Source organism: Heterodontus francisci, chromosome 47, assembly GCF_036365525.1.
Source record: "Heterodontus francisci isolate sHetFra1 chromosome 47, sHetFra1.hap1, whole genome shotgun sequence".
In the NCBI taxonomy this organism is placed as follows: domain Eukaryota; kingdom Metazoa; phylum Chordata; class Chondrichthyes; order Heterodontiformes; family Heterodontidae; genus Heterodontus; species Heterodontus francisci.
Genome location: NC_090417.1, coordinates 163,491 through 234,816, shown reverse-complemented (window position 1 = coordinate 234,816; position 71,326 = coordinate 163,491). Strand labels below are relative to the sequence as shown.

The following is a 71,326-nucleotide window of genomic DNA, read 5'->3' as shown; positions in this document are numbered from 1 at the left end:
CAACACCTGGACATGCTCCTCTTGCCCACAGAGGACGGGTCCCTGCATATGAATATATGTAGCTTTTCACGATGCGGTCTATAGAAAAATGAGATAATGAACAGAAAAGGTGAGATAGAGATCATAAATGCAAGTTTCAAGCTTTCACTACAGCGGGCTATTCTTATGTGTACACACATCCTGTGTGTAATCTAATTGTGTGACTGGGCATAAGTGGAATGTGGAAATCGCTGATGTCATGTGGAATGCTATCTGTCCCTTCTTGACAGCTACGTCTCATATCCTGTCACTCTCTCAACTGTAAAAACACAAGGACTGAGAGATTGCTTTGGATCAAAAATAACTGCATGAGTCAGGCAAGGGAAATTTAGAAGTCCCTGGCACTGATTGCGAGGCGAGTCCCAGATATTGAAATACAGTTAATTCCTCTCTGAGTTTTGGATTTTCAGGGATGAAAAATGAATTTATTAATAAGCATGCTGGAACTTTTTGGAATATTTGGGGGTTTATGACCTGAGTTCACATACTTGGTATTCATCTTGAAATGTTTAGCCTTCCAGTTTTGTTTGATGGCTGTGATGCTGTGCATTATTTGATTGAGAATCCTAAATGCACAGTTGATAAAATAATTCAGCTTGATCTCATTTCAAATTTAGTTTAACAGAGGTAACCTCAGCTCAGTGTTTCCTCTGAAGTCTAAGCCTAATGTGAATTTCTTGCTTAAAGTTTTAATTTGATGAAGAGGATTAGCATGCTTCTGTTACCTGTGAGATGCAGGTTTCGATGCAGCCCGGACTGGGATGAAGTGCGATGGGATGAAAGTTGTTATTATCTGTTGGTTGTTAGGGTTCTGCTTTATACAGAGGTGCAGGGTACATGTCTTTCAACTCCGAGAGCTGTTAGCAATGGCACTTGTCCAACGTAATCTAGTCGGGACAACCTAAAAGAGGTCTGTAAAATTATGAAATGATTTAATAAGACGTAGATGTAGAGAAGACATTACCAGTTCTGGAATGAAGGGCCGTAAATATAAGATAGTGTTACGACCGAGGTGGGAGGAGTGCACTGTCAATTCAGTCCCGCTTCTCCACAGGTCACGGCATATCAATACATTCTCCCCTTACCAAAACAGCCAATTTGTCCCCAGAATAAAGCACACCACCCTCTTTAATCAACAACAAAATTAGCCATTTATTATAAAACCAAGTCTGAACCGAGAGTGACATAAATCTATATACGAATTGAGATATCAAAGCTCTTTATTTTTCCTAACCCTCATGCACACGCACATGCATCCAAAAAATGGTTAACCGGGGTGTGGGGATGGGGGGTGGGGGTGGGGGGGGGAAGGGATTTTGGTTTACAACTGTTTCAAAAGGAATGAAATGAAGGGTAAACTTTGACTGTCATGATCTGGAAGGAAGCTCTTTGGTTTGGTAAGATGTCCCAGAGTCGAATAGTTGGATGCCACTCGAGGTCTTTCCAGGTGAGGTTGATGGACAGTCTGTGATTTGTAGGTGCTCAAGGAAATTCAACTGCAGCAGGCATCACATAGGCCTTCCATCAGGGGCGTAACAACACGTGTCAGTTCTTACATTGGATGCAAAAGTCCTTTTTTAAAGGATGAAAGATTTTCTGCAAATTGAGGGTTTCTTCAAAAATGCAGGAAGCAACGGAACCACTTCATACAAGCTTTGGCTTCTCCACAACGAGGATTCTTTCCATAGAGGGGATACTTTTTCTTGTTCTTCCTTCGGATCTCCAGGCAGGTCAAAATCAAATGCCAAAATGCCTGCTTTTGTCCAAAGCCACCGGCTTTTAAAGTTCATTAAGTTCATAGACAAGTCACATGCCCATAAATTCTCTCTTGTCACATCAAAGGGTAGCTCGGAGGTCAACCCCCTTGCTGGTTTCCATGCAATTACCTGCGTTCCAGTCCTTGTTTACCAGTTCAGCTTTTGTTGAACTTCATCCAGGAAGTGCAGCTATTTCCAGACGTCTGCTGAAAGGATGCTTGCAAGCGTTACACGAAGGCCCCAAACGCCAACTAACACAGTCGGGTGCCACCATCTGGTGAAAGAGGGAAATGGCGCCACATCCAGCGGAGCGGTGTGCACAGCTTGGCAACTGGCGGCAACGTCAAAAGCAACAGCGCTTGGCATCACTTGGCAGCTTCACTTGTGGTCGAACCTGCCTCTCAAGGATTGACCTTCACAGCCATCGGCAAAGGTGCACCAAGAGAAGGCCCCCCAGCGAAATGGATTGTTTGCTATGTGCCCATCGTCTTTTGTAGTTGGAAAGATGCCAACCCAATCCAATCGCGAATTTCGGGGAAACGTCTTTATCTAAAGGGTGGTCAGAATGTGAAACGCACGGATGGCATTTTTTTGAGGGCAAGCTCGGGCAAGCAACACGAGGGAGAAAGTGGAAAATTCAGCGGTTGAAAGAGTCCCTCGATTTGGTGAGGTTCTTGATTGAGTTTTTCCACACAGCACTCAATTCAGACTGCAGGAAGTGGCAGAATGGAGCAGATTGAGCACCTAAACTTCACACGTTCATTTAGTGGTTTTCCGTAGACTGAATGATGCAGAAGTACAGCCAAATTAGAAAGCAGTGTAAGCTTTTCTTTGTTTCCTTACCCAGGTAATATGCAAGGCTCATTAACCGGATGTCTTGGAGGCTGCATTTACTCCACATGCTATTTTTAGTGTGGTCGTGTGTTAAACATTTCTCTACCTTAAAGTCGTTCAAATTACAAAGCAAATGGTTTCCTAATTTCAGATTGGTTCCTTAATTTGGATTGATTAAAGTCTCCCCTGTAACATAGGACTGAGAATAACTCCGAGACATGTTGGGGGAGGATTGGGGGGGGGGGGGGGTGTGGGTGGTGCAGGGAAGCCAGGAGAGGTCCGATATCGCACGGGGAAACTGGAATTAAGCCAGCATGTCTGTCCGTGGCATTTTAACGCAGGCATCATATTTAAATTTTTCTTATCGTCGAGTATCGCTGAAAATAGAGACATTTTGTCGAAGCTTTTCATCTTGTCCTCATCAGGACAATCCGCAAGAATACCAGTGTAAGGGAAAGCAACAAATTTATACTGCATGAGAAGAGAGTGCTGATTGGCTGGCAAGTGGACTCTGATTGGTAGAGATGTTGTCATGGAGAATGCACCAGTTTATGGTGACTGACAGTTAACTGCCAAGCATTGTTTGAAATTTTAAACCAGGCCACTTGACTCAGAATGGTCAAGGCATTGCCCTGAGGAATGAACCAGTGAATGGCTGTCACTTATTTTGTTTAGCTGTAACAGGCGCAATGTGTGTACATGTTCTTTCTGTCTGCAAAGAACAAGGCCCTGTGTATTAATATTTGCAGCTTCCAGTAAGTGCAAACACGCCACACTGTGAGCCTGACTGACAATCTTAAATTGGTTGACGGCAAAGCATTTGAGGGCAGTCGTCACTTTGACGGCCACGGGTAACGCATGGCCGCCACATCCAGCAGCAGTAGTTGTAGGAGGTTGCCGATTTTCCCCACCACCTGAGTCACTGCTACTCCGAGATTCGCTAGTTAAATTCTCCTCTGCAACACTTCCCAAAGCGCTATGTAGCGAAGGAAGCACTTTGGAAGTGGAGTCATTCGCAGGGCAACTCAGAAATCAATTTTGCACAGCAAGCTCCCACAAACACCAATGAGATAATGGCTGGGTCGCCTATTTTAGTGATATTGATTGAGGGACAAATGTTGGCCAGGACATGAGAGCGGAATGCCCCTGCTCTACTTTGAAACAGTGCTGTTAAGAGCAAGAGGACAGGTGAGGCCTCGGTTTCACATTTGCCTGAGACAGCGCACCTCCGACAATGCGTCACTCCCTCATGCGGCACTGAAGTGTCAGCCTAGATTATTGCAGAACCGTACAAGCACAGAAAGAGACCAGAAGACCCATCGTGCCGGTGCTGAGGTCTCTGGAGTCAGGCTCGAACCACTGACCTTCTGACTCACGAAGCAAGAGCCGCTGAACTACATGCTGCTATTCCTGCCGTACATTCCCATAAGTGCGTTAAAAGAGTTGCTCATCCCATATCAAATCAGGACAGAAATACTCTACCTTTCCGTTTCTACCAAAGTGGATCACTTCACACTTATTCACATTATATTCCATCTGCCATGTTCTTGTGCATTCACTTAGCCTGTCTAAATCCCCTTGAAGCCTCCTTGAACCCTCCTCACAACTTACATTCCCTCTTAGTTTTGTGCCATCCGCAAATTTGGAAATATAATTGGTCCCCAGTATGCTGTAATGCGGTGTTTGTGTTCTGCATTCTGTGTTTTATTATGACCTCAACTTTAAAACACGAGATATGAACTCCCCAGACCTATTGAAGAATTACACGACAAGTTTTTACATTGTAAGACTTTCATTATAACATCTAAACTGAAATTCAACATTAACTAGACTATATTTAGTAGCTAGCTGATACACTAAATTACAAAATCTTCCGGTTTCTTTGTCTCTTCCTTTCTGCCTCCTCCCTGCAGGCATGGAAAAGGCTGTCAAATTCATCCAGAACCAAAAGTCAATCGTCGTTTGCCTTTTTTACAATGCTCAGAGCCCATAAGTCTGGCCGTAGAAAAACCACCTGGGTCTTCCTTTGTTTTCCAGTGTGAAAAATTTCAACTCAAATTTGCACTTTGAGAATCCCTGGCTCCCTGCTTACAGTCCGAGATGGCAGCTTTCCGCGCCCTGTTCTAGGCTTTTCCGTTTGGCTTGCTGTTTACATTCTGCGTTTGAGGTCTGCGTTTACGCGTTCTGCGTTTCTGTTTCTGCTGCCCCGTAACTTGAGCCAAGTCGCTTCGTCTGACAGTTCAGTTTCGCAGAAACCATGCAGGGGCGTTTTCTTTCAAGTTATGAAATTCCCTGACTTGTTTAGACAGAGATTCAGTTGACAATGCCACAGGCCATGCATTGCCTCATATATATTACAGGTTGCCTTCACAGACATGGCTGTAATAGAAATATGGGTTATGAGAGAGCTAAGTGTGAATGCCATTCCAAGCCCAATTGGAGGTTTATGCTAGAGATCGTGTTCTCTATTGGTCCATTAAGATGAAATGTTGGCAGGCTGCAGCTGATGACATGTAGAAAGGGTTTATAATTATGATAAAGATGTTTATTATTGTGACATAAGAATTTACGTACTGGGAGTAACACCCTAAGGCCAATACAGTTCCAAGTCAGGATGGTGTGTGACTTGGAGGGGAACCTGCAGGTGGTGGTGTTCCCATGCGTCTGCTCCTTACCTTAAATCTATGCCCCCTGATTATTGATCCCTCCGCTAAGGGAAAAAAGTTTCTTCCTATCTATCCTATCATTGCCCCTTTTGTATACCTCAATCAGGTCCCCCCTCAGCCTTCTCTACTCTAAGGAAAACAACCCTAGCCTATCCAGTCTCTCTTCATAGCTGAAATGCTCCAGCCCAGTGTTGCACTTACTCTTCAAGAATCCACAGAAGCTGATTGGTGAAAGGTAGAACAATATTTTATTCACACACTAAATCTTCAAAGTACAATCCTGTCCCTCAGAATTTTCTCCAATAGTTTCCCGACCACTGATGTTAGACTCACCGGCCTGTAATTACCTGGTTTATCCCTGCTACCCTTCTTGAATAATGGTACCACATTCGCTGTCCTCCAGTCCTCTGGTACCTCTCCTGTGGCCAGAGAAGATTTGAAAATTTGTGTCAGAGCCCCTGCTATCTCCTCCCTTGCCTCACATAACAGCCTGGGATACATCTCATCTGGGCCTGGGGATTTATCCACTTTTAAGCCCGCTTAAACCACGAATACCTCCTCCCTTTCAATGCTAATTTGTTCAAGTATATCACAATCCCCCTCCCTGATCTCTACACCTACATCGTCCTTCTCAATAGTGAACACAGATGAAAAATAACCTCCGCCCTCCGGCTCCACACACCAATTGCCACTTTGGTCCCTAATGGGCCCTACTCTTTCCCTGGTTATCCTCTTGCCCTTAATATACTTATAAAATGCCTTGCGATTTTCCTTTATCTTGCCCGCCAGTGTTTTTTCATGCCCCCTCTTCACTCTCCTAATTACTTTTTTAAGTCCTCCCTTACATTTTCTATACTCCTCTAGTGCCTCCACTGTTTTCAGCCCTCTGAATCTGCCATAAGCCTCCTTTTTTCTCCTGATGCAATCCTCTATATCCCTTGACATCCAGGGTTCCCTGGACTTATCGGCTCTACCCTTCACCTTTACGGGAACATGTTGGCTCTGAACTCTCACTATTTCCTCTTTGAATGACTCCCACTGGTCTGATGTAGACTTTCCTACAAGTAGCTGCTCCCAGTCCACTTTGGCCAGATGCTGTTTTATCATATTGAAATCAGCCTTCCCCCAATTCAGTCCCTTTATTTCTAGTCCATCTTTGTCCTTTTCCATAACTACCTTAAATCTTACAGAGTTATGGTCACTATTTCCGAAAAGCTCCCCCACTGACACTTCTACCACTTGTCCAACTTCATTCCCTAGGATTAGGTCCAGTACCGCCCCTTCGCTTGAGGACTTTCTACGTACTGGCTCAAAAAGCTCTCCTGTATGCATTTTAAGAATTCCGCCCCCTTTAAGTCTTTTTCACTAAGACTATCCCAGTTAATATTGGGGAAGTTGAAATCCCCTACTATTATTACCCTATTATTTTTACACCTCTCTGAGATTTGCCTACATATCTGCTCCTCTATCTCTCCCTGACTGTTTGAAGGCCTGTGGTACACTCCCAGCCAAGTGATTGCCCCCTTTTTGTTTTTAAGTTCTACCCATATGGCCTCATTTGAGGAACCTTCTAAGATATCGTCCCTCCTTACTGCAGTAATTGACTCCTTGATCACCTCCTCTTTTACACCCTCCCCTGTCACACCTGAAGATTCTTTATCCTGGAATATTGAGTTGCCAGTCCTGCCCTTCCCTCAACCATGTCTCTGTGATAGCAATAATACCATATTCCCATGTGTTAATCAACGCCCTCAATTCATCTGCCTTACTTGTAAGACTCTTGTGTTCAAATAGATGGAATCCAGCTTTGCATTATTCACTTGCACCTTAACAGGTCCATATTTTCTCTGCTTTCCAGACTGACTCCGTTTCTCTTCTATATTTGACTGTGCGTCACCCCCTACTGTACCTCCACTCTGTATCCCATCCTCCTGCCAAATTAGTTTAAACCCCCCGCACCCCCCAACAGCACTAGCAAATCTCCCAGCCAGGATGTTTGTCCCATTCCGGTTCAGATGCAACCCGTCCAACTTGAACAGGTCCCACCTTCGCCAGAAACAGACCCAGTGATCCAGGAAACTAAAGCCCTCCTGCACCATGTCTTCAGCCACTCATTCATCTGCTCTATACTCCTATTCCTATACTCACTAGCAAGTGGCACCAGAAGTAATCCAGATATTACAACTTTTGAGGTCCTGCTTTTTAATCTGCGACCTAGCTCTAGCTCCCTAAATTCTTGTTGCAGGACCTCATCGTTCTTTCTACCTATGTCGTTGGTACCAATGTGTACCATGACCTCTGACTGTTCACCCTCCACCTTCAGAATGTCCCGTAGCCGCTCCGTGACATCCTTGACCCTAACACCAGGGAGGCAACATACCATCCTCAAGTCATGTTTGCAGCTGCAGAAACGCCTGTCTGTTCCATTTACAATTGAATCCCCTCTCACTATAGCCCTGCCACTCTTCTTCATCCCCTCCTGTGCAGCAGAGCCACCCACGGTGCCATGAACTTGGCTCTCGCTGCTTTCCCCTGAGCCATCTGCCCCAACAATATCCAAAGAGGTATATCAGTCGGAGAGGGTGATGGCCACAGGGGACTCCTGCAGTACCTGCCTTCCTCTACTCTGCTGGGTCATCCATTCCCTTCCTGTCTTTGCAGTATTTGTCTGCAGTGTGACCACCTCGCTGAACGTGCTATCCACGACAATCTCAGCATCGCGGATGCTCCACAGTGAATCCACCCACATGTCCAGCTCTGTAATGCCGGGTAGCCAGTAGCTGCAGATGGGTACACTTCCTGCACACATGGTCGTCAGGGACACCGGAAGCATCCCTGATTTCCCACGTAGCGCAGGAGGAGCATATCGCGGGTGCGGGCTCTCCTGCCATGAGCTGCACTCATCCAGACAAGTGGAGAGTATTCCATCACACTCCTGACTTGTGCCTTGTTGATGATAGGCAGGCTTTGGGGAGACAGGAGGTGAGTTACTCACTGCAGGATTCCCAGCCTCTGACCTGCTCTTGTAGCCACAGTATTTATATGGCTGCTCCAGTTCAGTTTCTGGCCAATGGTAACCCCTGGGATGTTGATAGTGGGGGATTCAGCGATGGTAATGCCGTTGAACGTCAAGAGGAGATGGTTAGATTTTCTCTTGTTGGAGATGGTCATTGCCTGGTGCGAATGTTACTGGCCACGTATCAGCCCAAGCCTGGATATTGTCCAGGTCTTGCTGCATTTCTACACGGACTGCTTCAGTATCTGAGGAGTCGCGAACGGTGCTGAACATTGTGCAATCATCAGCGAACATCCCCACTTCTGACCTTCTGGCTGAAGGAAGGTCATCGGTGAAGCAACTGAAGGTGGTTGGGCCTAGGACACTACCCCGATTTTTTTCAATCAGGTCCGTTCGAGCATTATGGCCAAAGCCACTGGCGTGTGCCGGGCAGCTCTGAAGGGAAACCAGCCTGTTTGTTCTAATCTCTCCCGAGCACACCAGAACAGGAATCAAAGAAGCCACGAAAGAGAGATTGTTTTTTTCCCCTCCCTTTTGGGCAGGCTGCCAGAGGCAGCTGGGTGGATGACACGAGCTCGACAGTGACGCGATTTCGAGCGGATGTGGACAAGTCAGGATACTGAAGAAGCCAGTGCATAAATGAGCCAGGGGGAAAACCCTCTGATTGTGCAAGCTTGTTGCTGCTCTTGTACTCAGAGTACGGGCAATTCAAAATAGCTCAAATTCAGTCAGAAAACAGTTACCACTTGCCAGTTTTCTCGTCTTCTGAAGGTGTTAAAAACTGCTCAATAGGTGCCAGATCCCCCTTCCAATAATAACCACTCTCTGGGTGAAGAAATTTCTCCTCATCTCAGTCCTGAAGGGTTTACCCCGTATCCTTAGACTATGACCCCCTGGTTCTGGACTCCCCCACCGTCAGGGAACATCCTTCCTGCATCTACCCTGTCAAGTCCTGTTAGAATTTTATCGGTTTCTATGAGACCGCACCCCTCCTTCACTCTTCTGAACTCCAGCGAATATAATCCTAATCGACTCAATCTCTCCTCATACGTCAGTCCCGCCATCCCAGGAATCAGTCTGGTAAACCTTCGCTGCACTCCCTCTATAGCAAGAACATCCTTCCTCAGATAAGGAGACCAAAACTGCACACAATATTCCAGGTGTGGCCTCACCAAGGCCCTGTATAATTGCAGTAAGACGTCCCTGAATCCTCTCGCTCGGTCCCCCCGCTCTTGCACCCCCTCTAGCTGCCCAAGCAGTCCGACAGGTCACCAGGCCTGCTGGCACTTGCCCTCGGGGTTCGGCAGCGTCTCCTGTGGAGCATAAACCTGAATGCCCTCCCAACCGCCCGTGCCCTTGCCCTTGCTCTTGCCCTTGAGCCCAGGCTGATGATTGAACTTTTTCATTTGTTGAATCGAAGCCAGGGTGGGATTGATAAGGCACTGCAATCCAATCGTGGGAAGCCGTGCGGGAGATGTTGTTCAGCGGACCCGGGAATGAGCTCCTCTACGGGGGTCTACTAAGCGGCTGGCATTGTAATTATATACTATTGCTTGGTGAGTTCATAAAGGTGCAGCGCGTAAAGTGGAAATTCCATCCAAAGTCTGTTTCGTGCATTTTATAGTCAGTGCAGGGGACAAGACCTTAGAGGGAAGTGAGACCCCCCCCAGTTTAAGAGTCGTGCCGGGAGAATTAGCCCATTGCAGAACAGCAACGGAGAACAGGGATGGGGGAACCGAGTGCACGAAAGGGAACAGGAAAAAAAACAGGAAGGGAGGAATGAGCACCTTGCGATGAATGCGGAACCAGAATCAGGGGAACTGGCCCACCGCAGAGACAGGGAAGTATTACATTACAGCACAATCATCATCGAATCACAGGTAGATCTCTGTAACCGTGGTCAGCTCACTAACCTCCTGTCAATGAGTTCCTGGAATTGAAACTTAAAATTAGCTTCCTTTGAATAATTTACTTGAAACCCAAGTGGCTTGAAGTCGGGCTGAGGTGTGTTGCCAGGCTGCTTTTGAGAATGGTTAGAATCGGTGTCCGGCTTTGGCGTGTGCTGTTGGGTTCTCGAACAAGGGAATATGCTCGATGGGCCTAAGGGCCTGTTTCTGTACTGCATGACTCGATGACTGCAGTAATGTGACTTCCTTCCCCTAGAATCCCTTAGAATTCACATAGAATGATACCTGGACTCCCGAGGGTGCAAAGACTACAAAGAGACCTTGCACAAAAGCCAGTAAGGGATGATTTGGCTGAAGCTTTCAAGTTATTAAGGGGAATAGATAGGATCAATTGAAAGACTATTTCAGCTGCTTCACGTGTCATTGAGTCATTGAGTCGTACAGCATAGAAACAGGCCCTTCGGCCCATCGCGTCCATGCTGACCATAATGTCTATCTATACTAATCCCACCTGCCTGTATTAATTCCATATCCCTCTATGCCTTGCTCATTCAAGTACCTGTCCAGATGCCTCTTAAATGTCGCTACTGTTCCTGCCTCCACCACCTCCTCAGGCAGCTCATTCCAGATACCCACTATTCTTTGTGTGAAACATGTACCCCTTTGATCCCCTTTAAACCTCCTCCCTCTCACCTTAAATCTATGCCCTCTAGTTTTAGTCACCCCTACCATGGGGAAACAGACTCTGGCTATCTACCCTATCTATGCCTTTCATAATTTTATAGACCTCTATCATGTCCCCTCTCAGCCTCCTTCGCTCCAGGGAAAACAGACCCAGCCTATCCAATCTCTCTTTATAACTCAAGCCCCCCAAACCAGGCAACATCCTTGTGAATCTTTTCTGCACCCTCTCTAGCTGAATCACATCTTTCCTGTAGCGCGGTGACCAGAACTGCACACAGTACTCCAAGTGCGGCCTAACCAACGTTATGTACGACTGTGACATGACGTCCCATCTCTTGTACTCAATGCCTCGGCCGATGAAGGCAAGCATGCCATATGCCTTCTTCACCACCCTGTCTACCTGTGTTGCCACTTTTGAGGGAACTATGTACATGCACCCCAACGTCTCTCTGCTCAACAGTACTCCCCAGGGCCCTGCCATTCACTGTATATGTCCTGCCCTGGTTTAACTTCCCAGAATGCATCACTTCGCACTTGTCTGCGTTAACTTCCATTTGCCAATCCCTTGCCCACTTTCCCAGTTGATCTATACCCTGTTGTAACCTTAGACAACCTTCTCCACTGTCCACTATACCACCAATTTTGTCACATTTGTGACAGTTTGCTGGGTGCAAAGTGGATTCCATGTTTTTCCTACATGATCGTTTTAAGACTATCGTTTTAATGTGATTTGGGACTGAGGTTGCAAAGAGTGCGACATAAATTATGAGGGGTCCGGACAGAATAGACGGAGAGTAACTGTCCCCGCTCGTGAAAGGATCATGAGTAATAAGGAACATGAATCAAGCCTTTCCTTTCCAACCGCACCTGGAAATCAGACGGGATTGCCTCTGCGATGGGCCCCGTCCTCACCCTGCCGAAACCACACTCGTCTTGGAAAGCACGATCTAGTACGATGACGGAACATGCTCGATGGGCCGAAGGGCCTGCTTCTGTGCTGTATATGCTCGAGGAGCTGAATGACCTATTCCCGCTCCTACGTTTCCTTCGGGTGTCAGAGGGCAGTTAAGAGTCAACCACATCGCTGTGGGGTCTGGCGTCCCCTGTAGGCCAGACCGGGTAAGGATGGCAGATTTCCGTCCATTGACTGAGACGAGCTTTTGACTCCAGGCTTTTTACGAATTAATTGAATTCAAATTCCGCCAGCTGCCGTGGTGGGATCCAAACCCGGGGTTCCCCGGGGCATTAGCCTGGGCCTCCGGAGCACTAGTGCAGTGACACCACCACAATGCCCCCATCTGTCTGAAAGTGGGGCCCTGCAGTGTGCAAAGTGCCGCGTTCCCTATTAATTTTGATCAACCGTTGGCATTTCCTTCCATAATTTTATCAGACGTTTTGAACAGAAAGCAAACAGAACGTCGGAAATAAGAGCAGGAGTAGGCCACTCGAACCCTCGGACCCGCCCCTCCCTTCGTATCCAAACATCTATCGATTCCCAGCCTTAAATGTATTCAATGGTGGAGCATCCACAACTCTCTGGGGTGGAGAACTTCAGAGATGCACAACGCTCAGTGAGGAAAATCCGCACCCCCCCCACCCCCCCTCTCAGTCTGTGATGGCCAGATTGTGACCCACCACCTCCCCTTCCCCCCTGCCCCTCGTTCCAGACTCTGCAGTGAGGGGTAACAGCCGCCCAAGTGAAAGGTTGCGAAAATCAGTCGTATGGTAGCGCCAAGGAGGCTTCTTGCGCCACCTGCTGCTTCCTGTGTGGCTGTGCAGCGTTCGGTGAATGGTACATATGGGGCGTCCCCTCTCTGCACCAGAAGGCTTGGAGTAGACGCTAATCCAGGCAGGTGCAGGCAGCATCTTTGTACGCCACTCTGCACACAGCATCATTTAATGGATCAGTCGCCGCTAAGGTAATTTTGAAGGTCTTGGCCGAGCGCAGAATGTCTGGAAGTACTCTGGAGCACTTGCTGGAGGCCTCGTGATGGTTGGATTTGCCAGCGAGCCTTGCCGCATCTCTCCAGGGAGGGCTGACATGCCCTCACCGAGGTTGGGGTTGGTGGGTAGCAGTGGCAGTGCCTCTGGTTCTGACCGGGAGCAGAGGCTGCGGAGAGGACACGATCTGCGCCGTGCCCTCTGTCAGTTAGGAGCCGGACTCCTCCCTGCTCCGTGGCTTGCGCTGCACCCGGGTGCTGTGCCTGGCACGGCAGGACAGCTCAGCGAGAGCCTGGCAGCGTTTGGTAGGCGTGTGAGGCATGGGGTGGAGTATCTGGATGTTTGGCCCCATGCCCGAGTGCCAGGGAGCTGGGTGACTGTCGGGGAGATGGTGCATTGAGCCGCGCGAGAGGTTGCTGGCGAGATAGCTCGCAAATGCCAGGCAAAAATGCATTCGCTGTCCTTGAGCATCAGGTCATTTGACGTCTTGTGGCATGGTTGCAGTGCAGACTCCGTGAGTTGGCCTCCCTGGCCACTTGCTCCCACTCCTTTCTGACAGCCAGTCCGCCTGCATCCCCAAAGTGCCACCTCCACCGTTAAGGCCTCCAGCAATGCGTCCGTCACCCTGGAACCCTCTCTCTGCCCTGCTGTTCACTGTGCCACCATTTACATTGAAGCAACATTCTGCAGTGTAGCGTCCCCCGAAGGGGGGACAGACCGCCTTTAAGAGGAGCCGGTTGGCTGCACAGTGTGACTTCGGAGCAACACGCCGGCAGCGCAGAGAAGACAGAAGCACGGGGCCCGGCATTCAATCGTGAGGGCAAGGTGGGTGCGGCATATTTGCGCGCTGCCCACCTCGATCCGCAAATCGAGACGCACCTGCCCAAAAGTTTGGGCACGTGAATTTCCAATGTAGATCCCATTAATCTTTCAAAAAGTAAAACCGGTTTCAGAATTAACAGGAAGTGGATAATTATTGCCCACTGAAAGAAGTGTTTACAATGGGAAATTAACATTACTAGGCATTACCTAACACCATGACGATTGATTACTGAGCCAATGAGTTACATAACACTGTGACTTCAATGGTAGCTTATTCACATCTGTATTGCATACACAAGATTTACAGTCAGGTTGCGACAGTTGCTCTGCCGTTACAGCGAAACACAGAAACCGAATGATCACCCGAAATGATTTCAGAGACATTATCCACAATTTCACGTCGGAAAACAGAGTGTCAGAAATTCAGCTGCGCAGCGTCCGGTTTGCAAACCCTAAACAGTCTCCCAAGTGTGATTATTTGCTGAGCCTGGTAGAGGTTGACAAACCCAGCAAGGGAAAAGGGTCAGTGTTTAAGTGTAACTCAGACAAAAAGTGCTGGAAATACTCAGCAGGTCTGGCAGTAACTGTGGAGAGAGAAGCAGAGTTAACGTTTCAGGTCAGTGACCCTTTCATCAGAACTGTATAGCTCCTCAAGTCACATCACGCTTTAAGTCAGAACATTGCAGGTTGGTGATCCTTAGCTCCCAACTGTGCTTTTATCGGGGAACAAAATACACTTTGCAACTGTGTTGGGAAAACCCCGGGTTGTTCACCAGAATTCATCTGGTGGGAAATCTGAACTTAGACCCGAAGAAGTTTCTATTTACAGTCTCCATTTTTTTTCAAAAAACTTTCAAGTGGTTTGAGAAAATTTTCCCAACTTGAAAGTTAGCTCGGGGTAGAGGTATTGAAGATATGTGAAGCAAACTTCATTTCCTGTCGGAGCTTTGCAATGGCAGGTCACTTCCTTCTGAACACTTTTCCAACTTGTTTTTTTGTTGACGAGTGTTAACTTCTTAACACCCGCAATCAAAAACAAATGCTTCCTCCTTTAACCCTCTCCTTTGAGTTTTGGAACAAAATGTGTTTGAAACTCCTACCTCCGGGACCCTTTCGGATCTCAGCCCTTGGACTTGACCTCCTCAGTACAGTTCTCACTGGCATTAGTGATATCTGTGGCACCTCTCTAAAACCATCATGAAAAACACTGAGTAACAGCTGGGGATTATAGAGTCAGATGCGGCACAGAAGGAGGCGAGTCGGCCCGTCGATCCTGTGCTCGCTCTCCACGGAGCTGTGCAACTGGTCCCACGACCGGGCTCGATCTCCGTCGCCCTGCGAGTCAATTTCGCTCGGGTGGCCGTCCGATCTCTTCTTGACGTCATCGATCGTCTCCGCTTCCACCACCCTCGTGGGCAGCGAGTTTCAGGTCATCACCACCCGCTGTGTAAAAAAAAAGCGCATCTTCATATCACCTCCACCCTCCCGCATCTCTTGCCCGAAGCTTTCAATCTGTGTGCTCTAAGTCCTTGTACCATTAACACAATGGCAATGTGCCATTCATGTCCATTTCTATATCTCACCCCCCCAAGGCTGTTGAAACTCTCATCCCTATCTTTGTCATCTCCAGCAGGGACGTAGATGTGGTTACGGTCGCATAGTGGCAATGTTACTGGACTAGTAATCTGGAGCTGTGAGTTCAAAACCCCAGCACGATAGCTGGGGAATTGAAATTCATTTCACTAAATAAATCTGGGCAACAAAGCTAGTTTCATTACTGGTGATTACCAAACTACTGGCTTGTTGTTAAAACCCATCTGGTTCACTAATGTCCTTTCGGGAAGGAAATCTGCCCTCCTTGCCTGGTCTGGCCGACATGTGACTCCAGACCCACAGCAATGTGGTTAACTCTTACATGCCCTCTGAAATGGCCTAGCAAGCCACTCAGTTGTATCTAACCGCTACGAAGCCAATAAAAAGGAGTGAAACCGGACGGACCACCCGGCATCGACCTAGGCACCGGAAACGACAACGGCAAACCCAGCCCTGTCAACCCTGCAAAGTCCTCCTTACTAACATCTGGGGGCTTGTGCCAAAGTTGGGAGAGCTGTCCCACAGAGTAGTCAAGCAACAGCTTGACATAGTCAAACTCACGGAATTATACCTTGGAGACAATGTCCCAGACACTGCCATCACCAGCCCCGGGTATGTCCTGTCCCACCGGCAGGACAGACCCACCAGAGATGGTGGCACAGTGGCATACAGTAGGGAGGGAGTTGCCCTGGGAGTCCTCAACATCGACTCCGGACCTTATGAAGTCTCATGGCATCAGGTCAAACATGGGCAAGGCAACCTCCTACTGATTACCACCTACCGCCCTCCCTCAGCTGATGACTCAGTACTCCTCCGTGTTGAACACCACTTGGAGGAAGCACTGAGGGTGGCAAGGGCACAGAATGTACTCTGGGTGGGGGACTTTAATGTCCATCACCAAGAGTGGCTCGGTAGCACCACTACTGACCGAGCTGGCCAAGTTCTAAAGGACATAGCTGCTAGACTGGGTCTGCGGCAGATGGTGAGGGAACCAACAAGAGGGAAAAACATATTTGACCTCGTCATCGCCAATCTGCCTGCCGCAGATGCTTCTGTCCATGACAGTATTGGTAGGAGTGACCACCGCACAGTCCTTGTCCCACCTTCACATTGAGGATACCGTCCATCGTGTTGTGTGGCACTATCACCGTGCTAAATGGGATAGATTTCGAACAGATCTAGCAATGCAAAACTGGGCATCCATGAGGTGCTGTGGGCCATCAGCAGCAGCAGAATTGTACTCAACCACAATCTGTAACCTCATGACCCGGCATATCCCCCGCTCTACCATTACCATCAAGCTAGGAGACCAACCCTGGTTCAATGAAGAGTGCAGGAGGGCATGCCAGGAGCAGCACCAGGCATACCTTAAAATGGGGTGTCAACCTGGTGAAGCTACAACCCAGGACTACTTGTGTGCCAAATGGCACAAGCAGCATGCGATAGACAGAGCTAAGCGATCCCATAAACAACGGATCAGATCTAAGCTCTGTAGTCCTGCCACATCCAGCTGTGAATGGTGGTGGACAATGAAACAACTAACTGGAGGAGGTGGCTCCACAAATATCCCCATCCTCAATGATGGGAGAGCCCAGCACATCAGTGCGAAAGATAAGGCTGAAGCATTTGCAACAATCTTCTGCCAGAAGTGCCGAGTTGATGATCCATCTCGGCCTCCTCCTGAAGTCCCCAGCATCACAGATGCCAGACTTCAGCCAATTCGTTTCACTCCGCGTGATATCAAGAAACGACTGAAGGCACTGGATACTGCAAAAGCTATGGGCCCTGACAATATTCCGGCAATAGTACTGAAGACCTGTGCTCCAGAACTTGCCGCGCCCCTAGTCAAGCTGTTCCAGTACAGCTACAACACTGGCATCTACCCTGCAATGTGAAAAATTGCCCAGGTATGTCCTGTACACAAAAAGCAGGACAAGTCCAACCCGGCCAATTACCGCCCCATCAGCCTACTCTCAATCATCAGTTAGTGATGGAAGGTGTCATCAACAGTGCCATCAAGCAGCACTTGCTTAGCAATAACCTACTCAGTGACACTCAGTTTGGGTTCCGCCAGGGCCACTCAGCTCCTGACCTCATTACAGCCTTGGTTCAAACATGGACAAAAGAGCTGAACTCAAGAGGTGAGGTGAGAGTGACTGCCCTTGACATCAAGGCAGCATTTGACCGAGTGTGGCATCAAGGAGCCCTAGCAAAACTGAGGTCAATGGGAATCAGGGGGAAAACCCTCCGCTGGCTGGAGTCATACCTAGCGCAAAGGAAGATGGTTGTGGTTGTTTGAGATCAATCATCTGAGCTCCAGGACATCACTGCAGGAGTTCCTCAGGGTAGTGTCCGAAGCCCAACCATCTTCAGTTGCTTCATCAATGACCTTCCTTCAATCATAAGGTCAGAAGTGGGGATGTTCGCTGATGATTGCACAATGTTCAGCACCATTCACGACTCCTCAGACACTGAAGCAGTCCGTGTAGAAATGCAGCAAGACCTGGACTATATCCAGGTTTGGGCTGATAAGTGGCAAGTAACATTCGCACCACACAAGTGCCAGGCAATGACCATCTCCAACAAGAGAGAATCTAACCATCTCCCCTTGACATTCAATGGCATTACATCACTGAATCCTCCACTATCAGCATCCTGGGGGCTACCATTGACCAGAAACTGAACTGCACCAGCTACATAAATACTATTGCTACAAGAGCAGGTCAGAGGCTAGGAATTCTGTGGTGAGTAACTCACCTCCTGACTCCCCAAAGCCTGTCCACCATCTACAAGGCACAAGTCAGGAGTGTGATGGAATACTCTCCACTTGCCTGGATGGGTGGCAGCTCCAACAACACTCAAGAAGCTCGACACCCTCCAGGACAAAGCAGCCCGCTTGATTGGCACCCCATCTACAAACATTCACTCCCTCCACCACCGACACACAGTGGCAGCAGTGTGTACCATCTACAAGATGCACTGCAGCAATGCACCAAGGCTCCTCAGACAGCACCTTCCAAACCTGTGACCTCTACCAACTAGAAGGACAAGGGCAGCAAATACATGGGAACACCACCACCTGCAAGGTCCCGTCCAAGTCACACACCATCCTGACTTGGAACTATGTCGCTGTTCCTTCACTGCTGCTGGGTCAAAATCCTGGAACTCCCTTCCTAACAGCACTGTGGGTGCACCTACCCCACACGGACTGCAGCGGTTCAAGAAGGCAGCTCACCACCACCTTCTCAAGGGCAATTAGGGATGGGCAATAAATGCTGGCCTGGCCAGCGACGCCCACCTCCCATCACTTTTCTCATTGCTCCTCCCTTGCAATTTGGGCATTCTTAACAGCTATTCATGCCGTACGGTGCACAAATCCAACCAGGTGGGCTTGCAGGGGCAAGGGACACTGCACCGTTCCCTCCTGGCATCTTTCAATGAGACTCCATTCCACTGTAAAGTCTTTAGCAGAATGAGTGTCGATGCTCCCGTACTATTTCAGGATGCTGCCAGGCTTTTCTTTTGTCATTCGTTCATGGGAGGTGGGCGACCCATTGCTGTGGGTCTGGAGCCACATGTCGGCCAGACCGGGTAAGGATGGCAGATTTCCTTCCCTGAAGGACAGTAGTGAACCTGGCGGGTTTTTTATGACAATCGATGATAGTTTCATGGTCGTAGTTCCACTGCAGAGAGCAGATACTCCTCCTCGATCTCAATGGGTTGGGAGAAGGTGCGATTTATGATATGGTGATAGATGAACAAAAAAAACGGGGAAGTTGCAAGCGAACAGGGAAGTGCTCTGTGTGTGTGTGTGTGTGGCGATACAGAGGGCATAATGTGAGGGCGCTGGCACCCTCACTGCAGTTTGGCTTGGGCGTGTGTTGTACTTTTAGACTGGAACAACGTGGCCTAAAATTCCCACTTCCTCACTCCACGTTTTGCACCAGTTTCAGTTCGTAAACTCTCACATAAGCAGTAACCCTTCCAGTCCCAGCTTCTTCCATCTCGACTACTCAATTGAAACACAGTGGCCAGCTGGCCTGAATCCCTTTTAAGGCGGAGGTAGATCGATTCTTGATAAGCAAGGGGGTGAAAGGTTATTGGGGGGCGGGGGGGTAGGTGGGAATGTGGCATGGGAGCTTACAATCATATCATGATATTATCGAATGCGTTGGGTTAACTAGGGTTAGCCACGGGGATGCTACAGCCGGCCCTTAGTTTTTTTTAGTTTTTTTTTTAGTTTTAGAGATACAGCACTGAAACAGGCCCTTCGGCCCACCGAGTCTGTGCCGACCATCAACCACCCATTTATACTAATCCTACACTAATTCCATATTCCTACCTCATCCCTACCTGTCCCTATATTCCCCTACCACCTACCTATACTAGGGGCAATTTCTAATGGCCAATTTACCTATCAACCTGCAAGTCTTTGGCATATGGGAGGAAACCGGAGCACCCGGAGGAAACCCGTGCAGACACAGGGAGAACTTGCAAACTCCACACAGGCAGTACCCGGAATTGAACCCGGGTCGCTGGAGCTGTGAGGCTGCGGTGCTAACCACTGCGCCACTGTGCCCTGTCGAGTTCCATTGCTCAGTGATTGATCGCTCCGTGCTCTGTTTGTAAGACTGCTTCACTATGCTGTCGGTCAACCCTGAGGGCAGGGGCATGGCTCCAGAAGTGAAACCCGGACAGATGCGGGCAGCTATCTTGAATAAAGCCCCCACACACAGAAATCGTGACTCTGGTTTCTCCATGCTTGGGGGGGGGGGGAGGGGGGGTGGCAAAGCATAACATCTGGCGGCGGATTTAAATTTACCAGCCGGTGGCAACGCCCCGTACAGTCCAATCGCCGGCTAGCACTCACTGTCTCAGGTCACGCGAAGCCACTGGGGCCGAATAGCAGGCGATACCCACAAAACGGTCAAGACGGAACGCAAGAGAAGAATTGATTTAAACAAGTCAAAGCACGACGTTTTCGGGGGTATTTCTCTGACTATGTGTTCCCAGCCTGAGCTAGGATGATATGTACAGCTGGGGTTGATATGTCTGTGGGAAAACGTGGTGTTAGCGGTTGGACAGATACAAGCGCAGTGCGAGTCCAGCTTTTTGACATAACCAGTTTCATTTATTTTCACAGCTTGATGACGCAAATGCCTCTGGCAATTAATTGCCTGCTCACCCTCATTTCGTGTTGGTTAGCCTCTCACGTTACACAGTATTGTGCAGAGATTAAAGAGACTTACAGCTTTCAACTGGGAGAGCGGCACAACTTATTGCAGCTTAGGTCACTGTTTTATAAGGGTAGGGCTCAGGTATGTGAACACAGAGAAGTGCTGGAGAAGCCATTAACTCTTTCACTACTGATTTCAACTCGGGAAACAGTTGGCTGTGGATTGAGGGCTGGTCTAATCGGCTGTTGCAAAAATGAATGCCCATAAGGGAAGGAAATCTATCATCAACCGGAGCAGTCACTCCAGTCCGCCATTCACTTCGATTGGCGCTGATCTGAGCCGCGACTCAACAACAGCCTGCATTCGTGCGGCGCCTTTAATATTGTAAAGCTCACCCACGTTTTGTTTTTTCAGGAACGTCTTGCGGAATGAAAGAGAGGGAGGTTCAGGGAGGAGCGATTAAAATCGGGAATGTGAGCAGTGCGGAGATCCTGGATCTCTGGATCAGGGGCATGGCCCTGTGACAATGTGATAATTTACGGACAGTCGAGAGAGGTGATGGGGAGGTCGGGCCGGGTGGCGTCAGCGTATGTGTGAAAACTGGCACTGCGCTTTCGGATGGCGTTGCCGAGGCGCAGCATGTCGATAGTTAAGAGTGGAACCGGGTGAGAGCAGTCCCACCCGGCTGGACGACAGTGGAGAGGCGTTGGAGGCAGATTGTGCGGCCAACCGTGTCAAAGGGTGCAGACAGGTCGAGGAGGACGAGAGGGGATTGTTTACCCTGCATGTACATCACCATCAGCTAATACGGGCGCGAGGAAGGGAAGTTGGGGGACCAGTACTTCAGTGGGAATAGAGTACAGGGAGGAGGAGATCAACTCCATAAGCATGAAGATAGATAGGAGAGAAACTAGACATAGATATATGTTTGCAGCTACAGTGGGGACGGGAGTCCCAGAGGACATTCGGCCCCGTGGGCTCCGGGAGGGGAAGGGAGTGGCAGCTTACTGGATGATCTCAATCAGATCACCTCTCGAAGGTTTATGGAATCTGTCCTCGGAATGTAACCGCCTGAGCCTCAGCATCATTCTTGTGAATCTGCATGAGGGCTTTGCCATTCTGGAGACCTGCAGTTCCCAAGACGTAGGGTGGGCGGGTACCTGAAATGGCACTGACTGCTCGAAACCATCCTGCGGGAATTGCCTATGGCAAGCACAACAGAAGCAAGACTGGCTTTCTCTGACCCATGGGTTTTTGCCCAATCTCTCCTTACTGTCTGTTAATCAATCCTCAATCCATGCTAATCTAGTACCATAATCCCATGATCTTGCGTCTTGTGTAAAAGCCTTTCATGTTGCACTTTATTGGAAGCCTTTTGGAAATTCAAATATGCTAAATACTTCCCCTTATCAAAGCCAGTAGTTACACTCTCAAAAAACAAACAAATTCATCAAACATGAATTCCCTTTCATAAAACTGTGTTACATCTTCCCAATCCTACTGCGTTTTTCCCTGTTGCCACATATAGCATTCACATGCTTGGGGCACAGCAGCACGCATGGCATGGATGGCCACCTCCGATGCCCGCGCACATCCTCTGGCAGCTCCGCCAGATGTCGCCTTGCCTCTCTCTTCTTGCCTTTCCCTTGCAGCCTGGAGGAGAATCTCCAGGGAGGCATGGCTAAACCATGGAGCCGCCCGGTTGCTTGCCACAGCCATGGTGCCAGGCCACTCCCACTCTGTGCCAACGTTGGCACGAACTTCCAAGGAGGTCCAACTGCTCATCACTCCCAGAATTGTGTCCCGATTATTCCTCCTCACATTTGGTGCGACTCCACCTGGTGTGAGCTGGGAAAGCTCATTTCGAGTGGGGGCTGCTGAGGTTAGAGTGCGGTGAGATGCCGCAACTTCCTGGAAACTTTCCCTTCGGGTGAGTGTGGTCTGTTTTGTCCCTGTCATCTCACTTCAGGAAGTTCCACCAAACACCCTGCACGAAAGGGTTGGCAGTTGAAACCAGGAGTGGGTGAGTCAATACTGAGCCACAGAGTATTGGATTGCCCTGGAGTATTGCATGGGTGACCACACCATAGTTTGCATTTTTCAATACATTCCAGCTGTTCAAAAGACCGGATGCATTTCCCGCCCATTGCACAGCTGAAACTGTGTCTTAGGGAATGTCACAACAACACATTTGGCAAATGAGGCTAACCACTCCCATTGCCAACCTGCACACAAGGAATCTTTTCCTGCCTGTTTCCTTTCTGTCGATAGGGTTAGTTTATCAGGAAGAGATAGGGGGGATTTGAGGATTTCGGGTTTAGGGGGGATTTGAGGAAAATGTTTTCACCCAGAGGGTGGTTGGAATCTGGAACGCACTGCCTGAAGAGGTGGTGGAGGCAGGAACCCTCACAACATTTAAGAAGTATTTAGATGAGCACTTGAAACATCATAGCATACAAGGCTACGGGCCAAGTGCTGGAAAATGGGATTAGAATAGTTAAGTGCTTGATGGCCGGCACAGACTCGATGGGCCGAAGGGCCTGTTTCTGTGCTGTATAACTCTATGCCCAACAGAGACTGATTTATTGATTTTGTCTGGTACTGAGACCATGTGAATTGAGCAACTGAGGCCCAGCAGGTAAAGGAGATGGCGGATACTGTCAGGTGGTTTCCTGAGCAGACTCTCGACTGCCCTCGAGGCAGCCGCCCGACTCCTCCTGGAACGTGCCGTTGCAAAGCGGGTCTGGAAAGAGATGCGGTGGTTTCTCTCGTCGAGCGGCTCCGTAACACAGGACGCCGTGCTCTCCGGGCTGTTGCCAGGGACGCACACCGAGGTCAGCATCAACTGCCGCTGGAGGACCATCAACTGGCTGAAAGTCGTCCTTCGGTCTGCCGGAAAGCCCAGGACTGCAACGGCAGGTGTGGCGAGAAAACCCACGCACTGTATTGAAAGAAACTGCACTGGGCGTTTAGAAAATGTGACAAACCGAGCACATTGCTGGCAAACGGAAATCGGAGTGAGCAAACGAAAAGTACTGCAGATGCACTCTGTCGCCTCTTCAGGCCGAGGAGCGTGGGAGGAAGCGTGGGTCAAGGGCGGGTAGCAGGTAGATAAGGTAGCAGGGGTAGTAGCGGCTATCGCAGTTGGTTCCCCAGCCCCCGGTGAGCCTCAACGCCAGTGCACTGGATATGAAGGTCGGTTAGTAGCTCTTGAGTGGCCGCCAGCAGGCAGGGAGTTAATTTGGGGAACTTTAAGCAAAATTCACCAAAAACCTGACTACGCAATCATAAAATTTCCAGCCGCATGGCAGCGGCCCGCACACCCCTCCCCCGCCCCACCCCCCGGAGGGCGGGGCATGTGAAGGACACAATGCATAAAAGAAGGCGTTCAGGCTGGTTCTTGAGCACAGCAATAAAACCACAGAGGAGAAAAAACAGCCTGATAATCTTGGGCAAGCAGCCAGATACAACTTCGAACTTGCAGCATCAAAGCTACCGTGGAGAAAGGTGACAATGCGGACTCAGGTTGGCCCCGTGACCATTCCGATGGCCGAGAATGAATCTCGAAGGTAAGCTTGAGGGTTTTATTTTGCGTTTAAACCCACGTTGAGTGATCCGAGGTATGCTCGCAGCCGTGAATGGTATTCGATCCCTAAATAATAGTTACAGTGATAATGAAATCACAGAACAAGGTTTAGAGGATTGAGGGCTGGGTCACCTTATTAGATGCCAAGGCATCATTTATATTACAGTGGGGACAAGGAAATATCCCCTCTGGACTTCGACAATGAGCGAAACCAGGTACAAAGCTCGACGAAGAAAAGGCTCATTATTTTGAACCGAAGGAAAAAAAAACCTGCTGTTTTTCTGACACGTAGGAGCTTTCCTGCCCGAACTTCACCCTACAGCGCCCCGCACTGCCACGCTAACCCCAAAGTGTGCCTCTGCCAGTCAGTAGCCATGGGAGTATGTGAGTGGATGCCGTGCGGTGCCCAGTCACTTCCTGTTTTGTCCCCTTCGTGATACGATGGGTAGTTGAGTAATGTACAGGATGGCGAGTGTGAATTCTATCTGTAACACCACAACAGGGTAATGTATATTCAAAGGTACGGTACCAGCTCAAGAGTGTTGTCTTTCAACTGGTTAACCAGCTACTTTCACATATTATCAGTCAGTGGATGATGGTTTTGTTTGTTTCATTGTTCTATCCACAGAACTTACGGTTTCCAAAGCAGCAGCGATTCCTGCCTCACCTCTCCTACCTCTCGGCCCCTGGCCAAGGTAAGAAAGCTCCGCCGGAATTATATCCAACTGAGGGGGAGGATCGAGCGTGCTGTCGGCGTGCAAGCTCGAGTCCGTAAACACTCAACGGGTCCGAGGGAGCCGAACGGGCAATACTGAAGGGAGGGGCGGTGGGGGGGGGGGGGTTTGCGAAGCAAGCACGTCGCCAGTCGACGAGTCAGCGAATCTGACTCCCGTTCGCTCTTTTTTTTTGTTGCAGGGTCCGACTGCACCGAATCTAGCAGAGGCGAGTGCCGCCGCCGGTCAGCAGTCGGAGCGAGGGAACTACCAGCTGAGGATCACTGGGACGTCTTCCACCATAGCGGCTGTGGGCGATGCTAAGCTGTCGCTGGAAAAAGCTGTCATGCTGGTCCTCGCCGTCGAAAAGTTCAAAAAGCAGCTGAGGCAGCCGTCCGCCGATGGCTGGGCGCATGATGGCATTTCCATCAGCGATATTGACTTGCTCGGGGACTTCGATGCTCTGGTGGAAGGTAAGGAGTACGGAGCGTTTCCTTTTCGGCATTGCCTTTCTGTTCGCCGGGGAGGGTTACCTCGTCCCTTGACCGATGTGGCATCTCATTGCTGGCTTCAGTGTCTCTGCTAACGTTGAGTCCCACTGGCACGGGGACTCAAGACGAATCCCATCGCCGGGGTAATTGGAGCTGGTCAATAAATGCAGCCCTCGCCAGCTCTGCCCACATCCCAGGCACAAATACGAAAGAAAAGCCGCGGTCGAGAATTTTTTGATTCTGATTCGTCTCCGCCGATTTGCTTATGCCAACAGAAGCCATCACCTGCATCAGTGCCGACGACACCGAGCACACGTCCAGCTCATACAGGTTCCTGCGGAGTGAGCGCCAGCAGATGAAGGACGACCACGACCGATCCCTGATACTCTCGGAGAACCTCCAACTTCTGGCCATGTTCGTGCAGCAGCCAAAGGAAGCAGGTGGGTAACGCTGGGCTCTTGCCCGTCTCCGGAACAGCTACCTTGGTCCGCGTGGCTCAGTAACACTCTGATCATTATAACTGCGGAGTCGTACCTTAATTAATCTTGGTCTCAATGTGCGCTGACGCCAGTACTAAAATGTTGTATCTCTGCTTTACAGCTCAGCTGGATGTGAGATACTACAAGACCACCGTGGACGAAGATAATTATTTACCAGTGGTGCTGGGAATCGGCCGCAAGAATCTGTTCCTCTCTTGCACGGGACCACAGGACAGACCCAGAATACGGGTAGAGGTAAGAGATCCCCTCAAGTTACCTGACAGCTGCGCAGCATGACCATCCGTAGGACCTGCCTCTTTCTGCCAACCATGCGAGTGACATATATGGGAGGATTCAGTCCATGTTCTGTAACGCTCCCTTCCCTCTGGTTGTGACCCCCACCTGTTAATTCTGGCTCTCGCAGCCTCGGCAAACCTTTCCCATTCCTGGCAGCGCATCTCCCTTCTTCCTGAAGGCTTGCTGGTAGCTACATATATTCATACGCAGTGACCTATCCTCTGCGGGCAAAAGGAATAGGTCCAGGCGCTGCGCAGTTTTTAAAAAATTAAACAAAAGCATGGGGTGGTGGGGGGGGGGGGCATAAATTCCCTGCGGCATTCTCCATAGCAATACCTCGACCAATCAAATCCGATGTGCCAACCAATCAGCACCCTTTTATCAAGCAGTACGAATTGTGGCTCCCTTTGAAATTTGGCATTCTTGCGGATGTCTTAATGAGAGCAAGATGCTGTGGCCAAGGCAAGCTCAGAGGAGCCCTGAAGTCAACTGCTTTTTCCATATAGTCAGCTTATAAGCTAATTTTAGAGTAGCAGCCCTCTCGTCCACAGGAGCTGAGGTCCCCAAGAAGGAAAAGGGACGTTAACAGATTGGGGGGAGAGCGGGGCGTGAACTGATGAATATACTGCCAACATATCCTGAAATAAAACCAACTGCGGCTCGCTCGTCAGCAATACAATTGCATTTTATATGTGCTCTGATTGGTTTTGCTTTCGATTTGCACAGAAATGGGACGAGAATCTGCAAAATATCAGCAGTGCCACTGACCTGCTTCGCTTCGTGTTTTTCAAGAAAGTTTCCAGCTCAGGTTTGTACTTTGAGCTGGAATCGGCTCTGTACCGTGATTGGTACGTTAGCACCTCGCAAAAGAACAGGCAGCCTGTCGAAATGGACATCAAGGAGAATCACAACCGTATTACAATATTCACAGCAGAATGAGACCCCCTCGATCTCTGTGCAGTTCAGAACCCAAATCATAAATAGTTGGTTTAGACGGAGTGTGTGTATGTACAAAGTACAGAATTTGAAATCCATTCGGGATAGGTGAAATTGTAACAGCGATCACCTAACTGAAATAATTTGAATGAAAATGTCAAACAAGTGCAGGCAGCAATATTTGCTGCTGTTTAACTTATTGTATTATTTGCATTTCAATTAAGGTGTCATGTTTTGAAACTTGAAGACAAATGATGATTTAGATTTTTCAATATTTATTATTATTTAATTTTTTGATTAATTTATGACTGTACTGGAGTTGATTGAATAAATTAAGTTCTTTTTCAAACACGTTAGTTTCTTCTTTCAGTTTCATACATTTCCTTGAAGGTTTTGTTTTGCGCCAGAGGAAGAAAAATGGCAATTTTCCTGCCGTTTCAAAAAACCTTTCGCATTCCCAGTCTCCGCCATCTTGTGCTTTCCCGCTTCTCTCACCCTCTCCCGGATAGCTGTTGAAGTTTCGGAGTGCCGCTGAAAAAAAAGAGGCGTGCCGTCGAAGCTTTTCATCTTGCACTCAACAGGACATCCGCAAGAATGCCACATTTCAACGGGAGCAGCAATTCATGCTGCATGATAAAAGGTTGGCAAGTCGACTCTGATTGGTGGAGGCATTGCCATGGAGAATGCACCAGGGAACTGTTGTCCCCCACGCTTTTATTTAATTCAAAAAACGCACAAAGCTTAGATGTGTTCCTTTTGCCTGCATATGCACACTGGGGAGACCAAACGTAGATCGGGTGACCGCTTTGCAGGAGCACCACCGCTCAGTCCGCAAGCACGCCCCCGCACTTCCGGTTGCTTGCCCTTTTAATTCGCCCCCCCTGTTCTCATGCCCGCGCCTCTGTCCTCGGCCTGCTGCAGTGGTGCAGTGAGCATCAACGCTAGCTCGAGGAACAGCGCCTCATTTTCCCGATTCGCCACTCTACAGCCTTGCGGACTCAACATTGAGTTCGACGATTTCAGGCCCTGGCCGCCATTTCGATTTTTTGTTTTCACGTTTTTGCTTTTGGACGGGGCTCTTCATTATTCCGCCGTTAACGCTGTCTCCGGACCGATTCGCAACAATTAACACTCCCTTTGCCTTTTGCTCCATGCCTTTATGGCAGTGACTCCTGCCTGGCCAGCCCGTTCCAGTGCGGATGGGGTGGCCAACGCTGTGAGAATTCTTGCGGACACGACCATAATGCAACGTCTGGTGGCCTGATGTCTCAGCTTCCACTGCAACACAGGCAGAAGCCGCCCAACATCTGAGTGCTGCAGTGGGATCTCAGACCGGCGTCTCCCTTTCTGTTGCCAGCCCAGCCCAGCATTTATTGCCCATCCCTAATTTCCCTTGAGCTGAGTGGCTGACTCGGTGGGCTGAACGGCCCCTGGCTGTGCTGTATCGTTCTGTGATGCAATGATTACCAGCTGGTATGCAGTGCCACCTGGTGTCTACTGTCAGGCAGCACAATAGCATAGTGCAGCATAACTGGTTCCCACAAATAATGGTTGAACCCCTGTATGATACAGTCATTTGTCACTCCCTCCCCCATAAACACACCCCCCTACCCTCTGTGCGCCATTAGGTCCTTCCTATCACCTTTAAATGGTCTTCCCACCCCACTGCCAATTGAGGTCCTTACATGGGAAACCATGCTGGTTCCGTGACAGCTCAGGCCACTGGTAGGAGGTGAAGGCCCCTCACTAAAGGGCACAATTCCTGAATGAGGCACCCGGCTCAGGAAGGAGGGGTCCACTGAGAGCCACCCCCTCGCCCTTACTGCCGAGTCCCCCCCCCCCCCCCCCCCACACGCCCCTTTCCCGTGACCCCCGGGAGACCCCTCGGCCTACTTGTGGCCTAGGTCCAGCGCCGCTCCTGGGCCTGGTTTGTATTAGTAGCGTTGTTGGGTTAGAGAAAATCTTGGACTCCACTAAAGTTAACGAACAACCTTTTATTTTTCACAGTTCCTATATACACTCTCCACAAGCCACCATCCTTTGTGCTGCTCCTTCTTCAGTCTGTCTCCGGCTGGTACTGCCAAGGTAGTGAGGTGGGGTCGCTGGGGCCAGACCGGCAGGCCCCAGCGATGGTGGCAGGGGAAGGGTGGGCATTGAGTGCAGGGGGAGGTGGGTTCGGGGAGGTGGGTTGTATTCCACAGGGAGGGGACCTTTACAGATTGCCCATGGAGAAAGGCCACCCCCCCCCAAGCCTGCAGGGAGGTCACCTCATTTTACTGGGCAACCTCCCAACTGGCTTAATGCCAGTGACAGCAGGAAGAGGCCCTTTAGTGTCTGATAATAGGCCTCTTATGGACCTCAATAGGACTCTGGACAGGAAGGCCTCATCGATTTATCCCGTCCCTGACTTAAATGCAGTGCGACGGGAAGTTGATGGGCCCTCCGTGCCCCCCTCCTTCCTTTTCAATTCCATGGGCCCCTCTTCACGCCTCCTAGCCTGTCTTTGTGGGGCGGGGGGGGGGGGGCCCATTAAATTCATGTGATTTGTCACACGTGGAGTAATTAACACACGGAAATGCAGGAGGAGCCTGCGCTGAAGAACGGGTCTCAGACATGCTCGGCTGCTTGACAAGCGCCATGACATGAAATGGTTAATGTGGCCAGTTAGAGTGAGACAATTTTTTTTTTAAATCTTGCGAACTGTCCTGACGAGTGCAAGGCGAAAAGCTTCGACGAAAGGTCTCGGTCTTCAGCGATACTCAGGTCTTTGATAGTGTTGGTTGATGGGGAAACGTAGGCCAAGACGCTGCCCTTCTTCAACAAGTGCCCCGGAATTGTTAACATCCAACTTAAAGGGAAGGTTTAATGCCGTATCTGAGAAACACCGCCGCCTCCCAATGCTGCAGTGCCTCCAGGCCTTATTAGTTGGGCTGGTTGCGTTTGTAAGGCCTCAAATTCGTCTGGTTCTGATCTTATCGCTGTGTGAGATAGTTTAACTGGCAAGGCGCACGACGGCGATGGATGGTTTAGTGAGATCCTCAGTTTTATGGAGCCGGCAGTCGGTAAAAAGAAGTGTTTGGTCGGGCAACAGTGAAAGGGGGCTGGATCAGCACGAGTGGCCCTGGCGTGGTGCCAGCTCCCACATCTAGGCCTTCGGGCACTGGGGCAGCAGCCAAGGGGGCGGGGCCAGGGAGAGGAGGCGGGGCCTGGGAGAAGAGGGCCAGGGAGGGGGCGGAGCCAGGGTGACGAGCCGGGGGAGGGGGCGGGGCCAGGATGAGGAGGACGGGGGGGAGGGGGCGGAGCCAGGGTGAGGAAGGCCGGGGGAGGGGGCGGGGCCAAGGTATCGAGGGAGCGTTCGGAGGGAGCGGGCGGGGCCAGGAGAGGGGGCGGGGCCAGGGAGAAGAGGGCCGGGGAGGGGGCGGTGACAGGGTGAGGAGGACCGGGGAGGGGGCGGGGCCAGGGTGACGAGTACGGGGAGGGGGCGGGGCCAAGGTATCGAGGGAGCGTTCGGACGGAGCGGGCGGGGCCAGGAGAGGGGGCGGGGCCAGGGTGAAGAGGGCCGGGGAGGGGGCGGAGCCAGGGTGACGAGCCGGGGGAGGGGGCGGGGCCAGGATGAGGAGGAGGGGGGAGGGGGCGGAGCCAGGGTGAGGAAGGCCGGGGAGGGGGCGGGGCCAAGGTATCGAGGGAGCGTTCGGAGGGAGCGGGCGGGGCCAGGAGAGGGGGCGGGGCCAGGGAGAAGAGGGCCGGGGAGGGGGCGGTGACAGGGTGAGGAGGACCGGGGAGGGGGCGGGGCCAGGGTGACGAGTACGGGGAGGGGGCGGGGCCAAGGTTTCGAGGGAGCGTTCGGAGGGAGCGGGCGGGGCCAGGAGAGGGGGCGGGGCCAGGGTGAAGAGGGCCGGGGGAGGGGGCGGTGCCAGGGTGAGGAGGACCGGGGAGGGGGCGGGGCCAGGGTGACGAGTACGGGGAGGGGGCGGGGCCAAGGTATCGAGGGAGCGTTCGGAGGGAGCGGGCGGGGCCAGGAGAGGGGGTGGGGCCAGGGAGAAGAGGGCCGGGGGAGGGGGCGGGGCCAGGGTGAGGAGAGCCGGGGAGGGGGCGGGGCGGGGCCAGGGTGACGATGCGGGGGGAGGGGGCGGGTCCAGGGTGACGATGCGGGGGAGGGGGCGGGGCCAGGATGACGAGCGAGCGTTCGGAGGGGATGGGCGCGGCTGCGATTGGTGGATTTTGAATTACGTGCTGCGGGCGGCAGCCAGTGAGACGCGGCGGCGGTTGGGTTTGAAGGTGGCGGTTGTGGGAGCGGTCGGTCCGGTCCTGTCGGTCGGTCGGTGGCGGCCGGGTGGGCGGGATGGAGGCCAGTCGGCCGAGCAGCCGCGCTCGAATTGCCGAGTCAGGTAAAGCGGCCTCCCGGGAGCATTGGCGGTTCCCCCCCCCCCCATCCCATTCCCCGGACACCCGCCGACCCGGTGGGGCCCCGGGCTCAGCCTGCGGCCGGGGTTCGAGGCCTACCTGAGGCTTGGGCCTGGTTGGGTTGGTAAGCAACCCACAACATGGCCCCATTCTGAACAACAGGCCCCCCCTCCTTATCCTGGGCAGGTTATGGGACAAAATGACCATTCTGCAGAAAGCCTGTCTTATCTATATGTATCTAATATGTATATGTGATATAATATATCTATAGGGAGATTTTATATATGTTATGCAAAAGTGGATAGCATGACAGCTCTTAAAATAAATACAAAAGATTGCAAATGCTGGAAATCTGAAATCCAAACAGCATCTCTCTTTATTATAGCATTTGACTCACTTTGTCTTACTGTTTAGCTGCCTGTTGAAGTGGCCAAAAAGTAAGATCTCAATTTGCAAAAATACATGACGAGATAGTTCAAAATTCACATTTCAGAAAGTACACCAGACTTCTTCGATGCAAGAACGTGAAGTGCCTCGCAGTTCTCGTGCGTTGCATTTAAAATGGAGGTGCTGGCATTACGTATACTCGGTATACTACGGCGGGAAGACCTGGCGCTCGAATCGCAAAATGTGTAACGTTACCAGTGTCAGCGCTCCGATCTTAGTGACATGTAGCTTTGTGCGTCAGTAATGTCAGTATGAAATGCGGAGCGCTCAATTGTGACTGTCCAAACTGCAGATGTATCCGGAGTGGCCATTTTGAGTTGTACGTAGTTGTGCATAGCTTGACGTATTAGTGAGTACAGTGCTGTCAGTGGATGGGTTGTGAGGAAACACAAAAATCACACGAATGATGTATTGGGTTAAGTGTTTTCTTTCCGCTGATGTGCAGCAATAAGCCGAGTGATTACATTGATATTACTGAAGTGCATGAATGTGCTCACATATATCTGGCCTGGCCAGCGACGCCCACATCCCATGAATGAAGAATAAAAAAAAAATGACATTTCTGTATATACTTGGTCTTGTTGCTCTGCAGTTAGGTTGCAATATGTGCAGAAGTGTCACGGTTCAGTTCTTTTGATTAACTGCGTCAGTCCAGTTGCTGTCAGGTTGTGCGATGTGTTCTGGTGGAGCTGGAGGCAAATTAAAACCGAAAAGCCCAACAATATGAAAATAAAAACACAGTGCTGGATGGACAAGGTAGTTCCATCTCCTCCTGGAGTGAGGGAAGATTGGTTAATGTTTTCAGGTTAGGCTGAGTTCCAAGATATTTGACACTCAAAAGTTTGTGTTTTATTCGTTCGTGAGATGTGGGCGTCGCTGGCCAGGCCAGCATGTATTGCCCATCCCTAATTGCCCTCGAGAAGCTGGTGGTGAGGTGGTAGGAAGTATACAGTAAATGGCAGAACCCTTAGGGGTATTGACAGGCAGAGAGATCTGGGCGTACAGGTCCACAGATCACTGAAAGTGGCAATACAGGTGGATAAGGTAGTCAAGAAGGCATACGGCATGCTTGCCTTCATCGGTCGGGGCATAGGGTATAAAAATTGGCAAGTCATGCTGCAGCTGTACAGAACTTTAGTTAGGCCACACTTCGAATATTGCGTGCAATTCTGGTCGCCACACTACCAGAAGGACGTGGAGGCTTTGGAGAGGGTACCGAAGAGGTTTACCAGGATGTTGCCTGGTCTGGAGGGCATTAGCTATGAGGAGAGGTTGGATAAACTCGGATTGTTTTCACTGGAACGACGGAGGTGGAGGGGAGACATGACAGAGGTTTACCAGCAAAGTCTTCGGCCGCCCTCTCCCCGCACCCGCTCCCCAAACCCCCTCTCCCCCCACCCCTGCTCTCTCCCGCCTGGCATGATGACGTCACCTGCGCATGCGCCAACCAGTCCTGGCACTGCGAAGCGCCGAGGGCGGGAACCAATCTGCCCGTGTACGCCGTTTGGCGCAAGCTGCAGGCTGCGTTGTCAGTAACCCCTTTGATACTGTGAATGGTCGCGACTGAGAATGTGCTCGTCATGTGCGAAATGGCGGCTTTGTCTGTATCCCAAGCTTTCTATTGACGCACCGCATCAAAGTGACAAGACGCTGCAGAAAATGGTGCTGCATTACAGGATAGAATTAAGTGCCACGCACTTTCTGATAAACTTTCAAAGCAATACTCTGATTATTGTATAAGAGGGGGGATTAAATGCTGGAGTAAATTCAAATAAGGTCCAGCCAGAAAGATTGGAATCCTCCTTCTTGACAATCTGGTGTTTTGTTTTCTGTGAACTAGTTTGCGACTTTAATAGAGTGTTCCTCTGCTAGATGCATCTAACCCACAGGGTGTGAGTTCACTGCATTTTTGAGTTTAATTTAAATGATGCATGATGATTTTTGACTTGTCATCTTTCTTTGTGACCCAGAACGTCGAAGGCAACAGCTTGAAGCCTACCTTTCCAGGAAAGGGAAATTGAAAATTCCAGGTCCTAATGCCAGGTTTGTTTCCATAATTGATGATGGATTTGTTCAAATTTCAGTGTAAAGTTGGCCAGTCTGAAGCTGTGGCACTGACGTCACCACGCAATGACGCCAGACATCGCGACGTCCGAGCATTGCCTCACCCCTCGATGGTTGCAATCCCGCTTGGGCCGCTGGCTCCCAGCCTCGTTGCTCCGCCCGCCTCCTCCCCGAGTGGCCAAGGGGAGGAAGGAGGGGAGCGGGGTGCTGTTGGGGGATGGGACAGAGGCAGCCATCGCCGCCATTGAACGGGTTTAGGTTGAATTCATTTTTTTTTGTGTGACAAATTGAGCAGCGCCATCTTTCTTACTGGCAGCTGCCTGTGCGGTCACAGTAAATGTCTCAATGAGGATGCATTCGCACTTGTGCCAGTACTGCGCCACCTCGTGGTTGTTATCTGCAAATGCCGCATTTCATATATTTGGACTGATGCATTATAGAGAACTCACCTTTTTTTTTTACTAATTTCTAAGCCTTGTGTCCTTTAAAATATTTTCAGGTATTATTTAGGGGACAAAACTAATCAGAAAATACAGCCTCCAGTTGCTTCATTCAAAGCTGGCTTGGTAAGTACGAATGCCTCAAGAATATATCAAACTATTGCAGTTCAAACTGACTGGAGAAATGGTCGACTTTTAATAAAGGTTTTAGCATCTTCGTGTTTCTGTATTTAATATTAAGTCCAACTTGAACAGACTATTGTAATGGAGATTTTCAGTCATAACATCACCGGACTCCCTTTTCCCCCCCCCCCCCACCGCCTCAGCTCATCGGCACCGAAACCCTCATCCACGCCTTTTGTTAGCTCTTGACTTGACCATTACAGTGGGCTCTCACATTCTGCCCTCTGTAAAATCGAGGTCTTCGAAAACTCTGCTGCCCGTGTTCTTACTTAGACCAAGTCCTGCTCACCTATCATCCCTGTGTTCACTGGCTTGCTGCCAGTCAAGGATCCTCATCCTTGTTTTCCAATCCTTCCTGGCCTCATCTCTTCCTATCTCCAGGGACTTGAACACAAAAATCAAGGCTGACACTCCAGTGCAGTATTGAGGGAGTGCTGCACTGTCAGAGGTACCGTCTTTCCGATGATGTGTTTAAGACGGGATGGGAAGATTGACCCCTTTTCCAATTATGTCAAACTCCCAGACACCGGAATACAAACATATGACGAGAAGTTTAGACACCAAATAAGTACAAGTCTCACTTCTTGTACAAGATACTACCCGTCAACTCAGAGGTGATCAGTCTTCCATCACGGTTGATCGCTGAGCCGCCAGACTCGGTCCTGCCTTCGAACATTATTCCTAGGCTCCCACCGAGGATGTACTCGAGCGTTAACCCTTACTTATTCTTTAAAGGCTCACGGCTCAACCCATGCCTCACATGATTGTGTCTTGCATGCTCTTTAAGATCAACCTCCAAACATTAGCTCATCTTTGATTAGCAAGCGTTAGTGGTTTAGCTGCCGAAGCAGATGTCCAGCCTTTTTTCCCCTGTATCTGCTCCCCTTTATCTGTACCCTTAACCACAAGTCTCGCCACGTCTGGAAGCTTACTTCAAGTTCTGCGCCTATCTTAGCTGCCTTAGAGCATGCTGGGTATAGAACAATACTTGACCAATTTTTCAAGGCCTACTGTCCCCCTTTGATCCTATAAATTTCCAATTTATGTGGATCACTACCCTTTTGCTATCAAACTCCTTTATTCCTCTAGTACGTTCCTCAGTAACTTTCCTTTGTTGCCCCTTAATTATGGACTTTAACTTGAATACCAGACACACATTCTATAGTACAGTCAGTATTAACACAATTACACATACGTAAGAGGTGGTATTTGTACATCAGACCCCCAGTTCATAAGGTCATCCCACCAATTGGTGGTTCTTATTTGGCCGATCTCCTTCTGTGTTCCTTCAGTTTTTTTTGCTGAATCTCATTTTGCGGCTAAGTCCAACATCCTTCGTCGTTCCTGTAGATTCTGCTTCCTACTTACAGCAGTTGTTGTTAAGCGATGTCGTCCTTCGCCTTTATACGCCACTCGAGTCATTCCAGAAGTAGCCAATGTTGTTTGATATATCTCATACAACCGGCACTAACCCGTACTGTACATAATCATACACACAATTCTGGGTGTCCCTCATTGCTAACCCCATTTTTGGGGCTAGGGAGGCAAATGGGGCGGGTTACTGGGTCCAAGGTCGGGGTAGTTGGGGGGAGTGCAGCCACCACTCGCTGCAGTTGGGGCCTTCATAGTTGTCTTTGGTACAGACTCGGGGTCCGGCTACCAAACATACAACTTCGCCATCCCTTCTTGGCGTCGGGGACAGCATTCCTGTACTAGTGCCACCCACCCGTACCCCTCTTATCGGGTACAGTTCCCACCGAACTGATGGTTCTTTAGTCGTGTTTCGTGGCACACAAGCTCCTTACTGTTAGTCGGGCTCCTCACCCATGATCCATTCGGCTTGCCCCATATTGGAACCATCCAAGCTTGGTCTAACTCCGGCTGTGCCTGATGGAGAAACCATATTGAGCTGGATTGTCCTTTAACATAGGTGGTCGTACACTGCAACTTTGTAGGTTGCTTACGGACGGCGATGCTGATGGTTCCCGTGTTTGGATCACATGTTTCCCCTCCTTGTACTACAATATTTTTGGCCAGTTTACCCGGTTTCCACTTTTTTATTGCTTCCTTTGCCCTTTCTACCGCTTCTTCGTTCGTGTCTTTTACTTCACTCGGGGTCTCTGGACTCGAGGTGACTATCATTACAATAACTATGGCAAGCACACATAGCCAGCAACACACGTTGGCACATTATTCACTCCTGCGATACACAACCAAGATAATATCTGCTGTTATTTACAAGCACTAAATGTCTGATACTTATTCTGGACCATTCCCTCGATCGTAATCATCATCACCCGGTCTCCTTCGCCTTAATCGGGCTCCCTCAGGGCCTGGGGATGGTTGGTAGATAGTGGGGGTCAAGTGGTCCTAGATCTGGAGCAATCCAGAGTGAGGTGAGCTGGCTGGCGTCAATGTTTTGGGTCTAGTGTCAGGGGTTCCTAATGTCCTCGCTACTGTAGGCACCTTAGGGGGTTGTTGGCTACCGGCGTTCCAGTACCAGAGAGGCCTGGCCCCCCTCCATCCTCAGAATCTGAGTCTGATTCCTGTTATAGTTGGTCCCTTGGGTGTCGGGTGTGTCCATCCCATGGGGACCCTCGGCTCCTGTCTCTCCGTCCCCAGGGTAACCATCGTCCTTGGGGTTATAGGGTTGAACCACTGTGTGGTTGCTATCCCAGAGGGGGACCGCCATCATTGCCACCCAGTGTGTCCAATAACATGTGGTTCCTGTTTGTTGTACCCTGACCATAACTTGCTGTCCAATGTTTAGATCACGCAAATTAACTCTCCCATCGAAATGGGCTTTGCTGGCTAGTGTCCTTTTTCCGCACGTTCACTGCTGCTAATTTAGTTGTTTTTAGATTGCTCAACAGGTCTTTAAATACTTCTTCATGGGCCACAGCTTCTACTTCTGATAGGTCTAGACCAAGAGGCCTTCAATTCCCCTCCTGTCCCTTCCAGTCCGGAGCTGGTAGTGGGTGTATCCGGTGGAGCTCAACACTGTGTTCCCAACTATCATTAGTGCACAAGGCAATACGTTGTGCCAAGTCGAATTATTTTGTTGGCCTGTTTTCCTGTTCTGTTCATTCTTGCCGCAACACCGCTAGACTGCGGGCGCTAGGCTGTGTGGAATTTTTGATCTCTGCCAAGCACCATCATAACTGACTACATCTCTTCCGCTGTGAAGTGTGAGCCTTGGGTTGACGCAATACGCCGAGGCAGTCCCCGTCGGGTAAAGACATATAGGAGTATTTCTGAGCTGTGTTAGTCCTGCTAAGGAACGCTTCCACCCACTTGGTTAAAGTGTCTGTGATGACTAAAATATATTTAAAACCTCCCTCGCAAGGTGGCTGCGGCCCGATATAGTCTTATCTGTAGGTTGGTGCAGGGACTTTCCACCGGTCTGGTATGTCTCAGTTCTGCTTGATGGGCATATTGGTCTGGGTTATTTGGAGCGCAGATTTAGACAATTTTCCACATCATGTTTCACATCGCTTCCAAATTGAGGTCACCAACACAACTGTTGTGAGACTCCATCGGCTACGGCTGCCAATTCGGTGCCTTGTGCACTAATGATAGCTCCCGATAGTCAACTGCCAGTCACCAAGATCCATCCATCTGGCTTACGTACTGGCCGCAAGGGTGAATTGTTGGCGGAGGCTGCTGGTCCGAGCACTCCCTGTTGTGGGAGGCTGTTGATTCCTACCTCCTCTTCGGCTTCCTTGGGGAAGCTGTGCTGTTTCTGGGGCTTAGGGTCGGGTCCCTCAATCACTCCCTCTCCGCTTATTCTACCACAATCGCGCTTCTTCGTGCACACGTCCTGATATTCCCCTAACAGTTTCTGCGTTTGTCCGCTTTGGGTCATTTCCTGAGGCTGATGGCCCTAATTCGGTCATGGCACCGATTCTTTCTGTGCAGGAACCACCAGTCTGGTATTTTCGTCATATCTACTATCGCCCACTGTCCAGACACAATGGCTGACTGGGTCAAAGAATAGTCCCTGCTGTTTCATTGGATCAATCCCGATAATATTCCCTTCCTCATTTTCACCTCTGCAGTCCAATAAGATACAGGGGTGGCTAAAGGTTTGCGTGCCCATTGTAAAATGTAGGGGTTTGGTTCCATATCCTGTCTTACTATCTCCGGTAAATCTACTGAGTGTAATTCTTTCTGATGGGAGCATGCGAGAGTCAAGGGGTCCTTGGTGATTTAACACTGTTCTGGATCCTCCAGTGTCCCATAAAAACAAGGTCCTACGCCACAGGTCATCCAAATTCATCCCAATTTCCCCTGCACACCCATTGTGAGGCCTGACACCACCATGGTTGAGCATTTGACAGTTCCAGTAGCTTGGCCAGCTACTACTGGGGGCGTGACCCGTCATTGGGGCCATCTTAAAGAGTCCTTGGGATCCCCTCTAAACCTCCTGCCCCTTACCTTAAATCTATGCCCCCTGGTAATTGACCCCTCCGCTAAGGGAAAAAGTTTCTTCCTATCTACCCCATCAATGCCCTTAACCACAAGTTTCGCCATGTCTGTAAGCTCAGCTCAGCAAGTTCTGCGCCTATCTTAGCTGCCTTAGAGCATGCTGGGTATGGAACAATACGCGACCAATGTTTCAAGGCCCACACTGTGTTTTATAAATACAAGTTGTAACTTGTTTGGAATACAAGACAGGCATGCGGAAAACTGCCGGAACCAGGAAGGGAAAGATGTATTTTGAGGAGGATTTTTTTGTTAATGGCAGAGAGGCTTAATTATGGGTGGGGGGTCAGGCTGAGGCTGTAGAGGGATTGGAGCGAAGCTGTGTGAGAGCTGGACATAGGTAGGACCTCGGAAAGGAAAAGGAGACCTGGTGGGGAGGAGCAGGGCGAAGACTCAAATTCAGGTGTTCTTTTTCCCCTGCTTCCTTTTAACAAGAGGAATGTACTTGTATTTCGGGTTAACCGTCTGCGGTTGTAGTTCAAGTACAGAGGTACAGGCAATGAAAAATCGACTTGGCTTGATTCACTGATTCAGTTTGCTTCCAAAGCACCATGAGCGTTTTCTAATTTTGTTTGTTTCAGGGAGGCGGCCTGAAAGGTGGAGGAGGCACGACAAAACCACCTCCGCTCAAAGGCACGGGAAACCTAAAACCGACGACCCGCGTCAAATCAGCGGCTACGCGGTCCCCAGCTCGACCCAAGACGAAAACCTCTGCCGCTCGGAGAACTCTCAGCAAAGCTACTTCCACGTTTCCCCAAGCAAGGATTGCAGACCGCAAAAAGGCGCCTGCTTTATTTCCCGTGCAGTCCGATGCAGCAGAAACTGAATCTGTTGCTGGTCAGACAGCTCGTTCTGAATCGGCATGTGCTAATAATCTCCATAAATCTGGTTACCAGGACACGAGTAATCATATGGTGGCTCCAGTTGCTGGGCACTCTGTCAGCACAGCTTCAGTTAAACCACTTCGAGAACAGACAGTCAAAACACAAGTTGGCAGGTCAAAGGACATTGCTTCAGATCGTCGGTTATGGGCTGTTGGTCTCGGCAGAACAGCCAAGGCAGCCCCTGGTGCAGCCAAACTGGCAGGCAGGGCCAAAGTGCTGCCTGGCCCGGCCAAGGTGGTGCCCGCCGCAGCCAAGCCTGCAGGCCCGGCCAAGGTGGTGCCCGCCGCAGCCAAGCCTGCAGGCCCGGCCAAGACAGCCCCAGGTGCAACCAAATCTGCAAGGACGGCAATGGTTTCAAAACAGCCCACCCGAGCAAAGATGGATAAGAACGATGGCTGCAGGAGATTCAGCAAGCCTGCAAGCCCGCTGCCAAGTGGCAAAGCCAAGCCTGGTGCTGAGTTACACTCGCAGAGTGGCCAGAATGGAGCTATTTCCACTGGAAGCAGGCCAGTGAAAATTTGGAAACCGTTCACGAGATCTGCTCAGCGAATATATCCAGCTTTCTGTTCTCCTGCCAGAAACGCAAAGGAAATTCAAGGACCAGTCAAGAGCCTGAGCAAATGGACCGCACCAGCAGTGAGCACTGCCAAACGTCGGGGAGGTGAAAGTACTGTGAGCAAAACAGTAAAAGGAAAAGATGAAAGGAGGTAAGAGGTTTTTTTTTAACTGCAGAAAAAGGGTTTGATTCTGGAGCTTTGCTGTTTGTACGAGAATGGTTTCTTTTAAAGAATGTCCTCCTTTTTATCCTCTTAATAATTTGTTTTGTATGTTCTCAATGTGGTACAGAGGATTTAGTGCACTGTCCTCTGGGTTTGTCATCGCCGATAAATGCAATTCTTTGTTTTTTTTTTCTCTCATGGTGCTATTCATATTTTTCGCCTTAGGAAACGACTTGAAGAGTGGTTGGCTTCCAAAGGGAAGATCTACAAGCGCCCTCCGATGCCGACCCCTTTAAAGAGAAGCGTGCAGTCTGTTAAGAAGAATTTGGAGCATTCTTTCTGGGAGGCGATTGAGGAGGAGGAGCAGAAGAGCCTGGCCAATCGGGTGAACCAAATGTTGGATGACTGCATGACGTTACTGGAAAAGGTACACTGGACTGCCGTAGGAAGAGGTGTTGCTGTCAACTTGGAAGTACTGTGAACTGTGCGTAGGATAGTGATAGACTTCAAGAGAACGTCAACTGGTGGAATGGGTGGGCGTGTGGCAGGTGAAATTTAATGCAGAGAGGGTTGAGAGGGGACACAGGAGCAGGAGTAGGCCATTCAGCCCATCGAGCCTGCCCCGCCATTCAATATGATCATGGCTGATCATTCACTTCAATGTCTTTTCCCCACACTATCCTCATATCCCCTATGTCATTGGTATTTAGAGTATTAAACGTACTCAGTGACTGAGCTTCCACAGCCCTCTGGGGTAGAGAATTCCAAAGAGTCTCAACCCTCTGAGTAAAGAAATTTCTCCTCATCTCGGTCCTAAGTGGCAGTTATTTTGAAATTTATGTCCCCTGGTTCTAAACTCCCCAACCAGGAGAAACATCTTAGCTGCATCTACCCTGTGTATCCCTTTAAGCATTTTGTAGGTTTCAATGAGATCACCTCTCATTCTTCGAAACTGTAGAGAATACAGGCCCAGTTTCCCCAATCTCTCTTCATAGGACAGTCCCGCCATCCCAGGAACAAGTCTGGTGAACCTTTGTTGCACTCCCTTTGTGGCAGTAATATCCTCCCTAAGGTAAGGGTACCAATACTGCACACAGTACTCCAGGTGCGGTCTAACCAAGGTTCTATACAATTGAAGCAAGACTTCACTACTCCTGTACTCAAATCTGCTTGCGATAAAGGCTAACATACCATTAGCCTTCCTAATTGCTTGTTGCACCTTTCATGTTAGCTTTCAGTGAATTATTGACCAAGACACCCAGGTCCCATTGTACATCCACACTTTCTAATCTCTTACTATTTAAGTAATACTCTGCACATCTGTTCCTCCTACCAAAGTGGGTAACCTCACATTTTTCTACATTATATTCCATCTGCCACATTCTTGCCCACTCACTAACTCTATCCAAATCCCCTTGAAGCTGCTTTGCATCTTCCTCACAACACACATTCCCACCTAGTTTTGTGTCATCCACAAACTTGGAAATATTACATTTGGTCCCCACATCCAAATCATTGATATATATTGTGAACAGCTGGGGCCCAAGCACTGATCCCTGCGGTACCCCACTAGTCACAGCCTGCCAACGCGAGAATACGAACATAGGAATTAGGAGTAGGCCACTCGGCCCTTCGAGCCTGCTCTGCCATTCAATAAGTTCATGGCTGAACTGATTATTCCACATTTCCACCCACCCCCGATAATCTTCCACCACCTTGCTTATCAAGGATCTATTTACTTCTGCCTTAAAAATATTCAAAGACTCTGTTTTCACTGCCCTATGAGGAAGAGAATTCCAAAGACACTCAACCCTCTGGGAGAAAAAAATTTCTCCTCATCTCTGTCTTAAATGGGCGACCCCTTATTTTTAAACGGTGACCCCTAGTTCTAGATTCTCCCACACGGGGAAACATCCTTTCCACATCCACCCTGTCAAGACCCCTCAGGATCTTTTATGTTTCAATCAAGTCTCCTCTAACTTTTCTAAATTCCAGCAGATACAAGCCTAGCCTGTCCAATCTTTCCTCATAAGACAGCCCGCCCATTCCAGGTATTCGTCTAGTAAACCTTCTCTGTACTGCCTTCAATGCATTTACATCCTTCCTTAAATAAGGAGACCAGTACTGTAGACAGTACTCCAGATGTGGTCTCACCAATGCCCTGTATAACTGAAGCATAACCGCCCTACTTTTGTATTCAATTCCCCTCGCAATAAATGATTACATTGTATTAGCTTTCCTCATTACTTGCTGAACCTGCATACTAGCCTTTTGCGATTCATGCACTAGGACACCCAGATTCCTCTGCATCTCAGAGCTCTGCAATCTCTCACCATTTAGATAATATGCTTTTTTATTCTTCCTACCAAAGTGGACAATTTCACACTTTCCCACATTTATACTCCATTTTGCCAGTTTTTGCCACTCACTTGACCTATCTATGTCCTTTTGTAGCCCCCTTATGTCCTCTTCACAAGTTACTTTCCGACCTAGGGCGGCACAGTGGCGCAGTGGTTAGCACCGCAGCCTCACAGCTCCAGCGACCCGGGTTCAATTCTGGGTACTGTCTGTGTGGAGTTTGCAAGTTCTCCCTGTGTCTGCGTGGGTTTTCTCCGGGTGCTCCGGTTTCCTCCCACATGCCAAAGACTTGCAGGTTGATAGGTAAATTGGCCATTAGCAATTGCCCCTAGTATAGGTCGGTGGTAGGGAAATATAGGGACAGGTGGGGATGTAGTAGGAATATGGAATTAGTGTAGGATTAGTATAAATGGGTGGTTGATGGTCGGCACAGACTCGGTGGGCCGAAGGGCCTGTTTCAGTGCTGTATCTCTAAACTAAACTAAACATAAACTATCTTTGTGTCATCAGCAAATTTAGCAACCATACCTTTGGTCCCTTCATCTAAGTCATTTATATAAATTATAAAAAGTTGAAGCTCCAGCACAGATCCCTGTGGCACACCACTTGTTACATCTTGCCAACCAGAAAATGACCCATTAATGCCTGCTCTCTGTTTCCTGTTAGTTAGCCAATCTTCTACCCATTCCAATATGCTACCCCCATTTGAGAATGACCCGTTTATTCCTACTCTCTACCTTCTGCCTGTTAACCAATCCTTAATCCATGCCAGTATATTACTTCCTATCCCATGTGCTTTAATTTTGCTAACCAACCTCCTGTGGGGGACTTTATCAAAAGCCTTCTGAGAATCCAAGTATACAAAGTCCACCAATTCCCTTTTATCATTTCTGTTAGTAACCTCCTCAAAAAACTCCCAACAGCTTTGTCAAAGATGATTTCCAATTCATAAATCCATGTTGAGCATGCCCAATAAGATCATCATTATCCAAGTGTCTTTATCACGTCCTTTAGAATAGATTCGAGCATTTTCCCAACGACTGATGTAAGGCTAACAGGTCTGTAATTCCCTGTTTTCTCTCTCCCTCCCTTCTTAAATAGTGGAGTGACATTTCCGACATTCCAGGCTAGAGGAACTGCTCCAGTAGCTATAGAATTTTGGAAGATGATCACCACTATCTCCATAGCTACCTCTTTCAACAGTGGGATGTAGAATATCAGGTCCTGGGGACTTATCAACCTTCAGCCCCATAAATTTCTCTAATACAATCTTCTTACTAATACTAATTTCCTTCAATTCCTCATTCCCCCTAATCCCTTGGATCTCTGATTCTGGGAGTTTCTTGTATCTTTCTCAGTGAAGACAGACACAAAGTCATCATTTAGCTTCTCTGCCATTTCTCCATTCCCCATTATAAATTCTCCTGACTCTGCCTGTAATGGGCCTACATTTGTCTTAGCCAAACGTTTCCTTTTTACATACCTGTAGAAGCTTTTACAGTCTGTTTTTGTATGTTTTGCTAGTTTAGGTTCATATTCTATTCTCCATTTCTTTATCAGTTTCTTTGTCCTCCTTTGCTGTTTTTTAAAATCCTCCCAATCCTCCAGTTTACTGCTGTTTCTGGCAATTTTATAGGCCTTTTCTTTTAATCTTATACAATCCGTAACTTCCTTTGTTATCCACGGTTGACTGCCTTTACTTTGGGAGTTCTTGTGCATTGAAGAAATGTATAGTTGCTGTAAATTCTCATATTTCTTTAAAGACTAACCATTGCCTCTGTACTGTCATACCTTTTAATGCATTTTTCCAATCCGCCTCAGCCAATTTGCCCCTCATACCTTCATAATTTCCTTTGTTCAAATTTAACACGCTGGCTTCAGACTGCACTACCTCACTTTCAAAAATACTATAAAATTATATCATGTTATGATCACTAATCCCTAAAGGTTCTTTTAAAACAAGATTATTAATTAGCCCTTTCTCATTGCATAAAACTAGATCTAAAATAGCCTGTTCTCTAGTCTGTTCCTCAACGTACTGCTCTAGATACCATCCCTAACACACTCCAGAAATTTGAACTCCACAGCATTGTCCTCATTAGGTTTACCCAGTCTATATGCAGATTGAAGTCATCCATGATTACTGTATTACCCATGCCACATGCTTCTCTAATCTCCTGATTAATACCATGCCCCACACTACCACAACTGTTTGGTGGCCTATAAACAACTCCTACCAATGTTTGCTGCCCCTTGCTGTTTCTTAGCTCCACCCAAACAGATTCCACATTTTGTTCTTCCGATCTGAGATCCTCCCTTACTAATGTAATCCCACCCCTTATTATCAGCGCAACACCACCACCTTTTCCTTTTTGCCTGTCCTTCCTAAATGTCTAATATCCTTGAATATTCATTTCCCAGTCTTGGTCACCCTGTAGCCACGTTTCTGTTATCATACCCATTTACCTCTATTTGGGCCCTTAAATCATCTACGTTGTTGTGAATGCTGCATGCATTCAGGTAGAGTGCCCTTAACCTTGTCATCTTGACATTATTCTGCATTCTAAGCCTAGTTGATGCTCACCTTTGTTTCACCTGCCTTCTAATGTCACTTACTACTTTTCTACCTCCTGTTACCAGCTTTACTTCCTTCCAATTTGAGCTACCCCTCAGGTTCCTATCCCCCTGACAAGCTACTTTAAACCCTCCCCAATAGCACTAGCAAATCTCCCTGTGAGGATATTAGTTCCGGTCCTTTTAAGGTATAGCCCATCCATTTTGTACAGGTCCCATCTGCTCCGGAACCGATCCCAATGTCTCAGAAATCTGATGCCCTCCCTCCTACACCAATTCTCCAACCACATGTTCAATCGATCAGTCCTCCTATTCCTATGCTCACTAGCACATGGCACTGGGGGTAATCCTGAGATTACTGCTTTGGAGGTCCTGCTTTTTAATTTCCTTTCTAACTCCCTAAAATCTTATTTCAGGACCTCAACCCTCTTCCTATCTATGTCATTGCTACCAATGGAGACCATGACCTCTGGCTGTTCACCCTCCCGCAGAAGGATGTCCTGCAACCGCTCTGTGACATCCTTGACCCTGGCACCAGGGAAGCAACATACCGTTCTGGAGTTAGGTTTACTGCCGCAGAAACGCCTGTCTGATCCCCTATCGAATCCTCTATCACTTGCTCTTCCACTCTTCTTCCTCCCTTCCTGTGCAGCTGAGCCATCCATGGTGCCACAGACCTTGGTCTGGCTGCACTCCCCCGAGGAACCATCGCTCTCACCAGCATCCAAAATGGAAAACCAATTAGCAAGCAAGATAGACACAGGGGACTGCTGCATTGCCTGTCTGGTTCTCTTAGACTGCCTGGCGGTCACCCATTCCCTCTCTGCCTGCATGCTCCTAACCTGCAGTGTGACCACCTCCCTAAATGTGCTATCCATGAAGCTCAAGCTTCTGCAGCCTGTGACACTTCCTGCAGATGTGTTCGTCTAGGACGCTTGGTGCGTCCATGACTTCCCACGTACCGCAGGACGTATATTCCACTTGGCCGAGCCGTCCTGCCATAACATAACTTGAAAAACTTCTGATTACAATGAGGAGTAAAATAACTTACCAGTTACTCACCACTCAACTTCTTCCCTTGTACCGCAGAGAGAGGCAGCTACTGGAGGCTGAAAGAAAGGAGCCCCTCCCACACGCTCCAGACTCCCACTTTACACTTTTATTTTCTTAATTTATAGTTCCCCTCCTTACCGAACTCTCTCAATTACCAAACTCCCTTAACACTCTGTGCCCTCCAGCAGCACTCAATGCAGACAAGTAGCACTGAGAGTCCCATGAATTTATACTCTGAAAACAATGCTGTGTCTGCTAGAGCTCTGCTGCAGCTCAGAAACCAGTTTAAGCTAGCTACCTACCTAATTAACTAGCTACAGCTACTCCGAGTGTTAGTAATACCCCCTGTTTAAAGCTGCAAGAAACTGAACTTACCTCTTCACTGAAACAGCAATATCAATCAATTGCTCGATGTAAACAAAACAAAAACTAGTCTTGAGAGATTAACCCTTAAAATTCACTCACTTCCCAAACTCCCGTCGCTCTCCGTGCAGGGGATTTTTCAGAGGTGTTCGAAATCATGGGGAGTCTGGACAGAGTAGATGGGGAGAAACTGCCGCCTTTGGCAGGCGGGCCGAGAGCCGAGGACGCCAACGTAAGACGATTGGCGCAAGACCCAGAGGCGACACGAAAAACGTTTTTCATGCAGTGAGTGGTTAAGATCCAGGCAGCAGGTTGCAACTCCACTGGAGGGGTCCAGTGACATTGACTGCAGTTCTTGTGCCTGTATGAGTAATGAAGGTCAGTTACTCGCTATTAGCTAAATTGAATGCTTGAGACATTCAGTGGATTTCAAAATTAATTTGAGACAGAAGCAAATTTGCGTAAAGACACATCCTTTGGTTATTGTTGGCAGCCCCCTTTGAAACCTGCTGAATTATACAGCGAATGCAACTCGGAATTGCTCGGGAAATGTTGTGAGGGGGTGAAATCTTGAACGTCAGCTATGACTTCCGACAACTGGAAGCAATTAATTTTCCAGTGACCTCCCGGCTGGCAATCTATTCAGCTCCTTCAGGAAGACTCGCATCTGAACTGTTGCTTCACTGCGGTCCAGGACTGAAACGGCTATTGCATGTTGCTTCGCTTGTGTAAACTAGCTCAGTCCTTGCAAAACTGTTCTGTTCATGTCTGATCTTCCACCCTGCCCGCCTGGGGAAGTTTTTTTTTAAAATATAGTTTTCTTTGTATCGCTTCAGGGTTTCCCTCCGGAACAGGTGACTGCAGCACTGCAGAGCGTTCCAGAAGGTGACAAGTTTGCTAAGTACTGGACCTGCCGAGCCCGCCTGCTGGAGTTAACTGGCCCAATGGAGGCGGTCATCGCTCTTTTTGAGCAGGCCGTTCTCAGTGGTGCAGAGGTAAGGATATTTGGCGCAGTCATAAAGGGGGTTTCCAAGTAGCACGCTCTCAAAATTTAGTTTGGTCGTTCAACTCTACGCTTGGAAATGGCTGTCCTTCAGTTTTCCTAAATAGCCGTTTGAAAGAATGGTGACAAGCGCAGTTAGTGGTCTGAAATCTGCGGCCGTTTGTCATCGTTAGCCATCTGAATCTGACTGGAACTTCAGGATTTAGGACAAACCCAGGTTAACACACAAATCCTGAGGTTGCAGTCTATCAGCAACTGCTACACCACAGGCTGTGCTGTGGACCCATCTCTTCCCCCACCCGCCCCCCCCCCCCCACTCAACCTTCCCAGAGCCGGCAATCAGTTAATCCAGTTGATTTGGTGAGGCGTTCCCCTTTTCCGATCTCCGATTGCTGTTAAAACTGTTAGCAGCCCTGTAAAATGTTGAGCCTTGTACTACGAGGTGTAGCTGGGTTTTTAGCAGTCTGAATAATAACTGCAGCTGCACAACTGATCTGGCCCTGAAAAATTAAATTAGAATTTGTGGAATGTTGTTAAATGCCTTCATTATGATTTAAATGCTAGACTTTTTTTTTTAAATTACAAGGAATTTAAAGTTTATCACTGATATTTCAGCTTCTACCTTAACCCAATGTGTATGTCCCCATCTTTATTTCACCCTGTAATATTTTTTTTTCAAAGTGGTACGACCTTTTAGTGCTTTCCTTTTCCTGGTTGGCTGCCTGTGAGAATTCTTGAATGTGATTGGCTGCTTGGACAGCTTGATGACATCACCGCAGCTCGCCGCCGGGAATCCCCATTAAAACTGGGAGTGTGGTGGAGGCAGATTTAATCGTGGCTTTCTATGGGAATTGGATATTTATCCAAAGAGAAGATTTGACTTGTAATTCAGGGCACCTCTCGTGTTTTGTAGAATAGGCTGTGACCAGATTGCTGAAGCACAGATTTGTCTTGTTGCCGATCCACACTCCCCTTTTATTGTTAAAACGCATAACCCTTCTTGTGTTGGCTTTATTCAAATGACAAACTCTGGCTTACTTTTTCAGCCTGTTGAAGAGCTGCGATCTGCACTTGTAGAAACGATCATGAGGAACGCAAATTCTCAAACAGCCTCCGCAGGTAAATTCACAGCAATAAAAAGGAGCTTAGTTATGCTGAGTTTCTTGAACTAAAGGAGTTGCTGTCCGTTTTTAATATCGTGGCCCTTTTTCAAAGAACTTCTATAAATGGCGTGCTTTTGAATTTAATTTTGAAGCTGTGGTGTTGCACCACAGATGCATGTCAGGAATGTGGAGTTTGGATTCCTGGCTTTTTTTATAATCAGGAAGGTACAACCCTTTAAATCTCTAACCAGTATTCAGAATGCTGGTGAGAGCGATGGTTGGTTCCTCTGGGCCAGAGCCAAGGCCATGGGTAGCTCAGGTGTGTAGGGGAGGAAGGAAAAAGTTCAGTAAGGCAATAGTGATGGGGATAATAAAAGCAAAATACTGCAGATGCTGGAAATCTGAAATAAAAACAAGAAATGCTGGAACCACTCAGCAGGTCTGGCAGCATCTGTGGAAAGAGAAGCAGAGTTAACGTTTCGGGTCAGTGACCCTTCTTCGGAAGGGGATAGTGATGGGGAATTCTATAGACTCTGCTAACGCAGACATGACTACAGGATGGTACATTGATGAAGCATTAGTGCAGAGAGAGTGTTAATGACAGAGTAATGAACAGCCCTAGCCAAAAGGACAAACATGGAAAAAAAAACAGTGGGCAGGCACATGGTTTAAAAAAAAAATGATGAAACAAAATAAAATCAAGTTAGAATAAAAAAGGACCAGTCGTGCTCTGAAATTATTGAACTCCCAACATTCAGTCCAGTAGGCTGTAGTGTGCCTAATCGGTAAATGAGGTGCTGTTCCTCGAGCTTGCGTTGATGTTCACTGGAACGCTGCGGCAAGCCCAGGACAGAGATGTGGGCACGAGAGCAGGGGGGGTGTGTTGAAATGGCAAGCGAGTGGGAGCTCATGTTTTCAGACTGAGCGGAGGTGTTCCGCAAAGCGGTCACCCAATCTGCGTTCGGTCTCCCCAATGTGGAGGAGACTGCATTGTGAGCAGCGAATACAGTATACTACATTGGAAGAAGTACAAGTAAGTCGTTGTGTCACCTGAAAGGAGAGTTTGGGGCCTTGGATAGTGAGGGGAGAGGTGCCAGGGTCAGGATGCCACTGGGCAGCTGCAGGGGGTGCGTGTGGAAAGAGGGGGAGGGTGAACAGCCAGAGGCTGTGGTCCATATCGGTACCAATGACATGGGTAGAAAGAGGGATGAGTTCGGGTGCTCGAGGAATAGACTTTTGATCGAATCGTAGCATGGTTACAGCGCAGAACGAGGCCATTTGGCCAGAGCTGTTTGGCCGCCTTGTAACCATTCTTGTCAATCTCTCCCGAATGCTCCTCAAGCCTTCACAGCCCTCCTAAAGTACGGTGCCCGGGAATTGGACACACACAATCCAATTGAGGCCCAACCAAGGTTTTGTCGAGGTTCTTTTGTACTCTCGGCCTCTAGTTGCCTTTTGAACCACTTTCTCAACCTGCCCTGCCACCTTCAAAAATTGGTGCACATTTCACTCCAGGTGTATCTATTCCGACAGACCCTCCCCCGCCTTTAGAATTCTACTCTTTTTAGTTTCTATTGCCTATCTTCATTCTTCCGACCAAACCTGACTTCTTCTCAACTTTGACTGTTCTTGTACTCTGGCAGAAACAGATGACGAAGTTGTGGCATCGGCTGCTGTCACCCCGCATACAAGGGCAGTGAGGATTTTATGTGGCAAAACAGGTGGGCATAGTTCATCTGTAGTCAAATACAGGGTCACTGCAACACCTCAAGTGCTCAGGTAAGGATTTGAATCAGCCTCTTTTTTTTTTTTTGTTCCTCCATTGGACTGCTCTCTACCGTACTCCATTCTAGATGTGCCGCTTGTTCAGTTATGAGCTGTTTCTCTGCCGCCAATCTACCCGTGCTGTCTGAATTTTGGCTTGTCCGACCTCTGGCTGGTGAGGGATTCAGGGGATTAAACGGGCAAAATGGAAGCACGTTTTCAAAGTGCGTCTTTCTTTGCAGAGGGAAGGAAGTGCTGGACCGAATCCGATCGGTAGGGAATCCAGCTGTGAAGTTCCTCACCCCGGTACGCCGGTCTGCACGGATTGAGCAGGTCTCGGCTTCATACCCTGAGATGCTAAAAGAACATGACTGTTGTGTGGCCTCGCTGAATGAACTGTTAGCCGTGGAGGAGGCTGAAGCATTTGTGTATCGAGAAAACCGGGCTCTGCTGGGAGAATGAAATGTGACTCTCTAAAGCACTTGTGTATGTACGTCAGATATTTACAGCATCCTTTTATAAATAAGCTTGTTAGAACTAATATGGAATGTATTAATAATGTACATAATAAACTAATTATAGTCATTGAAACACCTTTTAAGAATCGGCCCATCTCCGCACATGCCTACCAGGGCACGTTCTATTTTGTTTTCACAAACGCTAACATTCCAGTAAGTTTTTTTTGGCAGGACCTTTAATGCTGTCATATTAATCCAGAACTTCAGTGCTGAAGAGGATCTGGCTACTGTCTGATAAATCAGAGTGGATACAAGCAAAGGTAAATGGACAGAAGAGGAGGAGGAAGATGACGTGGACAATATCAAAGGCGACAACAGAGAGGCCAGATGGGAATCATGTTCCGCAGTCACAGACGATGTTTGTGACTTTGGTTAGAGTCATTTTTGTGCTGAGGCAGGCGCGGAAACTTGAGTTCATTATGGAGTCATGGGAAAGTTGGGCACTGACTTTGGAGAGGAAAGGAAAGATGGAGATCTGGTGTTAGTTGGGAGAACAGGGTGAGGTTTACAGGAAGGGAACCATTTAGATTGTCAACTAGCGCAGGGGTCAGGAAGGGAAGTCTTTCTACTTGGCAGACTGGTACAAGAGGTGAGCTGGCAAGATGGATACAGAACTGGCTCTGTCATAGAAGACAGAGGGTAGCAGTGGAAGGATGCTTTTCTGAATGGAGGGCTGTGACTAGTGGTGTTCCGCAGGGATCAGTGCTGAGACCTTTGCTCTTTGTAGTATATATAAATGATTTGGATGAAAATGTAGCTGGTCTGATTAGTAAGTTTGCGGACGACACAAAGGTTGGTGGAGTTGCTAATGATGAGGATTGTCAGAGGGTACGGCAGCATATAGATCGGTTGGAGACTTGGGCGGAGAAATGGCAGATGGAGTTTAATCCGGACAAATGTGAGGTAATGCATTTTGGAAGGTCTAATGCAGGTGGGAGGTATACAGTAAATGGCAGAACCCTTAGGAGTATTGACAGGCAGAGAGATATGGGCATACAGGTCCACAGATCACTGAAAGTGGCAACGCAGGTGGATAAGGTAGTCAAGAAGGCATACGGCATGCTTGCCTTCATCGGTCGGGGCATAGAGTATAAAAATAGGCAAGTCATGCTGCAGCTGTACAGAACTTTAGTTAGGCCACACTTAGAATATTGCGTACAATTCAGGTCGCCACACTACCAGAAGGACGTGGAGGCTTTGGAGAGGGTACAGAGGAGGTTTACCAGGTTGTTGCCTGGTCTGGAGGGCATTAGCTATGAGGAGAGGTTGGATAGACTCGGATTGTTTTCACTGGAACGACGGAGGTGGAGGGGCGACATGATAGAGGTTTACAAAGTTATGAGCGGCATGGACAGAGTGGATAGTCAGAAGCTTTTTCCCAGGGTTGAAGAGTCAGTTACTAGGGGACATAGATTTAAGGTGCGAGGGGCAAAGTTTCGAGGGGATGTGTGAGACATGTTCTTTACACAGAGGGTGGTGAGTGCCTGGAACTTGCTGCCGGGGGAGGTGGTCAAAATTAAGCAAACCTGATTCGGGTCAATTGAGTAGACAGCACATGAACTCAATTGCTACAATTAGCATTGACGCACATGGATTCATGAGGTCAAGCTAGCCTGTTATACTTCCAATGCCCCCCACCTCCCCCCCCCCCCAACTCCCCGAATAAAAAAGCTCAGTCTGGGATACCAGATGAAGAAATGGTTGCTTGAGCTTAAAGAGCTGCCACTGCTTGGAATCGTATTGCAGACTTGAGGAAACCTTTTTCACACAGCGAGTGGTTAAGGTCTGGAATGCGCTGCCTGAGAGTCCGGGAGGCAGGTTCAATTGAAGCGTTCAAAAGGGAATTAGACTGGTATATGACAAGGAAGAACGCGTCGGGTTATGGGGAGAAGGCGGAGGAATGGCACCAAGTGAATTGCTCTTTCGGAGAGCCAGTGTGGACGCGATGGGCCGATTGGCCTCTTTCTGCGCTATAACAATTCCGTGATTTTTGTGAAGAGCAGGAGAGCTCCCCCTAGTGTCCCGGCCAATATTTGTACCAACAGCACCGAAACAAATTATCTGGTCATCGTATCGCGGTGCTTGTTTGCGGGAGCACAAATTGGTTGTCATGTTAACTACATAGCCTTTTAATGTGTAAAGTTGTGTTCGTGGTTGATACAGATGGAGGAATACAATTGGCATTATAAGTTTGATTCTGTCTGTGTCAGTTGCTGCTCAGTTGGTAACACTTTTGCCTCTGAGTCACAATTCCAGGTTCGAGTCACACTCGGGCTTGAGCACAAAACTCAAGGCTGCCACTCCATTGCAGCACTGAGGGAGTGCTGCGCTGTTGGAGGTGCCGTCTTTCGGATGAGACTTTAAACCAAGGCTCTATCTGCGTGGGTGTGTGCAAAAGATCCCGTAGCAACACCACAAAAAGCGGATTATCTGGTCATAATTCACATTGGTGTTTGTGGGAGCTTTCTGTGTGCAATTTGGCTGTCGTGTTTCCTGCGTTATAACGTTGACTACGCTTCAAACATACTTTATTGGCTATATGGTCTGAGGTCATGAAAGGTGCTACATAAATGCAAGTCTTTCTATTTTACCCCCACTTCCCAGACAGTATATCTTCATGTGAGGTCACTGGATCCACACTCTTTGAGTCTGGCACTTTACCACACAGTAACATGCGCAGGTTTTCCTTACAGTCATAGAGTCATAATTATGGCACAGAAGGAGGCCATTTGGCCCATCGTACTGGCTGTCTACAATGATCCAATCAGTCCCAATCGCCCGCTCGATCCCCATAGCCCTGCAAGTTTATTTCCCTCCAGTGCCCATTCACTTTCCTTTTGAAATCGTTCATCTCGGCATCCACCACCCTCATAGCTAGCGAGTTACTGACTCGCTGTGTAAAAAAGATTCTCCCTCACATCCCTCCTGTACCTCTTTCCCAAAACCTTCAATCTGTGTCCCCTAGTCCTTGGACCATCAGCTAATGGGAATGGCTTTCTTTGTCTGCCTTATCTGAACCTGTCAGAATCTTGTCCACCTCTATCAAATCTCCCCTCAATCTCCTTTGCTCCAAGGAGAACAAACCCCAGCTTCTCCAACCTAATCTTGTAACTAAACTCCTTCCTAATGTCGAGACCAGAACTGGACACACAATACTCCAGTTGGGGCCTGACCAGAGCTTTTATAAAGGTTCAGCATAACTTCCTGCTTTTGTACTCAATATCTTTATTGCTGAAGCTTTATATGCTTTACTCTCTCTGTCCTGTCACCTTCAGAGATCGATGCACATGCACCCCCAGGTCCATCTGTTCCTGCACACTGTTTTAGAGCGGTGCCATTAAGTATATATTACCTCCATCAAACGAGAAAGGTAACATTGAAGATAAGCCAGCATCGCAATGTTACAAACCTGTGTTTCGCGTGCGATACTTTCTGTGGCTACGGAAGGCTGCACGGGGGGCGGGGCGGGGGGGGGGTGGGGGGGTGCAGATTCAGCACAGTGCAGACTGCATGCCAGCTATACCAATTATACTTCACTGCCAATTTGGAGATGGTGATTTGCAAGAATATTGATACTGAATCCACTGAAGTCAGTGGGCTATCAAATTATCACTTCAATTTGCTTCTCATTACATTTACTGCTCTTGACGTACTTTGGAACATACAGTCCCAGAGGGGTACTTCAAATGATTTCCTGCAGTCACATGATTACGTCTCCTATTTCCTTGGTTATAAATTTTGGACAGTTCTTCCGAAGCGATAGAAATGGAGGCTACACCGGACAAGTCAACTCAACTGAGCATCAGCAACACTCAATGAGATATCAACTCGCCTCTTCTCGTTCTTGCTTGCAACATTGCTGATCAAGGTGAGTTAAGATTTTCTGCTTAGTTTGTTAATGGTTACCGCACAGAAGAAGGCCATTCGCCCCATTGGCTCTCTGCAAGTGCAACTCGACTAGTCCCACTCCCCTGCCTTTCCCCCAAATCCCTCCATTTTCTTTCTCTTTAGGTGCTTATCCAAATCCATTTTGAAAGCCCCGATTGAATCTGCCTCCACCACACTCTCAGGCAGTGCATTCCAGATCCTAAACCGCTCGCTGCGTAAAATGTGGTGCCCAAAATTGGACATCATCTTCCTGTAGAGGCCAAACCAGAGCTTGATAAAAAGTTCTTCATAACTTCCTTGCTTTTGTACTCCATGCCTCTATTTATAAAGCCCAGGATCTGGTATGTCTTTTTAACCATTTTCCCCAATCTGCCCTGACCACCACCATCCAATTGTGCGCATATACCCCATGGCAGACAGGGAAGTTAAAAAGCGCATGGGATCCAAGGGAAAGAAGTGTGAGGTAAGGCATTTGGGGAAGACATACAAAGCAAGGGAATACACAATAAATGGTGAGGATACTGAGAAGTGTAGAGTGCATCTCCACAGATCCCTGAAGGTAGCAGGACAGGTAGATAAATCCATCAAAGAGGCACATAGGATACTTCCCTTTATCACTTCATACTTGTCTGCCCATTCCACCAGCCCAACTATCTTCTCCTGAAGTCTATCTCTATCCTGATAGTTCTCAGTTTTATCTCGTCTGCAAATTTTGAAATTCTGCCTCACCCAAGTCTAGGTCATTAGTATCGATCAAGAAAAGCGGTGGTTCTAGGACCAACGCTGGCGAACCTCACTGTATATGTCCCTCCAGTCTGAAAAACAATGGTTCACCACTACTCTCTGTTACCTCTCGCTCCGCCAACTTTGTATCCATGCTGCTACTATCCCTTTTATTCCATTGGCTTCACCTTTGCTGGCAAGTCTCTAATGTGGCACTTCATTAAACACCTTTAGGATGTCCACGTACACCACATCAACTGCATTACCCTCAGAAACCCTCTGTTACTCCGTCAAGAAACTTAATCAAGTTCGTTCCAGGGAAGTAGAAACAAGAAGTGCTGGAAATACTCAGCAAGTCTGGCAGCATCTGTGGAGAGAGAAGCAAGAGTTAACGTTTCAGAACTGGCAGATGTTAGAAATGTCAAAGGTTTGAAGCAAGTAAAGTGGGGGCTGGGGCAAGAGATAACCAAAGAGAGGGTGTTGATAGGACAGAAGGTCATTGGAGCAAAGGAAAACAGTATGTTAATGGTGTGTTGAAAGACAAAGAATTAGTACAGAGAATAGACTGTAAAGCCATGGTCACGTGTGGCTTGCAGAGCTCATGTTGGTTCCTATGGAGCAGACAGCCTTTGTCTGATAAGCCACTGCCGTACATCCCTAGCTCACTGCTAGGCCTGCGTGCAGAGCCTGATTACCGTCTGCCCTCCCATGCGCCTTTCACGTTGTCGGTCTTCAGCGTCCTCGTAGACCGAGGAGGGATCCTGTTGACATCTGTCCTCATCATGTCGGGCCTGGCCCCTATTGGGTGTGCAGTTGTGCAGAACAGCAAAAAAAGGCCCGTAGAACAGGGCATCACCCTATCCATCCAGGCATTGGAGGTGCCCTTTCAGCATTCCAACGAGTATAGTGATGAGCATGAGGAGAGCAATGGTTTAGCACCGTACCGGGCGAGACAGTTCCCCGTGAGGCATCAGTGGAGTGCAACACGATGTCGCTTTGGTCGTTATTTTGCAGCACAAGGAAAATGAGCCGATCTGGAGAAGGCCAGAGAAAGAAAGGAACGGAGAGCCGAATCACTGTGACTATGAAAACGAAAAACCGGGCAATGACTGTTATCCGAAGGAGAAATCAAACATGGCGTATTTGCAACGAGGGCGAATAAAAAAAGTGGGTAAGTGATAATGGACTTCACCTGCCGGTGCTTTCTTCGTGGTTTTATTTGATCTTGCTCAACATCACATTCACAAGATAGTTCGGGATGCTAAAGAATAGACAGCCTATTTGAAGAATTGAACAGGTGTTTTGCATCGGTCTTCACTATTGAGGATCATCCCGGTATTGGGTGGCACAGTGGCGCAACTGCTAGCCTCACAGCTCCGGTGACCCGGGTTCGGTTCTGGGTACCGCCTGTGCGGAGTTTGCAAGTTATCCCTGTGACTGCGTGGGTTTCCTCCCACGTGCCAAAGACTTGCAAGTTGATAGGTAATTTGGCCATTGTAAAAATTGCCCCGAGTGTAGGTAGGTGGTAGGAGAATTGAGGGAAGGTGAGGATGTAAGAGGGAAAATGGGAAAATGATTGACTTCATCCTAGGGTCTTAAAAGAAGTAGCTAGTGAGATAGTTAATGCGTTAGTTTTAATTTTCCAACATTCCCTAGATTCGGGGAAGGTTCCGTTAGATTGGAAAATAGCGAATAGCCATTACTCAAAAAGGGAGACAGACAGCAGGAAACTACCAGTTAGCTTAACAGCTGTCTTAGGGTAAATGTTAGAAGCTATTATTAAAGAAGTTATAGCAGGGCATTTAGAAAAGTTCAAGGATATTAGGCAGAGTCAATATGGTTTTGTGAAAAGGAAATCATGTTTAACCAATTTATTGGAGTTCTTTGAGGGAGTTACATGTACTGTGGATAAAGGTGAACCAGTGGATGTATTGTACTTACATTTCCAGAAGGCATTTGATAAGGTGCCACATCAAAAGTTATTGCAGAAAATAAAAGCTTATGGTGTAGGGGGTAACATATTGGCATGGATAGAAGATTGGCTGGCTAACAGGAAACAGAGCAGGCATAAATTGGTCATTTTCTGGTTGGCAAGCTGTAATGATGGTGTGCCACAGGAATCTGTGCTGGGGCCGCAACCTTTTACAATTTATATCAATGACTTAGATGAAGGGACCAAAGGTATGGTTGCTAAATTTGCTGATGACACAAAGATAGGTAGGAATGTATCTTGTGAAGAGGACATAAGGGGGCTACAAAGGGATATGGATAGGTTAAGTGAGTGGGCAAAGACCTGGCAAATGGAGTATAATGTGGGAAAGAGTGAAGTTGTCCATTTTGGCAGGAAGAGTAAAAAAGAAGCACGTTATCTAAATGGTGAGAGATTGCAGAGCTCTGAGATGCAGAGGGATCTGGTTGTCCAAGTGCATGAATTGCAAAAGACTAGTATGCAGGTACAGCAAGTAATGAGGAAAGCTAATAGAATGTTATTTATTGCGAGGGAATTGAATACAAAAGTAGGGTAGTTATACTTCAGCTATACAGGGCCTTGGTGAGACCACATCTGGAGTACTGTGTACAGTGCTGGTCTCCTTATTTAAGGAAGGATGTAAATGCATTGAAGGCAGTTTAACAGAAAGCAATATTCCAGGATAAATTTTTCCACATCTTACCGATGTCATAAATCTCTACACAATCACCTCTTGAATTCTTCCTTTCCGGACATAAAAAGCCAAATTTCTTCCGTTTTTCCTCCTAACATATTTAAGATAATTGGTTAAAAAAATCCAGGGGGGAATTCAGGAGAATCTTTTGACGTGGTGGGTTGTTATGATCTGGAATGCACTGCATGGAAGGGTAGTGAAGCAATAGGTGAGGTGAGAGTGACTGCCCTTGACATCAAGGCAGCATTTGACCGACTATGGCATCAAGGAGCCCTAGCAAAACTAATGGGAATCAGGGGAAAACCCTCCACTGGCTGGAGCCATACCTAGCGCAAAGGTCAATCATCTGAGCTCCAGGACATCACTGCAGGAGTTCCTCAGGATAGTGTCCTTGGCCCAAACATCTTCAGCTGCTTCATCAATGACCTTCCTTCTATCATAAGGTCAGAAGTGGGGATGTTCGCTGATGATTGCACAATGTTCAGCACCATTCGTGACTCCTCAGATACTGAAGCAGTCCGTGTCGAAATGCAGCAAGACCTGGACTATATCCAGGCTTGGGCTGATAAGTGGCAAGTAACATTCGCGCCACACAAGTGCCAGGCAATGACCATCTCCAACAAGAGAGAATCTAACCAACTCCCTTTGACATTCAATGACGTTACCATCGCTGAATCCCCCACTATCAACATCCTAGGGGTTACCATTGACCAAAAACTGAACTGGACTAGCCGTATAAATACCGTGGCTACAAGAGCAGGTTAGAGGCTAAGAATCCTGCGGTGAGTAACTCACCTCCTGACTCCCCAAAGCCTGTCCACCATCTACAAGGCACAAGTCAGGAGTGTGATGGAATACTCTCCACTTGTCCGGATGGATGCAAATCCAACAACACTCAAGAAGCTCGACACCATCCAGGACAAAGCAGCCCGCTTGATTGGCACCCCATCTACAAACATTCACTCCCTCCACCACCGATGCACAGTGGCAGCAGTGTGTACCATCGACAAGATGCACTGCAGCAACACACCAAGGCTCCTTAAACAGCACCTTCCAAACCTGTGACCTCTACCAACTAGAAAGACAAGGGCATCAAATGCATAGGAATACCACCACCTGCAAGTTCCCCTCCAGGTCTCACACATTCCTGACTTGGAACTGTATCGCCGTTCCTTCACTGTCGCTGGGTCAAAATCCTGGAACTCCCTCCCTAACAGCACTGTGGGTGTACCTAATCCAACATGGACTGCAGCGGATCAAGAAGGCAGCTCACCACCACCTTCTCAAGGGCAATTAGGGATGGGCAACAAATGCTGGTCTGGCCAGCGATGCCCACATCCCATCAATGAATAAAGAAAAGTAACTTTCAAAAGGGAATTGGGCTTTTTGAAATCAAGAACTTGCATTTACATAACGCCTTTCACATCCTCAGAATGTCCTGAAGCTCTTTACAGCCAATGCGGTACTTTTTGAAGTGTCGGAACTTAATTTATAATGGGGAAGGTTGCTAGGAATCGCACACAGATATAAGATATTTCGTATTGTGTACAGACACCGATATGCAGATGGTTACAAGTCACTCGCAGCTCACACGACTGACACAATGCAGCCAAGCACAGAATTGGAATTTCTGGTAAGAAAGCTACTTTCTTCTTCACAGTCGCTTCGCTGCTTTTTGTATTGGGGCAGCAACAGAAACAAGAAATGGTGCTGGCATGCAGGAATAAACATTAAAGAACGAGTGGTTCGACTGAGGAAGGAAATCACAGGAGCAGCCCCCCCCCCCCCCCCCCCTGCAGTCCACTCTCGTACAATAATTCATTGTACAGCCTGGCCAAGCTAACTGAACTGTAACCTGAACAATGGGGAGGAGAAACAGCCTTCACAAAGAGTTTCATTCTTCTCTTTCTTGGCTGGCATCGAGCTTTCGGAGGTCCCACACCTCTCTTAGGTTCCCCGAAAACCGCCTGTCAGTTCTGTCATCCGTATTACCCCATTCACTGAGAAAACCCCTGACCCTGAATCTTTAGAATTAGCTGTGAAACCCTGCTGGACCCAGCCTTCCAGGTACAAAAAAAACACCCATGAACCTTCATTTCCAGTCTGAGTCAATTTTGGATCCAACTTGCCACTTTGCCTTGCACCCCCATGGGCTTTTACTTTCGTGAGTAACCTCCCATGTGGTTTAAAAAGCCTTGCTAAAATCCATGTAGACCGCATCTCCGAGGTTAGGCTGACTCCAGGTTCATCCCTTTCTCCCTTTTAAAACAACGGTACACATTAGCTGCCCTCCAGTGCTCTGGTATGTACTATGTAAGTACGTACAGTTACGTAGATGTGATTACACTTAGAGTTTACTTTGTTCTTGGATTTTCTCTTGTCCTCTGCAATTATTACAAGGTTAACATTCAGGGACTTGTTATTAAATAGGAGCAAGATTACTTAATGATGGCATTTATCAAATGAATTGATTGGGTTATTGCCCTTGTCTCTCTGTCCATGATCATTCCTTTGTTCTGTTTTCAGAAGTAAGTTTAGTTTAGAGATACAGCACTGAAACAGGCCCTTCGGCCCACTGAGTCTGTACCGACCATCAACCACCCATTTATACTAATCCTACACTAATTCCATATTTCTACCTGTCCCCCCATTTCCCTACCACCTACCTATACTAGGGGCAATTTATAATGGCCAATTAACCTTTCAACCAGCAAGTCTTTGGCATGTGGGAGGAAACCGGAGCACCCGGAGGAAACCCACGCAGACACAGGGAGAACTTGCAAACTCCAGACATGCAGTACCCAGAATTGAACCCGGGTTGTTGGAGCTGTGAAGCTGCGGATTTCAGAAAAGTTCTGTTCCAGGTCCGCACCCATTCTACATTGCCTTTGTGTTTAAGCATAAATCAAAAAAATATTTCCTTCACTGCGAAGAGTCAAATATTAAACCAAAGTTAAGACTGAAGGAGGTAAATAAACTCCCTGATATAGCAGAATTTCAAAGAACAAAGAACAGTACAGCACAGGAACAGGCCATTCGGCCCTCCAAGCCTGCGCCCATCTTGATGCCTGCCGAAACTAATACCTTCTGGTTACTGATGCATTCACATGTGGCAACGCAGGTGGATAAGGTAGTCAAGAAGGCATTCGGCATGCTTGCCTTCATCGGTCGGGGCACAGAGTATAAAAATTGGCAAGTCATGCTGCAGCTGCACAGAACTTTAGTCAGGCCACACTTAGAATATTGTGTGCAATTCTGGTTGCCACACTACCAGAAGGACGTGGAGACTTTGGAGAAGGTACAGAGGAGGTTTACCAGGATGTTGCCTGGTCTGGAGGGCATTAGCTATGAGGAGAGGTTGGAAAAACTCGGATTGTTTTCACTGGAACAATGGAGGTGGAGGGGTGACATGATAGAGGTTTAGAAAGTTATGAGCGGCATGGACAGAGTGGATAGTCAGAAGCTTTCTCCCAGGGTGGAAGAGTCAGTTACTCGGGGACATAGGTTTAAGGTGCGAGGGGCAAAGTTTAGAGGGGATGTGCGCGGCAAGTTTTTTACACAGAGGGTGGTGAGTGCCTGGAACTTGCTGCTAGGGGAGGTGGTGGAAGCAGATACGATAGTGACGTTTAAGAGACATCTAGACAAATATATGAATAGGAAGGGAATAGAGGGACATGGGCCCCAGAAGTGCAGAAGGTGTTAGTTTCAGCAGGCATCAAGATCGGCGCAGGCTTGGAGGACCGAATGGCCTGTTCCTGTGCTGTACTGTTCTTCTTCTCAGAATCCCTTCCAATAACTTTCCCACCACTGATGTAAGGCTCACCGGCCAGTAGTTCCCTGGCTTATCCCTGCTGCCCTTCTTAAATAAAGGTACAACATTCGCTATCCACCAGTCCTCTGGTACCTCACCCGTGGCTAACGATGATACAAAACTCTCTGCCAGGGTTCCAGCAATCTCCTCCCTTGCTTCCCATAGCATCCTAGGATACACCTGGTCAGGCCCTAGGGATTTATCCACCTTAATGCGCTTCAAAACATCCAACACCACCTCCTTTGTAATTTTGATATGCTCCAGGATATCGCTGTTCCCTCCCTTGAACTCACTGGCTTCCATGACCTTCTCCACGGTTAACACGGATGAGAAATATTAATTTAAGACCTCGCCCATTTCCCGTGGCTCCACACATAGATTGCCATACTGATCCTTAAGGGGACCTACTCTCTCCCTAGCTACCCTTTTACTCTTAATATACTTATAGAATCTTTTAGGATTCTCCTTTGTCTTGTCTGCAGGGAAATCTCATGGTTCCCTTTTCGCCCTCCTAATTTCCTTCTGAAGTGTACTCTGACATCCCTTATATTTGGGCGGCACAGTGGCGCAGTGGTTAGCACTGCAGCCTCACAGCTCCAGGGACCCGGGTTCGATTCCGGGTACTGCCTGTGTGGAGTTTGCAAGTTCTCCCTGTGTCTGCGTGGGTTTTCTCCGGGTGCTCTGGTTTCCTCCCACAAGCCAAAAGACTTGCAGGTTGATAGGTAAATTGGCCATTATAAATTGTCACTAGTATAGGTAGGTGGTAGGGAAATATAGGGATAGGTGGGGATGTTTGGTAGGAATATGGGATTAGTGTAGGATTAGTATAAGTGGGTGGTTGATGTTCGGCACAGACTCGGTGGGCCGAAGGGCCTGTTTCAGTGCTGTATCTCTAATCTAATCTAATCTAATCTAATTCCTCGAGGGACTCACTCGATCCCAGCTGCCTATACCTGACATATGCCTCCTTTTTTATCCTGACCAGACCCTCAATATCCCTCATCAACCAAGGTTCCCTAAACTTGCCAGCCTTGCCCTTCCATCGAACAGGAACATGCCGGCCCTGAACTCTTCCTATCTCACTTTTAAAAGGCTCCCACTTGCCAGACATCCCCTTGTGCTAGGTATGACTGGAGAGTTTGATTCCTGATTTTTATTTACTTCCATTTGGCTGGGGCGCCTTAATGCCACACTTGGTCAAATTGCGCCTTGATATCAAGGGCTAACACTCTCACCTCAGCTCTTAAGTTCATCCCGTTTGTCCAAGTTTAGACAAATGGTGTAATGAGATCAGGAGCTGAGTGATCCTGGCGGAACTCAAACTGAGCATCAATGAGCAGGTTATTGCTCCTCAAGTGGCGCTTGATAGCACTGTCGACAATACCTTCCACCACTTTGCTGATGATTGAGAGTAGATTGATGGGGAGGTAATTGTCAGGATTGGATTTGTCCTGCTGTTTGTGGAGATAGTAAAGGATCCTCTAGGCAAGAGTGATCATAACATGATAGAATTTTACATTCAGGTTGAGGGTGAGTAATTTGGGTCTGAAAATAGTGCCTTAAGCTTAAATAAAGGCAATTACAAAGGTAAAAAGACAGAGTTGGCTAAAGTATACGGTGAAAATAAGTTAAAAGGTAAGTCAGTAGAGAAGCAGTGGCAGACATTTAAGGAGATATTTCATAACTCTCAACAAAGATATATTTCATTCAGAAAGAAAGGCTCTATGAAAAGGATGTACCATCCATGGCTAACTCCGGGAGTTAAGATTTAGTCAAGAGAGAGAGTTGCTTAAAAAAGAGACATGCTGTTGAAGCTCATCAGGACAGGTGCAAGAATGCCAAATTTCAAAGGAAGCAACAAACGAGGAAGACATAAAGCAGGAAATTATAGGCCAGTTAGCTGAACATCTGTCATTGGGAAAATGCTAGAATCCATAATTAAGGAAATAGTAGCAGGGCATTTAGAAAATCATTATGCAATCAGGCAGCGTCACCAGTTTTATGAAAGGGAAATCATGTCTGACTAATTTTAGACTTCTTTGAGGATGTAACAAGCAGGGTGGATAAATGGGAACCAGTAGATGTAGTGTATTTGGATTTCCAAAAGGCATTCGATAAGGTGCCACATTAAAGGTTACTGCATAAGATAAGAGCTCATGGTGTGGGGTGTAAAATATCGATTTGTCCTGCTTTTTGTGGAGATAGCAAAGGATCCTCTAGGAAAGAGTGATCATAACATGGATAGGGGATTGGCTAACTAACAGGAAACAGAGAGTTGGGATAAATGAGGCATTTTCAGGTTGGCAAACTGTAACTACTGAGGCACCACAGGAATCGGTGCTGGGGCCTCAACTATTTACAACCTATATTAATGACTTGGATGAAGGGACTGAGTGTATTGGAGCCAAATTTGCTAACGATACAAAGATAGATAGGAAAGCAAGTTGTGAGAAGCGCACAAAGTGCCTGCAAAAAGATGTAGATAGATTAAGTGAGTGGGCAAAAATTGGCAGATGGAGTGTAATGTGGGAAAATGTGAGGTTGTCCACTTTGGCAAAACTTGAGAATGAATGGATTCCACATGGCCCACGACGTCGGGATCCGTGGCAGGGGGGTGTTTGCTGAAGATGGCCCTGGATGACGCCCGCCACAGACTGGCAGCGACAAGGCACTGTGGCAGCCCCTGTGCCGCACAGCGACAGGACCGCAGTGTAAATATTTAGATGCATTAAAATACCTGCGCACAGGCAGCTGACACCATGACCGGGGGCGGCCCACCCCAGTTATTTAAATGAGCCGCCGCGCTTGGGGAAAAAAAACAGAAATAGTCTTAATGCCACTTGAAATGATTGTGAGTGTCTGACACTGTCCTCTGGTGGTTACTTATTAGTATTACATTTAAACGAAGGGAGGAAATGTTTAATTATAATAATTAATTATAATTATAATTAAGAATATTTGAAGTCAATTTTTATTGCTAATTTAAAATCCTGCCCATTGGCAGATGGAGTATAATGTGGGAAAATGTGAGGTTGTCCACTTTGGGAGGAGGAATAGAAAAGCAGAGTATTACTTACATGGAGGGAGACTGCAGAATGCTGCGGTCTCCTGTACTGTACTATTCTCTGCACATCTCCACATGCGTCCAATACAAGTTACAAGGCTTCTATTCTCTGCCAACTGGAACCAGTTGCCTTTTTCAGTTGCTGAGAGAAGATTTCGTAGAAATTATCCTAATCCCCAAGTATCAACTCGTAGAAATGCAGCATATTCACCCAGCTGCACATCTCCACTATAAAATACTCACAGCTGATGCTACCCTGCGTATCTTCCAGAGTGCAACAGATGCAGAAGAACGGGAAACAGTTATAATGCAGACAGCCTCTTTCTGTCCGGGCTCTATGTGATCAAATGATTTGTAACCTTGACCACACTTTCCCATTCACCAACAGTCCCAGACTCCTTACCTTTCCTCTATCCTGGACCACCAGATCGCCCACTATCCAGCAACATCCTCACCGTCAATTACTTCTGCAGCACCGGAGGCCACAGCCCCAGCGATGCCGCTTCCCAGGAAGGCCAGTCATAGAGTCATAGTGTTATACAGTACAGAAACAGGCCCTTCGGCCCATCGTGTCTGTGCCGACCATCAAGGATCTAACTATTCTCATCCCAATTTCCAGCACTTGGCCCGTAGCCTTGTTTGCTATGACATTTCAAGTGCTCATCTAAATACTTCTTAAATATTGTGAGGGTTCCTGCCTCCCTTCAGACAGTGCATTCCAGATTCCAACCACCCTCTGGGTGAAACATTTTTTCCTCAAATCCCCTCTAAACCTCCTGCCCCTTACCTTAAATCTATGCCCCCTGGTTATTGACCCCTCCACTAAGGGAAAAAGTCTCTTCCTATCTAACCTATCAATGCCCCTCATAATTTTGTATACCTCAGTCATGTCCCCCCTCAGCCTTCTCTGCTCTAAGGAAAACAACCCCAGCCTTTTCAGTCTCTCTTCATAGCTAAAATGCTCCAGCCCAGGCAACATCCTGGTGAATCCCCTCTGCACCCTCTCCAGTGCAATCACATCCTTCCTGGACTGTGGAGCCCAGAACTGTATACCGTACTCCAGCTGTGGCCTAACTAGCGTTTTATTATGCTCCATCCTAGCCTCCCTGCTCTGATAGTATATGCCTTGGCCAATAAAGGCAAGTATCCCATATACCTTCCTAACCACCTTATCTACCTGTGCTGCTGCCTTCAGTGATCTATGGAGAAGAACACCAAGGTCCCTCTGACCTTCTGTACTTCCTAGGGTCGTACCATCCATTGTATATTCCCTTGCCTTGTTAGTCCTCCCAAAATGCATCACCTCACACTTCTCAGGATTAAGTTCCATTTGCCACTGCTCCGCCCATCTTACCAGCCCATCTATATCGTCCTGTAATCTAAGGCTTTCCTCCTCACTATTTACGATACCACCAATTTTCATGTCATCTGCGAACTTACTTATCATACATGGGTTTTAAGTAACACAGGTACATTTGTTCTCCCCCCAGTTCTTTGTTGCCTGCTGTTCCGTGCCACTTTCTCCTGCAAGAATAAAAAAGGAGTATGTCAAGGAATACCCTACAATATGTTTAGTGTGTGAGGGTGGGATGAAGCATAAGTTTACACGAGTTTTGTTTTTTTCATTGAAAGCTTTGAATTCTGTGTGTTTTTAAAACTGAGGAAAAGTATTTTCTTCCTGTGAACATGGAATGCTGAAACTTGGTGTTTGAACTGAGTGAAACAGATTGCAAGGCACCTGTTTTTAAGCAACTCCGCAGAGGGCAATGACACGTCACATGACTTGATTGTTTTAGTTTCATTTTTGCATGATGAAACGCCAGTGAGCTGGATAAGCAGCATGCAGTGAAATCTGGCTGGGACCAGCTTGCAGACCAGAGAAAAAGACCTCGTTCCATAAGGAGAAAGGAAAAGACCCTTGGAGAGCAGGAAAGACCCAGGAAAAGAGGAGTTGCTGCTCTCTGTGGAGGAAGACTGTCTTAAGGAGAGGAAGCCCCTGCATTTGAAGGGTGGCAGATTCCTGTTGCCTCCAGTCTCTGACGAATCCCTGCCTCAGGAGTGATTCCTGTTGTGTCTTGTGTTTTGGGAGATCCTGAAATCTCAAGAAAGCTTCTACTGCTATAATGCTCCTTCAAAACCCAAGCAGAGCTGTTATGGCACCCTTTGCCGAAAGACCTGTGTGACGCCTGCTGCAGACGAATTGCCTTGAATGCCTATCCATCGCAGACTGTTCAACAACTTTGCCTGGAGAGACTTCAAGCGGCATTCAATTATTCGACTCTGGGACACCTCGCCGTACCAGAAACATCCTACCAGAATGCGATAAACTCATTTTAGTTTTTCCTATTATTCCTAAGAAACAGCTGTAAACCAAAACATCCTTTTCCCTGCTTAACTTTTTTTTAATGTATTTGTTTGTGCATGAGGGTTGAGAAGAATAAGTTTGAAAAGAATCCTTTCACATATAAAGTTATCTCATTATTGTTTAAGACTTAGTTTATTTGTAAATAGTTAATTTTATGTTGAAGGAAACTTGGTTTGGTGTGCTTTATTCTGGGGGACAAATAGTGTTGGATTTGGCTATTCTCCAGTAGGTGGGAAACTTTACTTCCTCCTTGGTCGTAACACATGTGAATGGTTGAGTTGAGTCCTGATAGAGACTGCTGATAGATGTAATAAATTGAGCAATGGATGAGTCTATTTGTGTAGTTGGTAGGATATGCCTTACCTTGACGACTTGTGTGAGATTATTAAACTTCTTCCTGCATTGTATCCATGTTCGACATGCAGCTCCCCTGGCATTGAAACCCACCACTATTTGTTCCCACTGCCTCCTGAGCATGTGGCAGGAGGGCCTGCTTTCCCCCCACTGCGAATACAGGACATTGCTCCCCCCTTTTCACCTCTTCCTCCACGGCCTCCACTGCATTTGTCTGAAATCCCTCGTGCACGCGATCTTGCATGTTCAACCATCGCTCAAATTATCTCAGCACTGATGCGGTTCTGAAAAAAAACTCCCACCACTTCTTGCAACCACAATGCAGCCTCCTCCCGCCCCTTTAGGAGGCGCAAGCTGGCTTTAAATAGTACTGGACGCTCACGATATTGGGCCTCCTGCTCATAAATGCAGCCAATGAACAGCGCAGGGCGCACTAGCTGCATGAAGCAGTGGGCAGTACCAATTTAATGTGTTGCCTACAACGCTACGAACGGGCAGGGGTTTTATCCAACTTTTTCCCGCATTCTCTTGCAAACATTTCTCTCCCTCCTAAATGGCTCTAAACATTGGGAACTTCAAAAAAGAAAACTGGGTCCATTAAGAAAGCTAACTGGCAATTGAGCTTATAATATATTCAAAGTCTGCATGAAAGTTAAGCACTCATTTCCTGTCGGTGTCGGCTGTCCCTCGATTCGAGGATGACATGTACTCAGGGTCACAAGTTTCTCCCCATGGGTCTTCATGTGACTGAACAGGCTGATTCCCAACCCGCAGATCTTTGGGCACATGGGGGCAGGTCGTCCCATGAGGTAGCAGGATCCGGAGTGCAGCATTTGCTTCCTTTTCTTCTCTGCTGCTGCTCTGCCTCATCATGAAAGTGTGAATCAGCTTGATGGGCAAGTTGTCACCATTTTGAATGATCGATAGCAAGCTCCTCCCAGTCATCAACGTCAATGCTGCCGTGGCTCAAAAAGAGCTTCAGAGTGTCTTTGAAGCATTTTCTTTGTCCTCCCCCCGGAACGCCGGCCATTTAAGAGTTGAGAAAACAGGATCTGGTGGGGGACAGGGTTTTCGGCCATCCAGACACAGTGTCCAGTCCATCGAAGTTGGTTTTGCAGGAGTTTTGCCTGAATGCTTGTGGAGCTAGCTTCAAGAAGGACACTGGCGTTTGTTCGACAGTCCTCCCATTGAATCTGGAGGATGCGGCGGAGGCATTACTGCTGAAATTTCTCCAGTGCTCTTAGGTGTCGCTGATACACAGTCCTGGTCTCACTGCAGTACAGGAGTGTGGTAACAACAACTGCTCTGTTACACTCGGACTTTTGTTGTAACACATTTCCTGTAACACTTCCCTAATTACACTTTCTTGATCCAACTTCTCTGGTTGTAGTAATTCCACAGGCGATCTGCTAGTTATAAAATATATTTATATATATTTTTACAGACAGGTGAGAGTTGATAAGAGATGGGCTCCCCTTTTTTCACTTCTCCACTGACCGAAGACTGCATTTAAAAAAAAAAAATGTGTTTTATCCCCTGTGCTGTACTGTTCTTTGACGGTCAGATCTTTCCACCGATTAATATGTCAACGAGGGTAAAGCTGATTCCAGAGTTTGTTTTCATCTTTACAAGCTTACCCTTATTGTCTGCACAGCTTCTCTGCAGTTGCTTTTCTGCTACTGTCTGGTGAAAGACAATGTCTTCCTGATAATTCCATGTGAAAGATATGATCTATCAATGATAAAATTTATTTGAGTACTCCAGGTAATAAATCTTTCACATGTACACTACACCTTCAACTGTCACTGTGCAACTGGGGCATGTCTCTGTGCATTCGGGAGGTGGTGTTTTAAAAAATCATTATTCATTATTGGTGTCACCACGGAATTGAAAATTTCACAACTGATACAAAAACCTCCAGAAACTTTAGCATTCGAGTAGGGTGGGATATTAAAAGGTTTAAAAAAAACCTCAAATCCGAACCTGGAACCTGACCACTTTTAACGGAAGCGGTTCAGGAGTGGGTTAACCATCCTGCTCCTAGGATACGGCTCATATTTTATCACTTTCCAAGTTTTGATGCCAGCTGGCAGGGATTCCCGAGCCTCGGGAAAGCTGGCTGCCAAAGGGAGGCAAGGACTACTGCACGGAAGAGGTCAGTGCCTTTCCAGCACTGCTTGTGAGCCAAGAGGAACAGGGACGATTCTCGCATGAGTTAAGTGCCCACGAAATGTGAGGACGGGTGATGGGCAATACCAGGCACCAACAACCACACTGAAGGCGCCCAGTTCCCTTGCACCCGAACCCCGGGGCCAGTGATGGGTGAGTGCTGGCGTTTAGATGGCTGAATTGCCGGATCACGATGCCATCCCAGTGGATGATGAAGGGGAGACGCCCGGGGTTGGTTGAAGAGGCAGCTGAATCACGGACGTGTGGGAAGGGATTCACTCAGTCATACCACCTGCTGACACACCAGCAAGTTCACAAGTAATTACTGTGGAAATAACATCCAGGCCTGAACCCTATTCACTGGGGTCTGGTTCTGCTGGTGTAAGGGGGAAACATTTGCAGGGCTAAAGGATAAAGGCAGGGAAGTGGAACTCGCTGAACTGCTCTTGCAGGGAGGTTTTAATCTTCTAAAATTCCCTAGACTCGGGGAAGGTTCTGTTAGATTGGAAAATAGCGAATGTAACTCCTTTATTCAAAAAGCGAGACAGAAAGCAGGAAACTACAGGCAAGTTAGCTTAACATCTGGTGATAGGGAAAATGTTAGAAGCTCTTATTAACGACATTACACCAGGGCATTTAGAAAAATTCAAGGTAATCAGGCAAAGTCAACATGGTTTTGTGAAAGGGAAATCATATTTGACCAATTTATTGGAGTTCTTTGAGGGAGTTACATGTGCTGTGGATAAAAAGGAACCGGTGGATGTATTGTACTTAGATTTCCAGAAGGCATTTGATAAGGTGCCATATCAAAGGTTATTGCAGAAAATAAAAGCTTATGGTGTAGGGGGTAACATATTGGCATGGATAGAAGATTGGCTAACTAACAGGAAACAGAGAGTAGGCACAAATGGGTGATTTTCTGGTTAGCAAGATGTAACGGGTGGTGTGCCACAGGGATCTGCGCTGGGACCTCAACAATTTATATTCAT

The 71,326-nt window shown here is 48.0% G+C and overlaps 2 protein-coding genes across 2 annotated transcripts; both read left to right on the top strand.

The window, feature by feature from the left end:
• Positions 1-23,852: 23,852 nt before the first annotated feature.
• Positions 23,853-27,287, top strand: il1b (interleukin 1, beta). The gene is made up of 6 exons (XM_068023395.1): positions 23,853-24,005; positions 24,651-24,717; positions 24,938-25,208; positions 25,502-25,666; positions 25,827-25,960; positions 26,729-27,287. The coding sequence occupies exons 1-6, from the start codon at positions 23,950-23,952 to the stop codon at positions 26,939-26,941; spliced, it is 906 nt and encodes a 301-aa protein (XP_067879496.1). The 5' UTR covers positions 23,853-23,949; the 3' UTR covers positions 26,942-27,287.
• Positions 27,288-31,181: 3,894 nt separating this feature from the next.
• LOC137357213 (cytoskeleton-associated protein 2-like) lies at positions 31,182-51,373 on the top strand. Its single transcript, XM_068023374.1, has 9 exons — positions 31,182-31,326; positions 33,760-33,832; positions 34,353-34,419; positions 39,543-40,552; positions 40,790-40,991; positions 47,749-47,907; positions 48,962-49,034; positions 50,662-50,797; positions 51,025-51,373. Exons 1-9 carry the CDS (start codon positions 31,281-31,283, stop codon positions 51,242-51,244), a joined length of 1,986 nt encoding a protein of 661 aa, XP_067879475.1. The 5' UTR covers positions 31,182-31,280; the 3' UTR covers positions 51,245-51,373.
• Positions 51,374-71,326: the final 19,953 nt, after the last annotated feature.

What these genes read in the sequence shown, in the direction of transcription:
- il1b (XM_068023395.1), top strand. Translation starts at nt 23,950, where the DNA reads ATGCGGACTCAGGTTGGCCCCGTGACCATTCCGATGGCCGAGAATGAA. An exon ending in GCAGCAGCCAAAGGAAGCAG is followed by an intron (nt 25,667 to 25,826) that starts GTGGGTAACGCT and finishes TCTGCTTTACAG; the next exon opens with CTCAGCTGGATGTGAGATAC. An exon ending in GACCCAGAATACGGGTAGAG is followed by an intron (nt 25,961 to 26,728) that starts GTAAGAGATCCC and finishes CGATTTGCACAG; the next exon opens with AAATGGGACGAGAATCTGCA.
- LOC137357213 (XM_068023374.1), top strand. Translation starts at nt 31,281, where the DNA reads ATGGAGGCCAGTCGGCCGAGCAGCCGCGCTCGAATTGCCGAGTCAG. An exon ending in CTTCATTCAAAGCTGGCTTG is followed by an intron (nt 34,420 to 39,542) that starts GTAAGTACGAAT and finishes TGTTTGTTTCAG; the next exon opens with GGAGGCGGCCTGAAAGGTGG. An exon ending in AAAGGAAAAGATGAAAGGAG is followed by an intron (nt 40,553 to 40,789) that starts GTAAGAGGTTTT and finishes TTTTCGCCTTAG; the next exon opens with GAAACGACTTGAAGAGTGGT.